This window comes from Desmodus rotundus, chromosome 4 (genome assembly GCF_022682495.2).
Source record: "Desmodus rotundus isolate HL8 chromosome 4, HLdesRot8A.1, whole genome shotgun sequence".
NCBI classification, from domain to species: Eukaryota; Metazoa; Chordata; class Mammalia; order Chiroptera; family Phyllostomidae; genus Desmodus; species Desmodus rotundus.
In genome coordinates this window covers 80,316,199-80,388,287 of record NC_071390.1, presented here as the reverse complement: position 1 = coordinate 80,388,287, position 72,089 = coordinate 80,316,199, and the positions used below count along the sequence as shown (strand labels likewise).

Here is a 72,089-nt window from a genome sequence, read left to right as displayed (position 1 = left end):
CTGAATACAATCTGACAGAATTTTACAACATAAATGATGAAGAAATCCTGTGAGCATCCAGAAAAAGTAGTTATGCACAAAGCAATGAAAATATCAGGCTGGTTTCAGTCTTCTATGTAACATCCAGTGTTAGTAGGAATCTCAGCCTGGTACCTGCCAGATTCAGAGCCTAAGACAAAGGCTTGAGTACAGACCCTTGATATGGAGCACTGTAAGAATGAAACTGAAGAAAAGAGGATACTAAGTTGCATTTTGAGTCCATGCTCCAGATGACTGGACTAGGGCTTGATGCCTTTGGAAGCTTCTGAGGATTTCCATGGAGAAGTCTCAGTAGTATCTGCTTAAGGTTGGAAGAGGGCATATTTATCCCCCAGTAACCACCCCTCATCAGTTAAGGGTTGCCTCAGTCGCTATTGAATGCAGACTGCATTCCCACAGGCCTCAGGGCACAAAGGAGAAGTGCAGACAAGCACTTGGATTGCTGGAAGACACTTTCTTGGCCTTTTAAGACAGTGACTTTTTGAAGTACACAGGCTTGTTGTTCTGTAGAAGTCTCACAGGTTTTGAAATTTTTGATTGGGAAGAACATTACTAGAAGATCAAAAAACTGGGATTCTCATTGATAACCCACCAGAAATCAGCTGTGGGTCATTTGCCTTCTCTGAACCAGTTTACTCATTTTTAAATAGAGCATAACGTTGCCTGGCCAGGTTGTCTCACAGAATTCTTCACAAAGTAAAATGAGACAATGGGTATGGAATTACTTCTGCCAATGAAAATTCACTGCTATCAATCCAGTGCCAACAGGAGTCACCAATCTGGGGTGCAGTGAAGGGAGAAAGGGCTCAGAGTGGGCAAGCAGTGCAGGTATCTTGGCTGCTTAATCTGCAACTTTTCCCAGATATGCAGCGTGTGTGAGAGGCCTCTCTAAGCAATGATGTTATATGCGGAATTTGGACCCAGTTAATCACAAAAAGTCCTTTTTGACAGTTATATTTCTTTTCTGGGTCAGCACTTCCAAATTGCAAGGCATTATACAAAATGAAGGCATTGCTTTAAGTTATGAGTTGATGCCACTGACATGCAAAAAAATGAAACTTGACCACCAACTTACACCATACACAAAAATAAACTCAAAATGGATAGAAGACTTAAATATAAGTCGCAACACCATACACGTCCTAGAGGAGAACATAGGCAGGAAAGTCTCAGACATTCCATGCAGCAATATTTTCACCAATATGCCCCCTAGAGTCAGGGATATAAAGGAAAGAATAAACAAAGGGGACTGCATCAAATTAAAGAGCGTCTGTACAGCTAAAGAAAACATTAGCAAAATGAAAAGGGAAACAACCATATGGGAAAACATATTTGCCAATGATACCTCATACAAGGGTTTGATCTCCAAAATATATACAGAATCCACACAACTCCACTCCAGGAAGACAAACAACCCAATTAAAACTTGGGCAAAGGCCCTGAACAGACACTTCTCCAAGGAGGAGAGACAGAGGGCCCAGAGACATGTGAAAGGATGTTCAGCATCACTAACCATCAGAGAGATGCAAATGAAAATCACAATGAGATACTATCTCACACCAGTCAGAGTGGTCATCATTAACAAATCAACAAACAAGTGCTGGTGAGGTTGTGGAGAACAGGGAACCTTAGTGCACTGTTGGTGGGAATGCAGACTGGTGCAGCCACTGTGGAAAACAGTATGGAATTTCCTCAAAAACACTAAAAGTGGAATTGCCTTTTGACCTGGCAATTCCACTGCTGGGATTATATCCTAAGAACCCTGAAACACCAATTCAAAAGAACCTATGTACCCCTGTGTTCATAGCTGCACAATTTACAATAGCCAAGTGCTGGAAACAGCCTAAGTAAATGAGTGAATCCAAAAACTATGGTACATTTACACAATGGAATACTATGCAGCAGAAAGAAAGAAGGAACTCCTACCCTTTGAGGCAGCATGGATGAAACTGAAGAGTATTATGCTAAATGAAATAAGCCAGGAAGTGAAACACAAATTTAACCTATAAGAGGAATGTAATGCATAAAACAAACAAGCAGGCAAAATAGAACCAGAGACATGAAAATAAAGAACAAACTGACAGTAACCAGAGGGGTGGGGAGAGGGGGATAATGGGGGAACGAAGGGGAGGGGTCAAGGAACATGTATAAAGGACACATGGCCATGGACAACAGGGTGGGGATTGACTGTGGGGGGCGAGGCAGGGGAGAGCAACAGGTGGAAAAATTGGAACAACCGTAATAAAACAACAATAAATAAATAAATAAATATCACCATTTAAATGTGTTCTTTCTGATAGAAAGAATAACAACTCTATCTTCCCTTCCCTCCTTTCTCTCCCCTCCCCTCTTTTTCCCTCCCCCTTCCTTTCTTACCTATCTTCTCACTCTCTATACACACATACACATCTTTAACCTCTAGTTCCCCTAGAATGAGACATAACATGATACCCAAAGTTAAGTAGCAAGAGGAAAAAGTAACATGTGGAAGATTTCAAGTCTGCTGTGGCTGTATCATTAGAAGCATATTGTCTACTTTCTTAATCAGTGGCCTTGTTCTGAGAAATGGTAGATATAACACATAAAATTGTAACACTAGGAGGGACCTGACATAAATTCCAGGTCAGAGCGTTCATCTCCCAGAGGTGGTGTGACTTGCTCAGGCCACATAGCTAACCCACAGAGCCAGAACCAGATAGGCAGGCTCCACTGCTACTTGTCCAGGACTCTTTACACACACCCCCAACACACGCCCACTTCCTGAGTGTTTTCGGGCCCCAGGCAGTTCATTAAAGAATGTAGTCTATTGGGTCTTCTAAGTCTGACATCCGAGACTTTTTTCTTTCTGTTATAACACAAGTTTAATTTATTCTCTTTTTTTCCACTTTTTAAAATTGTTGTTCAATACAGTTGTCTCCATTTTCCTTTCACCACTTCCCCCCACCCCAGCCATCCCCACTTCCCACCCTTGATCCTATCCCCCTTTGGTTTTGTCCATGTGCCCTTTATACATGTTCCTGACAACTCTTCCCCCTTTCCCTTGCATTATCCCCTCCCACCTCCCCACATCTGAGACTTTGAATGAAGTTCAAGAGTGATTGGGCGCAGATGGCAACCCCCAGAGGCCAGCTGCTGCTGCTCAAAGAGAAGGCTCTACTGGAGGAGTGGGCAGAGCCACAAGGTGGCCATAACTGGTCATCGTTATTTCACTTGCATATAAAACTTTATTGGGAAAAAATGTTAATGTTGCAGAAAAATTGCAAAACTATGAAAATAGTACAAAGAACACCCGAATGCCATTTATCCAAATTCACCTTTTGTTAACAATTTATCATATATATAATTTTTGAAAATTGAGATAAAATACACAATACTTAAGACTTTTCACGTTAACCATTTTTAAGTTTACTGTTCAGTGGCATTAAGTACATTCATGTTGTTGTGCTGCCACTGCTATCTAGTCACAGAAATCTCCTTATCTCACAATACTGAAACTATTCACCTATCAAATATCTGAATCATTTGAGAGGGCAAATTACATCATCATCCTTTACCCCTAGATATTTCCTTGTATATGTCCCAACAAGAGGGATATCATTGGACATAATCCCAATATAGAACTCAAGTTCAGTGAGTTTGCAATAATGCAATACTTTTAGTCTACCCTTTGTATTTCAGTTGTGTTACTTGACCCACTACTGTCCTTTGTAACATTTTTTTTTATCAGAATCAAATCTAGAAACAGGCGTTGCCTTGAGTCATCATGTCTCTTTAGGCCCTTTAATCTGAATTGTTTTCACAGCCTTTCTTTGTCTTCTGTGATTTTGACTATTTTAAAGGATGTATATACCCCTACCCTTTTAAGAACAGAACATTTATCATTTTGGGTTTTTTCTGATGCTTCCTTATGGATGCTGTCAGATTATACATTCTTAACTGGAATACTACATATGTGATATGTTCTTCTGAGGGTCTCACATCTGGGGACACCTCATGTCCAGCTGTTCCTCATTGGTGATGTTATGTTTGATCAGCAGATCAATGTGTCTTATTTCTCCACTGCATAATTGCCATTTTTCTCCTTTGCAACTAACAAAAAGTGAGAAGACACTTAAAGATCATGTAAATATCCTATTCCTCATCAGATTTGTCTCTAGTTTTAATACCTGTTGATATTTCTTGCCTGATTCAGTCTCAGTATGATGGTTGCAAAACAATCTTTTTTTTAAAACTCCTATGCTCTCTCCACATTTCTTGGTCTTCTCTCAACATTTTTCTGTCAGCAGACCTCTTTTTTCTTATCTATCTGTGTGTCTATCTATATATCGATCTAACATTAGTATGAACTCAGAAATTCTTAATTTTTCAGTGGTTTAAAATGAATCATTTTAGTGCTCAAATTAACTCAGGTTTGGCCAGGATAAGTCTCTTCAAGTTGGCACCTGTGCCCTTATGAGTTGCTCTTATCTTTTTTTCCCTTTTTTATTTTTTGGCGAGAGGAGGTACTTCTCTACTCTCTGACATGACAATCTGTTTCAGGCTCATTTTCTATCACTCCTGCTCCAGCCCTGAAATTGATTACAATGACTTCTTTAGTAGGTGGCAGCTATAGACTCAGGTGGCTCTGTAAGAAGAGGGAATTACAACTCTGGGGCATGAAGACTTTGGGCATCTCTGTGACATAAGCTAAGTAGAGCAGATAAATAATGCAATAACCCAGCAAATGGGTTTTTTATTAGGAGAAAAAACAGATCTGGCACTTAGGTTATCCCTTGGCTGTGTCAACAGAATACAATAGCAGCTTGGAGCATGGACTCTGGAGTCAGACTACCTGGATTCTGATTTCAGCTGTCACGTGCTAGCTGTATGTCCTTAGATCAAGGACAGCTTCTTTTTTTAAATAATTTTAAAAGATTTTATTTATTTATTTTTAGAGAGAGGGGAGGGGAGGGAGATTGAGAGGTAGGGAAACATCGACGTGTGGAGAACCTTCCATTGGTTGGCTCACACAAACCCCCAACTAGGGACCTGGCCCACAACCCAGGCATGTGCTCTGACTGGGAATGTAACCAGCAACTAGTCAGTTCACAGATGGGCACTCAGTCCACTGAGCCATACCAGGCAGGACTAGTTTCTTTATTTGTAAAATGAGGTTAGTAATAATGTTAACAGCATAAAGTAATATAAGAATTGAATAATTCATGTAAATACTGAATAGAATCTATAGCACACAGCAAATGCTCAAGAAATCACAGTTGTGTTTATCAACAATATTTGCTGGATTCCTTGTTCTTGGTAAGAAAAAAAATAACTATTCTTCTCTAGTTGAAAACCATTCTGTTGATGGAGTTAATTCTTGTGAATGTATCCAGAACTAAAAAGACCCTTTGGTGACATGACTTTTGTTTACATGTAAGATAGAAGGGAAATTTCCAAGAAACTATAACAAATATTAAAATGAATAATGCTAAAGTGCACTCAGAAAACATTAGTAGAAATGTTCACTAGGGGGAGCTATTATAACAAATTATGTAGTGTTCCTTTGAAAAATATTTTTCATATTTTATTGATAATGTATCTTCCTTGTGAAAAGTGATAAGTATCACACTGTAATTTTGTGCAGACTATAAATATGACAACTGACTAATTTAAAAGGTAAACATTAATATAACCTGGAGAGAATAAATATTAGTTGAACTTTGAAAACTGCACTAAGATCTCATTGTATCTTGGCCAAAAGTTAGAAATTGTAAGAGCTAAATAATCAGTAGGGCTATATAGTTATTTAAGTTCCCATTAAATAATGCAACAAAAGAAACCAGTTGAAATAGTTGACAACATTCTCTGAAATGACCGTAGAAAGTAAAATAAAGACAAATGATAGGAAGAGGGGAGAATTTTAACAGAAAAGAAGTGGTTTTGAATCAGAAATAATCTGGTAGCTTGGGACTCAGTATGATGTATGAAGGGAAAGGATTAGTCTGGTAGTTGGAGGACTGGGCTATGGGCACCAGCTTTCCTGCTCTTTGACCCCAGGGAAGTCACTCAGCCTCAGTTGCTTTGCCTCTAAAGGGAAGGACCTGGAGCTCCAAGGTTCCTTTGAGTTCTGATATGCTATGATGCTGACAATAAAAACCAGAAATTAATGTAACTATGTTTAAGGTAGTTATTTCCTTAACATTTAATACTTAAGTGTTATGGTCACATAGACTTTATTTTGTTCTAGCCAAATCTCCCATGGCACCAGAATCAGAGCCATTATTTATGCAAAATATCTAACATGTAATTATGATTTTTTGTTTTGGTTCTTTCTGGAGAGTAAGAGTATAGTTTCCTAGGATGGACTGAGCTGAAGAATGTTTAAGGTGGCTATATTAGTACGGCTGGAAGAATGGATGGGGTTTACAACACAAAGCCAAGTCACCCAATAGGAAAAATACATATTTCTTTAAATAAGATTTTGTGTTTTCAACTGCAACTCCCGTATCAATTGTGAATGCCTTTGTAATTGGCAGCGGCAAATAATATCCTTATGCTTTAAAAAAAATCCTCATGCAAGGATATGTTTATTGATTTTAGAGAGAGAGGAAGGGAGAAAGAAGAAAGAGAGAGAACCGTCCATGTGAAAGAGAAATATCAATGGGTGGCCTTCTGTACATGCCCCTGTGGCAGGAATTGAACCCGCAACCTAGGTAGGTACCCTGACCGGGGATTGAACCTGCAACACTTTGGTGTATTGGACAATATTGCAACTAGCTTAGTCACCCGGCCAGAGCCATATCCATACTCTATATTTTGTTTGGGAAAATGTTTTTCAGTATTTGGGAGATGTCTTAGATCCTATTGAACTACATTTTAAAAATAACACTGTTCTCATTTCAATCAAAATATACCATAATACTAAAGAGCCTCTGGTAATTTGCTTGTAAACTAAAACTATCTTAAATTTCCCCATTTGTTTCTTTCAAAAATGATATGTACATTTGTGGACCTTTTTAGGATCCTGATTCAAACAAACTACATGTAAAAAGACATATATGGGACATATGAAGAATATTTAATGGAATTAAGAAACTACTCTGAATTTTAGGTGTGAAAATGACAATAAAGTTATATGAGTAGTTTTAAGAATCCTTCTCTTCTTTTAGACATGCACAATGAAACAATTATAGATGTAATGATATGATGTCTAGGATTTACTTCAAAATAATCCAGTACATGAACGGGAAAGAGAAGTGGGTGAGGATAAAGATGAAATAAGCTTAGCTGTGAGTTGCTAATTGTTGAAGCTGGGTCTTGGGTATATGAGGGGGGAGGGAGTATCATTATCTATTGTCTCTACTTTTGCATATTACAAAATTTTTCATAGTAAAAAGTTAAAAACAAATCACATGCCAAAAAAAACTCCCAAATCCAACTGTCATTATTTAATAACTTTGAACTTAGTGTGGACCTAAGAAGACATCTTTTACAAGAGAAATTTGCAGTTCCAAGTCTTTTTCTTGATGATTGGGTCTGAATGTGTTAATCAATGCTGCCCTGTCATAGCCCCTGACATAAGGAAAATGCTGAAATGTGATTTTTAAATCATAAAAATGTGCCCATAGTAATAACTCCATCTTTTGCATAATATTTAAATCAATTCATTGATTTCCAGTTGCCTGATACTCTTATTTCAGTAGCAAAATAAACGATACATAGTTCAGTGAAGTTGAATCCATTTGGGTTCATTTGTGCTCAAAAGTCTGAAGCCAATTAAGATCTGCTTTTTAGCTGCATGTCTGAGGACAGGGCATCTGTCTCTTTGTAAGGCTTGGATTTTTTTCTTTCTTTGTTGTATGTGTTCATGAAAAGAGCAATCAAGAGCAAAACCCATGTATGCTCAGCTTGGGTTATTTGTATATTTGCATATAATGAATTATGAATACAGTGAATGTTTACAAATATTTCATAAACATTTCCATTAAAAATCTAGAAAACAAAAATTCTCAACCTCATATTCTCCTTTTCCCCTTTATTTTTGTGTCTCTTTACAACATAACTTCTCAAAAAATCCTGTATACTTGCTGTCTCCAGTTCCTTTCCTTGTATTCTTTTTTGAATTCTCCTCATTTGGGCTTTTGTCACCATCACCCTGTTCTTGTCAAGGTCATTAATGACTTTCCCTTTGCTAAATCTAGCTGTCAATGGTTAGCCCTCATCTGACTTCACCTGTGAGCAGCATTTGACATGTTGACGATTCAGTGCTCCCTGATAAACTTATTCACTTCGCTTTAAGATCATAGTAGTCTACAGGTTTTCCTCATATTTCTGGTCATTCCTTCTCAGTTTTTCTTGCTGGTTTTGTTCTCAGATTCTTGATTTTAAAGGCTCAGGTCTCAGTTTATGAAATCCTCCTGTCTCCATACTCACTGTCTTCATAATATTATTCAGCCTCAGCTTAGCTCTAAATGTCAGATAAATAGAGATGTCCCAAAATTTGTATCCAGCTTAGACATCTCCCCATGAATTTCAACTATCTCCTTGAAATCTTGGCTTTAAAAAGTCATCTCTAAATTAATGTGTCGAAAACAACTGCTAATCTTTCCATCCACCCCCGACCCCGTCCATCTGCAGTCCACCTCATTTAACTGAAAGGCCACTCCATTATTCCAGTAGTTCAGACCAAATCCTAAAGTCATCCTCTTTCCCTGTTATAACCCATATCCCACCCTTCTGCAAATCCTGTTGTTTCTACCATCAAAATATATCTAAACTCTGTCTACCTTTCACCTTTTACCATCTCCATGATTACCACTTTGATCTCTCTCCCTCATATTAGTTCCAAAGCCTCCTAGTTGATCGTTCTTTACTCATCTTTGCTGCTCAAGAGTCTAGCCTCCAATCAGTAGTCAAATTGGGTCTTTTAAATATTTATATTTGGCCATGCAGTCCTCTGCTCAAAGCCCTTCTGAAGTGATATGGGAAGCCACTGGATTTTGCCTATTTCCTCCCCACCACTATTTCTTACACATTTTTTCTGTTACTTTCCCACTCCTTTACTTTCCAGGTACCCTGGATTCCTTGATGTCCTTTAAATATACCTGGCCTCAGGACCTTTGTGCTTGTTGTCTTTGTTACTTTGAACCATCTTCTCTCTCCATATTAACTACATCGGATATTCACTTGAATAGCATCATAGTAGTGAAGCCTTGCCCTGGCTATGTAAAGTTGCATGCTCTACTCCCTCACCAATGGCCTGCACTCTATCTCCTTCCTTCTCTTCTTTTTTTTCTATAGCTCATGTCACCCTTGGCATAGTGTTAATTTTCACCTTTTTATTTTTTATCATCTCAGTCCCCACCCCACTCTCCATTAGAATATAAGCTCTATGTAGGCAAGGATTTTTGTGTTTCTTCTTCACTGCTATATCCTCCTGGCCTAGTTCAGAGCCTGACATTTAGTGAATACTTAAATATGGGTTGAATGAATAATTGATTAAACAAGTCAGTCACTGAGGATTTCAAGTTCTTCTTGTGTAAATATCATATTACTAAATATTAATAAATAAAATATAGAATAGACCCCCTCTAGCACATACCCCATCTGGGACCAAACCTGCAACCCAGGAATATCAAACCAGCGACCTTTTGCTTTGCAGGATGACACCCAACCAACTGAGCCACACTGGTCAGCACTAAATCTGAATTTTTATAACAAAATCTATGATTTTACTTTGGTTGTATTTGGGCTGAATTGAGGGTGGGAATAAGGAAGATGGGAGAGAGAAAAATGAAGTCACCTCATCAAGTTCCTCCTTGGCTCTGTCATGTGTATAAGAGTTTACCAAGAGCCCTTCCATATACATTATTGCTGCTTTTAAGCCTCACAACAACCTTTATGAATAGGTATTCCTGTACCCAAGTGATGGACGAGGAATTGGGGCTATGAGGGTTTAAGGAACTGACTCAAGACTTCATAGATATTTGGTGGGAGAGACAGTAAGAAAGGAGCCCAGCATTTGCCACAGAAGACATGGGATTGAGATGAAAATGCATTATTAAAATACCATAAGGCATTGGTAAAGATGAGGTTTGCACATCTGCAATTAACAAAACCTATTGAAAATGAAAAATCACGCCAAAATGTTGTATGTACTATGGCTAGGTAGTTTTATTCTACTGATCCATTATGTTCTTATGATGGGGAGGCAGCCACAGAATTTTCAATCACGTTTTTACAAGGGCACTCAAGATATCATTTAGTTTATCTCAGATATTTTTCTGACAGGCCTGCAACAACAACAACAATTAAACTCATTAAGCACCCTTTATTATACAGAGCACATTGTGGCCACCACAGAGGAATGGGAAACTAGTATATATCTGACAGCTTCCAGAATGAGAGAAAATTCCACAGATTCTTCCTGAGTGATCTGCTTTCATGTTTAACAATGCTCACTGTGGTTGATCTTCGACTTAATGAGTGAAAAATGTGGAAGAACCTATCACACAACAAGCATTCAACAATAAGTGTTTATCTGAATCATTTGGTTTATGGGCATGAAACATTGCATACATGATCACCTTTTTAAAATGGGGCTTTCATTTAGGGAGATGCCCATTCTGCAGAGGTCCAGTCATGCTGTCATTTCATGGTTCATGCTCTATCTTAATCTCCAAAAGAATCTGGAGGGAGGCAAAGCAGTAGGTGTAGCCCTCTTCTTGCACATACTGTTCTGGGGACACAGGATGTAACCCGGGCTACTCTCTCCACCTTCTTATGCCCTTAGTATACTTTGCGAACAAAATTGCTCTATTTTGCACCTCTGCTGCTTTGATCAAGTGGCAGGGTTTCCTCTTCAGCTGGTAAACTTGCCTCTTGGGAGTGTGACCAACCCAGTGACCCTCACAAGAATGTCACAGTCATAACAAAGACCTGTGTAAGCAGAGGGGTGGGGCAAACTCTTCAATAAACAGTGCAAATTTAAAGATCACATATTAATCTGTTTCACTGGAACACTAGTTACTCCACTTTAGCAGTTCTTAAACATTTTGGTCTCGGGACCTTATTGAGGACCTTAAAAAGCTTTTGTTTATGTGAATTATAGCTATCAAAATATATCATATTAGATATTAAAATGGTACATAAATTTAAAAAATGTATTCGTCCATTTAAAAGATTATAATTATAATTTTACAAGTAACAATAGTAACAATAAAAAGGTAACAGTAATACTTTTAGGGGTAGCCCTGGTCAAGATGGAGGCATAGGTAGGAATTCTTCTCTTCCTTACACAACCAAAAGAAGGATAACAACCAATTTAAAAACAAAAAACACCAAAACAGCCAGAAAATCAAAATTCATGGAAGTCTGACAACCAAGGAGTTAAAGAAGAAACATTCATTCAGACTCATAGGAGGGATGGAGGTGGGAGCTGGGGTGGAGAGGACGTGTGGCAAGGCAGTAGCGGACTGGGGCAGGTGAGGCAGAGGCTGGATTTCCCACATTCGAGTACAGATAAACTGGGAGGAACAACTGAGGAGCAAAACAATCCATGCAACCCAAGGTTTCTATGTGGGGAAATAAAGCCTCAAAACCTCTGGCTGCAAAAACCTGTGATGGTTGCAGTAGCAGGAGAAACTCCCAGTCTTACAGGAGAGTCCATTGGAGAGGCCCCTGGGGTCCTAGAACATACACAAGCCCACACACCTGGGAATCAGTACCTGAAAGGGCACAATCTGCTTGTGGCAAGTGAAGGAAGTGACAGAAAGTGGGGTGAGAGCCGAGCAAGCTGGACAGCAGCATTGTTCTCTCCCTGATCCCTTCCCTACATACAGCACCCCAATGCGGCAAAGCAGGTTGCCCGGCCCTGACAAATACCTAAGGCTCCACCCCTTACAATGTAACAGGTGCTCTGAGACAAAGAAATATGGCACAAATGAAAGAATAGTCAAAACTGTGGAAAAAGAACTAAGCAATGAAAAGATAGACAACCTATCAGATGCAGAGTTCAAAACACTGGTAATCAGGATGCTCACAGAAATGATTGAGTTCAGTTGCAAATACAAAGTGAAATAAAGGAAATTATACAGGGAACAAACAGTGAAGGGAAGAAAACCAGGACTCAAATCAACAGTTTGGAACAAGAGAGAAATAAACATCTAACTAGAGCAGAATGAAGAAACAAGAATTTCCCCCCAAAAGAGGAAAGGCTGAGGAACCTCTGAGACAATTTTAAACATTCCAACATCCAAATCATAGGGGTGCTGAAAAGAGAAGGAAGAGCAAGAAACTGAAAACTTATTTGAACAAATAATGAAGGAAAACTTCCCCAATCTGGTGAAGGAACTAGACATGTATATCCAGGATGCTCAGAGAGTCCCAAAGAAGCTGGATCTGAAAAGAGACACAACATAATTAAGTTACCCAAGATCAAAGATAAGGAGAGAATGCTAAAGGCAGCAAGGAAAAACAGAGAGTTACTTACAAAGGAGTTCCCATAAGACTATCAGCTGATTTCTCAAAAGAAACCTTACAGGCAAGAATGAGCTGGAAAGAAGTATTCAAAGTCATGAAAAGCAAGGACCTACATACAAGATTGCTCTATCCAGCAAAGCTATCATTTAGAATGGAAGGGCAGATAAAGTGTTTCCAAAATAAGGTCAAGTTAAAGGAGTTCATCATCATGAAGTCCTTTTTATATGAAATGTTAAAGGGACTGATATAAGAAAAAGATAAAAATTATGAACAGTAAAATGACAACAAATGCACATCAACAACTGATCCTAAAAAACAAAAACTAAGGAAACTTGAACAGGAAGAGAATCACAGAAATGGAGATCACATGGAGGGTTATCAGTGGGGAGGGGGCGGGGGAGGGGTAGAATGGGGGGAAAAGGTACAGAGAATAAGAAGCATAATTGGTAGGCACAAAATAAACAGGGCTAGATTAAGAACAGTATAGGAAATGGAGAAGCCAAAGAACTTATATGTACAACCCATGGACATGAACTAAGAGGGGTGGAATGCTGGAAGGTGAGGAGGTGTGGGGCAGAGGAGGATAAAGGGGAGAAAAAATGGCACAACTGTAATAGCATAATCAATAAAATATACTTAAAAATAAACATAAGAATAATAAATCCATTGCATGTTAACATGGGTAGTATAGTTTTATGAAAAATAACCATGTTTTCAAAAACATGAGTGAGAAGAATGGCATTAGTCTACATTTTTGTAAACCTCTTTAAAGTCGGGCTAGACAGCTAGATTCTCGTGTCTGCTTCTGCGTTCAATTTTGTTGCAGCTAGGAGTACTGAGTTGTGTTGGAGTACTGAGTTAAGTGTGAGGGTAGGGAGGGTTGGTAAGCCTGGTAAAAGGTGGCCCTAGATAGACAAGCAGAATCTAGAGCAAGAGCACATGATCTTATCTTCCATAGTACAGTGGTACCTCAGTACTCTTTAGCTTCAGAACTCCTCAAACCTGGTACTCGTCAAATTCTTTGTCTTTTGACAAGAAAAATGTTTCAGCACTTGGTGCTTGCTTGCCACTCGTCGCACTTGCTAGAATTTGTATGAGTCACAATGCCACCCCTCAAGAGAAAACGCTTCATCAGTTGTTGCTTGCTCACCACTTGTCGAAACAAATTAATGACAAGTACCAAGGAACCATTGTACTTTGTGCTTCAGGGCAGGGATGCTGTCAGTTTTCTAGGAGGAAGGTCATCCAGTGTTGAGCCTGATTGCCTCCACTTCCTTTCATAGTCCATACCTTGTACTGCCCTATCTGATTCATGGAGGCTGCATTTCCTGGACTCTAATATGCCCTGGCTTTGGGCTGGCTTTGGCCAAATTGAAGTACTGTTGGGAAACTGGATGGTGATGGGAAGGCTGAAATCAGGGTGTTTCTCCTTGACTCTTTCCACCTCAGGCAGCATTGCTGGCTGCAACTCTTCTGCTCTGTGGCCTTGTCTCTCTCTGCCCGTGGCTGGATAGTTCCCACCTCTGCTGGATGACCGCAGACTCTCAGCTCTGATAATAGCTATATTTCCTTTTGTCCCTCTCTGCTTGGGGTGGTAGTGGTTCTTTCCTTTGTTGTTGTTAATCTCTGGGTTGCCTCTCCACCTTTTCTTTGACATCTTCGCTCTTTCATCACCTATGTAACTAATTTTCACTATGAAATTACAACTGCTTTTCAGAGTAGTTTGTTTCCTGGCCGGACTCTGACTAGTACAAAATAATATATAATTGATTAATATTTGAGAAAGATCACTCAAATTTCAGGGGAAAAATGAATTGCATGGAAAAAGAGAGGCAGAGAGACCAACTGTGGGTGATGGATTTAACCCAAGTGAGACATGCTGAGAGGTTGAATGTAGGCAGAGGACAGAGTTCAAAATAAAAAGATGTGAATTTGAGAAGTATTAGGAAGGTGGAATCCACAATGGACTGTGTCTGACTGACTGTGGGGAAGGAGTTACGGTGATATCCCCTCTTCTAGACTGGACAAGTGAATGGATGGTGAGGCCATTCCTTGAGGTGGGAAATACTGGAGAAGGTAGGAAGATTGTGGTTTTGATTTTGGCCCTATGGATTTTGAGGAGTCTGTGAGACCAGCTATTAAATAAGTGACTGTAGAGCTCAAGAAAGAGATTTGGGCTGAAGAAGTCTGCAAGAGCATCATCAAAGTCTTCTTGATATTTACAACCATAGAAATGTCAGAGGTCCTCCAAGGTGGTGTGTAGAATAAAGATAGAGGAGGCGTTAGAGAAGAAAATATAGATAGGAAGAGTGGCTTTTGGGGTGACTACAAAACTCTGTCAGCAGCCTACTTTCAGATTGATAAGAATCCACAGTTTTTATCCTGGCTTTTTTATCTAGAGGTCCTGTAACCTCAAGAGGAGGCTGGTTAGAAGAGACTTTGGGAAAAATTAGTTTGAAGAAAAGAAAAAAAGTTAGAAATTAGTTTCAAAGATACCAATCAGGCATGTTAACCAGGGATTTGACACTTGAAAACTAGTGCTTCATCAAGATCCCTGTGTTAAATGAGAAATTCCATAAATATTGTCAAAACTCAGTTTTCCTAAGTACTAATAAGTTTGGGCCAAGCTTTAATTACTATTCAGCACAGTGTGTTAGGTGTTTTGAAAAGGAAGAGAATGCTGCAAGTTGTCAGGATCAGAAAATGATTTGTAAAGATGAAGACAGTCTGAACAAGGGAATTGGGACAGGCTGGAGTTCAGCCAGCTGCAGAGGAAGGGAAGGCAATTTCATTTTGCAGGAGAAAGAGGTCAGCAAGAACGCAAAGAAAGGAATCTGTATCTGTTCAAGGGACTGAGGGAATACAATATGGGAGAAAACAGAGTTTATAGAAGAGAGTTTGGGCAAATATGGTAGCTGCACAATGTAAATGTCAAGTTGGAAGACTGTCATGATGAGGAGGAATTTGACTTCTCTACATATAGGAGTCTCTATATATGGCAGTGAAACTGTGAGATAAAGTTACACTCATCAGGTTTTAGCTCTACCAGCAATAACCGGAGGTGAAGTGTCCTGCCTTGGGAGGTAGTGAGTTCCCTATTACTGCCTTGCAGGGAACTCACTGTTACTGCCATGTAACCCTGTCACTGCCTTGTTCAAGGTGGAAAGATGATGCTGGAGAGGGCAATGGAACCAGATTAATTTTTCCCAAAATGGTCTTCAAAGCCCATTTATGGGTCATGAAATCAATTTAGTGTATTGTATTAATTTTTCTTAGGCTGCTGTATAACAAAGCACCACAGATTTGGTGGCGTAAGCAAAAGAAATGTGTTGTCTCACAGTTCTGGAGGCCAGGAGTCTGTAATCAAGATGTTGGCAGGGTTGGTTCTTTCTAAGGGCCGTGAGGGAAGAAACTGTTCCAGGCCTCTCCCGTTGGTTTGCAGATGGCTGTGTTCTTCCTGTGTCTTCACATTGTCTTCCCTCTGTGCATGTCCTGCATCCACATTTTCTCTCTCTCTTTCTTAAATGTTCAGTGATCTCTGAACTTTTTCCTACTCCTGAGGGACTGCCTTTACTGCCTCAGAACTTTGGTGTTATTGCTCTCAGACATCACTTTGCTGTCCAGAATCCTGCAGGTGGTGGCCTTTTTATGGATTGTATGGAGTGGCTCTTGTCCAGGGCATCACCAAGGTTTGAAATCCTCCAGAAGGTGGTGACCTCAGCCTCCACCTTGACCTTGATGACTTCAGACTCCTGGGTGTGGTGCCCCACCTCCACCTGGGGTCTGGGCCAGCTCTGACTCCAGGTGCAGCAAGACCTTGTTGAGCTGCTCCATCTGCATGGCATAGTGGGTCTCCACCTCCCTCAGGCTGTTCCCTAAACTGGGCTTCAGGTTTCTAATTTAGTGCAGGTAGATATCCAAGGACAAGACTGTAGTCTCAGCTCTGTGAGTGTTAACTCAGCAGCTCCTATCTCAGCAGTCTGTGAGGTGACCACTGTGGTGCTCTCCTCCATCTGCTGGGACCAGTCTAGCTCCTCTCAGTTATTCTGAACTAGCATAATGGGCCTGGATGTCTGCTATGATCTTGCTGAGGTCCTGAGACCTGGGGGCATTCAACTCCATGGTCAACCCAGAGTGGGCAGTCTGGTTTTGTAGACCATTTACTTCCCCTTTGTGGTTCTTCATCATGAAGAGCAGCTCCTCCTGGAAAGCCTTGGAAAGCCTTGATCTCTGTATCCAACTACAGCTGAGTGATATTGGTGTTATCAATGACCTTTTGGAGCCCATTGATGTCACTCTCCAAATACTGGTGCATGGCCATCTCCATCTCATATTTGACGCTGAAGTCATCAGCAGCAAAACAGGCATTGTCAATCTGCAGAATGATGTGAACATTGTCCACAGAACTTGCAAAGATCTGAGCCCTCAAGTTCTCAATGGTCTTGTGATGTGGACCCTGGCCGGCAGGGTCCATGTGTTGTGGCTGTGATGGACAAATTCACATGGACTACAGAAATCCTGTGGAGAAAAGGGATGGCATGGCCACTCTCTAAGTGAGAGAGAGAGCGAGAGGGACAGAGGGTCTCGAACCCTGCCTGGACAGGCTTTTATTGCTTTTCTGGGCACATTACATCGAGGATGATCCTCATTTACTATGCACAGGTTTACTGTAGGTGATTGCCTTTTACAGATAGCAAAGGAAAGAATGTTGCTAATTACTTCAAAGAGAAGGACATACAGATCAAGGGGAAAAGTTGTTGAACTGGTTACACTCCATACTTGGGAAATTTAGCTCAGACTTTAGGAAATTAAAGATACACGGTAAACATTTGCTTCTTCAATCCAGGGTGAGGGAGTTTTAGCAAAAGCAAGTCTGATAGCAGCCTAGGTAGAATGCAGGCCTGATTCCCCATGGGAGAATCCATGGGCGTGGGTCCTGTGTGCTGGACCTTGCTCCCCACTGGCCTTTCCAAGTGGGGGCTGGGCTACATTCCCCACGCCAGGCGGAATGGTTCCCTATAGTCTTGAAATAATTCCCCTAGTCTCTGACATGGGATCACTTCTTCTCCAGGTGCTCACGAATATTGTTCTCCAGTCTCCAGTTATTAGCTTCCAGGCTTCTCACCCTCTGCAGGTAAAAGGCTAGGTGGTCATGCAGGCATTGTATAGTTTTCTTCTTGCTTTGTATGTTCCTTATGCCCTCTAGGCCCTGGGTCAACCCCACAGCCAGGCCTCAGACCTCAGACACCCCACATGCTGGTGAAATGGGACACAGAATTCCTGGAGCCTGAACCCCCAGAACCAGCATAGACTCTGGCCACACTGTTGGCCGGCTAGGGGCAGTAGTTTGTTGAGAAGCTGGAGCAGATGCTGTAGCTCATGTTGTTCAGAGAGGAAGGCAAGACACTGAAACTCATGTTCAAGCAGCCCACATTTTCTCTTTTTATATGGACATCAGTCATATTGGATTAGGGCCCATTCTAATGACCTCACTTTAACTTGACTTCTGTAAAGACACCATATCCAAATAAGGTCACTTCTGAGGTACTTGGGGTTAGAACTTCAATACATGAATTTTGGGGGAGACACAATTCAACCATAACATGTGTCTTCATTAATTTTAAAAATAAAATAGGATAGAATAAAATAGAAAACAAAGACCATCATTTCTATGAGTATACATATGTGTGTCCTGGGTTGCAATGTAAAATGTCAACAGTTCAAATTTCTAAAGGTGAGAATTTGGACTTTGGACTCGGAAAAAGTTCAAAGGAGAATTTCAGAGCAGTTTGTTTCCCCTTCAACTGAAAAATGAGAAAAATGTTTCCAGCTGGTGTGGCTCGGTTGGTTGGATATCATCCCACAAACTGAAAGGCCACTTGTTTGGTTCCTGGTCAGGGTGCATGCTTGGGTTGCAGATCTGTTCCCCAGACTGGGTGTGTAAGGAAGGAAGCCAGCCAATGTATCTCTTTCACACTGATGTTTCTTTCCCTTTCTGTCTCCCTCCCTTCCCTTTTCTCTAAAAATCAAAAATAAAAAAGTGGGAGAAATGAATCCGAGTGACCTTGTCATGCTCCCTGCTACTCAAGGGCTGGTGTGTGTATATGGGGGCACCAGAGTTATCTTGGTAGTTCATGTCTGCAGGTCTGTCTTGGCTGTGTCTGTGCCTTTCTGATCCATGCTAGTCTGTATAGTGGTCCCCATTTATCCCCAATTTTGTTTCCTGTAGTTTTCAGTTACCTACAGTCAACTAAAGTCCAAAAATATTAAATGGAAAATTCAGCAATAAACAATGTTTTATATAGTGTGTTATTCTGAGTAGTGTGATGAAATCTCACTACACACTCCATCCACCCAGGTTGTGAATCATCTGTTTGTGCAGTGTATTCACACTATGTAGGCTCCCTGTCCAGGCACTTGGTAGCCACTTTCATTTTCAGATCAACTACACAGTTATCCCAGTGCTTGTGTTCAAGTAACCCTTGCTTTACTTAATAATGGCTGCAAAGTGTTAAGAGTAGTGATGCTGACAATTCAGATATGCCAAATAGAATCTGTAAACTGCTCCCTTTAAGTGAAAATGTGGGTACAGTACAACAAGGTATTTGTAGAAATAAAAACCACATTCACGTAACTTTTATTACAGTAATTGCTCTACCTTATTATTATTATTATTGCTGTTAATTTCTTACTATGCCTAATTCATAAATTACACTTTATCATAGGAATGTATATGAAAAAAACCCAGTGTATATGGGGTTCAGTACTATCCATGGTTTCAGGTGCCCATTGGGAGTCTTGAAACAAATCCCCAGTGGCTAAGGGTGGACCACTATATGTGTGTATTGCCTGCTTTTTTTCTCCTGTGCGTTGTGCACACTTGCCTTTATTAAATTTTATTCTATTGGTGCAGGAGTCTCTTGGTGCTTTTCCCCGCTACAATGCTTTTACCCTTACTTAAAATTCCATTTGTAAAACTAATTTATTCTAAGCCTAACATTAAACTGAGTTACATGATATGAACTATATCTTATCTTTGTTAAGGGAAAATATTAGTTATATGCTGTGTGGAAGCATACCATATTTCAAGTAATTGTGGCATTTAGTCAGGGCTAAAACTATAAATCACATCACCCTCTCCTTGGAGACTCTAGCAAGGGCTCCAGGTAAAATTTCCAGTGATAGTTCTCTACTTATTGATGGAGGAAGTAGGACTGGCCTTGGCTCTGTGTATTTTATGCCTGAATAATACTTCACTTTACTCAGAATTTAATCACATTTGTGACTTGGCGTCTGTAGTCATCTGGGTGACTGTATTTTTTATGCATTTGAATCAATTGACAGGAAAATATGTCTTTTCATATAATTTCTGTTTCTCCTAAGCTATAGAAAGGAATAGCCATTGCTGGGTGCTGCTTTCCTAGTCAGGCCTTGGAAGCAAAGTTCAAGAAGAAATGATGTAAATGGACAGCTCAGAGGAGGCTGCTTCAGTCACACAGAATGGATAAATCTGATTCATTTTAGTTTAAAAAAATTCTGTGCATCCTGATTTGTGCAGTAAACATAGCACCCAGGGGTGCTCTTATGCAGGTAAACTATTCAGGGCCTGAAAGAGGTAAATTATGTGACACATCAATTAAGTATAGAGATTAAGGCAATGCAAGTCTGTTATAGAGCTGTTATTTTATGTTTCATCTTCCTTCCTGTCAATTGACTCTTGATTATGAGTCAGAGAGGATATTAGGAATTTCTACCTTGGTTCACCATTATAAAAAGCTCTTTAAGAGAAACCAATAGGTTTCCCTCCCTGAGTAATGTTTAAATGTAACTCCCTTATCAGCAATTCTGAATTTGGAGCACAGCTTTACTTTTAAACTAGGCTGATATAATAAAAGTGAGAAATAAGAACTGTATTTTAACTGGTAGAAAAGGTGGTTATAGCCATAAAGCTGCTAACAAAACATCCCTTATAAGAAGTGCAGATAAAAGTAATCACATTTATTGGGCCATCTCTAGTCTCCATAAAGCCTGAGGTGTGGCCAAGGTGACACAGAAAAGGTTGTTTTTTGATTTTGTTTTCTAATTTTAGCAAGTCCATGTCTCCACCCTGACAAGATAGGAATCAAGTAGTGGACCAATAGGGAAAAGAATTCAAAAGCCAGCCTCTTTGCTTTCAGAGTGTCGCCATTTATGAACCACTCAACAGTCAGCTCCCATGCAGGACGAGTGATTCTGGGGAAGCGCTGGAGTCATAGCCATCCAGTCCTGACAAATTCGTGTAGTCAGCTGGTTAACTCCACCCTGCTACTAAGTAATCCTCTTCTTGATACAATCACAAATGTATTTATCTTGACAACTTTCTGGAATTTTCTTCCTTTTCACTTTACCAACTCTTCCCTGAATCTTTCTATGGAATGGATATTCCATAGGTTATTCCCAGGTTACCTGATAGAAATTTCCTTACCTCCTCTACTCTCCTACCCTAAATCCTGTGTTTCTTTATACCTAATCTTGCCTGCTTGAACCCTAAAGAAAACTTACCTTTCCACCTATTTTCATTGTCTTAGATATTTCTCATTCAGTCATTCTCTCCTTCTTTAGAATCTCCAGTGTCTTCCATTGCATTTTCTTCCTTCTGGCTTAAAAGGCATAAGAATATCTGGTCTAGGGGAAAAGACAAGGACACGTACTCAGAAGAGAAAAGGCCAAGTTTAGATTAGATGCTGGCTTACCCACAGCTTTCTCTCTGACCAGAGGTTCACTTCTTGATGAACTTCCAGCCATAGTTTTAGTCTACCCAGTCACTGGCATGGTACTTATCAGTTAGTCTCTCTGTCTTGCATTGCTCATTATCTTTTTACATGGAAGAACCAAATTATCAGTAGGGTCCTTTAAAAAGGAACTTAGTAGTTTTTGGTTGTACCTCTTGGCACCTAACTGATTTGAGACCAAGGCTATATTCTATGTTTTAAAAGTCAAGAGGGACTTGATGACAAAGAAAAAAAGTAGTTTTATTGAAAATTTTAGGATAATTTAAGCAGAGGTAGATTTGTGATGGAGTGTCTAAACAGTAATGCCAGAGACTCTCATAAGAACCTCTTCCTGAAGAGTTCCAGGGTCCCTTCTTGGACCTGGGCAGTCCTTTGTGCCCCCTTTTCATTACTGCAGGCCCTTGGAATTAAGTTTATTTGCCTTTCTTATTAACCACCACCCATCCAATTGTTTAGAATCAGAGCCTATGACAAGTTGGGAGGGTCCTAAGCTGCTCCCATTTTTTGGAGTTCCTGGAATATTAAAAGATAAATGAATTCCAGAGTACAATTATGAAAATTCTGATCTATTTGCCTTTAATAATTTATCACTTTTAACATATGCATTGTTATTATTCACAAGGTAATTATAGTATTTATTACAACTTTATTATAGATCCTATAAAGGCTATGTGGTTGTGTAATGAGATATGGGATTAAAATTGAAAGATAGTTGTCTTTGGCTTCCTATTGCCCAGTGTATGTGATTGTTTTTGATTGTGTGCATATCCTGTCTTGGAAGTAACTTTCAAAACCTAAACTTGATGCCCTTTGTGTTCAGAAGCTTTCAGCCAAATAGCCTCCAGGACTGCACACCTTTTCCTCCAGTGCACATAGACACACAGACACAATGACACACATGCCAGGTGACATGCCTCGTTGGAGATATCCTCCCAAGACCTGATCAAGAGTGGTAGGAAATTTCCCACATAGCACCCTTTCTTGCTTTCCCTGAATATAAGCACACAGGCCCACTAGGTTTTGAGGGGAGAAACAAAAAACAGTATGCTTAAATTATTAACTTTGGGAAGTTTTACAAAGGTTTTGTATTTTTAAAATATATTTTATTGATTATGCTATTACAGTTGTCCCAATTTTTCCTCTTTTGACCCCCTCACAGCCCATACCCCCATTCCCTCCAGCATCCCCTCTGCTATAGTTCACATCCATGGGTCATCTGTATGAGTTCTTTGGCTTCTCCATTTCCTATACTATTGTTAACCTCCCCCTGTCTATTTTCTACCTACCAGTTTGTAGTTCTAAATCCCTGCACCTTTTCCCCTATTCCCCCCTCCTCATTCCCAGCTGATAACCTTCCAAATGATCCCCATATCTATGATCCTGTTCCTGTTCTGCTTATTTGCTTAGTTTGTTTTTTAGATTCAGTTGTTGATAGTAGTGAATTCATTGCCATTTTAATGTTCATAGTTTTGACCTTCTTTTTCTTATATAATTCCCTTTAACATTTCATATAATAATGACTTGGTGATGATGAACTCCTTTAGTTTTACCTTTTGTGGGAAGTACTTTTTCTGCCCTTCAATTCTAAATTATAGCTTTTCTGGATAAAGCAATCTAGGTTGTAAGTCCTTGCTTTTTCATCACTTCTAGTATTTCTTGCCACTCCCTTTTAGCCTGAAAAACTTCTTTTGAGAAATCAACAGACAGTCTTATGGGAAGTCTCCTGTAGGTAACTATCTGCTTTTCTCTTGCTGCTTTTAAGATTCCCTCTTTATCTTTAACCTTTGGCATTTTGCTTATGATGTGTTTTGGTGTGGTCCTCTTTGGGTCCATTTTGTTTGGGACTTGCTATGCTTCTTGGACTTGCATGTCTATTTCCTTCACCAAATTAGGGAAGTTTTCTTTCATTTTTTTTCCAAATAAGCTTTCAATTTCTTGCCCTTCCTCTTCTCCTTCTGGCTCCTCTATGATTTGGATGTTGGTATGTTTGGAGATGTCCCAGAGGCTTCTTAGACTATCCTTGTTTTTTTAAATTCTTTTTTTCTTCTTGATGTTCTGATTGAATGCTTTTTTCTTCCTTATGCTCCAAATTGTTGATTTGATTCTCAGCTTCATCTCCTCCACTGTTGGCTCCTTATTGATTTTTCTTTATTTCACTTAATGTAACCTTCATTTCTGCCTGAGTCTTTCTTTCTGTTGTTGCAGTACCCAGAGAGTTCTCCGAGCATCCTAATAACCAGTGTTTTGAACTCTACATCTGATAGGTTGCTCATCTCTATTTTGTTTAGTTCTTTTTCTGGAGTTTTGTTCTGTTTTTTCATTCAGGCCATGTTTATTTGTCTCCTCAATTTGGCAGCTTCCCTGTATTGTTTTTGTGTGTTAGGTAGAGCTGCTTTGACTTCCTGTCTTAGTAGTGTGGCCTATTATAGAAATGTGCACCTGTAAATTGTGTGGGGCAGAGCCTTAGGTAATTGCCAGGGTGGGGCAACCTCTTTCACCACTTTGTGGCTCTGTGTTGGGGAGGGCTTGGAGAGGAGAAAATGCTGCTGCCTCGTCTCTGGGGATTTGCTTGGGCGGGCAGAAGCTGTCTCCTGGCACTCGCCCTGTTGCCAGTCACTTCACTTTCTCCCCATATGCCACTTGGTCCCTTCCAGCTGTTGTCCTGGTGCCGAATTCCAGAGGGAGTGGGTCTGCATAAGTCCTGAGACCTTTGCAGGTCCTTTACGAAGAGTCTCCTGAGAATCCTGCAGTTTCTTCTGCTGCCCCAGCACCCATTGGTTTTTATAGCCAGAAGTTATGGGGACTTATCTTCCAGTGCTGGAACCCTGGGCTAGGTGGTCTGGTCTGGGGCTGGGATCCCTCACACCCGAGGTATCCCTCCCAAGTTTTATCCACCACATGAATGTGGGACCAACCGTTTTACTACTTCTCCACTTTCCAGTGCCTCTCCTCTCATCTCTGCCCCTCCTACTTATCTGGATGAATGTGACTTCTTTAAATCTTTGGTTGTTGAACTACCATACAGGTCGATTTTCTGATGAATCTGGGTGATATTTGTTCTGTAGTCTAGTTGTAATTTTTGCTGTAATTGTGTGAGGAGTCAAAGTGGGTTTACCTACAGTTTCATCTATACTGGAAGTCCAGGTTTTGTATTTTTAATTCCTGTGTATACCTTTTAATCCCTGGGCTGATGTGGAACCTGAAGTCTCTGTTATTATATCCTTCACTCTATTATTCTGGAGTCTAAGCTTATGAAAGCCACTCCTTTATTCTTTCTCCATCTTTTGCTATATACTCTTGCTCTAGCACGGTCCTTTTTCCTGGCCCTTCAATGTTCAATGTAGGCACAGAGTCCTATACCCTGCTCCCATAATCAAAGTTTGCTCTTAGGTAAGGATCTGATAAACTCATTGCACCTGGACTTCTATGATTGCTAAGACATACTTCTCAGACTTTCCAAGGACTTATAATTTTAACAAAAGAGAAGATGTACTTTTAAAGGGAAATAATTGATAAAGCAGTGCAGTGCTATATAGAATATAAACTACTCCTTTTGACTGTATAGGGATTTAAGTTTCTGACCTGATATATTCTGCTACGAGGCATTTTTAATTTTGATCTAGAGATCTAGACAGAATTGGTTAGTTGGCAACTAGAGTTTCATTTCTTGTTCCATGCCTTTAATGTATAGTAATAGTGAAATGGAGGAAATCCATTTGCTTGCTTGCAGAGTAGCCTATGGGGTGTATTTATCTATAAAAGAATGAACATGGTATTCAGACATTCTGGCACAATACCTAATCCTTCAGGGAAAAAGGATACAGAGCCTAATATTCCTGCTTAGAATTTTAATGACAAACTTTATTATAGTTTAGTATATCATTGGCTTGCATTTTTGTAATTTTACAAGAAAATTTCCGTTTCCACATATCCATTAAATATCTGATTCATTTTCTTGGCTCAAGATGATGTCTTATAGGTATATCACCAGCAAACAAGTGTCTGCATTGGATATATATAAGACTAAGTGTGATTAAGCTATTAAGAATTTTTAATTACCTTTTACTGTTCTTTAGATATAGTGTTTTGAGGAAGCAGAGCAGGACTGGAGTATCTTGATATTAAAGAGCTTTATAGAGCAAGCATATGGACTTGGATTATTCATCATAATTGGCAGATTCTGCTGTACAGAGTCTTGCAACATCTCAATTTTCTTGCTCTAGTGAATGTCATAATGAACACATTTACAGCGTGAGTTATGGAGAAGGGTGAAAAAATTCTAAATCTTTATAGCATTTTTATGTTCTGTCTTCTTTTTTGGTAATCGAATCTTGATTAAGAGGTAGAATTAACACGCAGTAGGACATCAAAATTTTTTTGGCTTGAATCCTCTGCATATCTATTCTTCCTCTCTTGGACAGACAAGAAATAATTTATGGGCTCTATGATTCTGAAACAATAAAAAGTATCTGAAATGCATATTTTTTGTTTTCTACAAGCCAATTACATTGTGCTTACATATGAAACATAAGGTAAACTTGGAGGGAAAAAATAAGTAAATCAGTGTCATCTTTTTCATATTGCCCTATTATGATTTAATTTAATCATCCTTTTATTACTATGCCTTTGCCTCTGGTATCTTATTCCTTGAATGCCTGGCAGTTCATCATTTCCTTGCCAGCAAATTTCCTTAGGTGAAGATTACAGTGACTCTTCCTACTCAATAGAGCATTTTGCTCTCAATGCTTTTTTGTACTCTCTTTTGTAAAATAGTTTTATTGAGATATGTTTCATATACTATAAAATTCCCCCATTTAAAATGTAAAGTTTAGCCCTGGCTGGTGTGGCTCAGTGGTTTGGGTGCCAGTCAGCAAACCAAAAGGTTGTCTGGTCAGGGAACATGCCTAGGTTGTGGGCCAGGTCCCCAGGTGGGGGCATGTGGGAGGCAACTGATCAATGTTTCTATTTCTCTCTTTCTCCCTCTCACCCTCTCTCTAAATGTAAATAAGTAAAATCTTTTTAAAAATAAATAAGTAAAATGTAAAGTTTAATGTATTTACAGAGTTGTGCATCCATCATCATAAAATAATTTAATAATGTTTTAAATATCCCCCCAAAACCTCTGGTACTAATTATGTCATTCCCTGTTCCTGCTCCCCTCATCCTCACCCCATCCCCAAGTATTCACTAATCTGTTTTCTGTTATATGGATTTACCTAGTCTGCAGATTTCACATACTAAAAATGATACAATATGTGGTCTTTTGTGACTGGCTTCTTTAATTAGCATAATGTTTTCAAGGTTCATCCATAGTGTAGCATGAATCACTACTTCCTTTTTTATTGCCAAATAATATTCTATTATATGGATATACTACATTTTATTGATCCATTCATCAGCTGATGTTCACTTGGGTTGCTTCCATTTTGGGGCTATTTTGAATAATGCTGCTGTGAACACTAATGTAAAAGTTTTAAATAGACATATGTTTTAATCTATTTTTTTAAGAATGAGGAAAATTAGAATACTAGAACTTGGGCTTCTGATTTCTAATAAAGCACTCTTTCTACAGAAATTTTAGAAATACAAGTTATTTTTAAAACTCCAGTATCACATATTGCTTCTGCTTCTGGACTCAGTTTGCATCCAAAATATAGGAATATATTTTTAGTTTTTCCCTCAAAATTGTTTCAATATCTTTGTATCTGCTAGTGTATCTCTTTATAATCCAAATTGCAGATAGGCAATGATTCCATCCTTCTAGTAAGTTTTTGTGATATGTTGCCTGTAATATAATACTTCTAAATAATAAACAATTGTGAAAAAAATCTGTTGAGACTTCTTCTGGAATGAATCACCCCTTGTTATGGGTCTTAAAATGTTGAGGAAATGGATGCTGTGCAAAATGATTTGGTGATAATAAATGAATATAATGCAAACTCTGCCAAATTAAAATTGAGTGCCTAAATGAGCTGTGATCACAAGTGTGCTGCATTGCTCCAAGTACAGAAACTGTATACGGCCAGCAGGTATCAACATCCCAGAAAACCAGTCCTTTGGAAACCAACCCACAACAGCTGGTTAATATTTTCTTTTTTTAAAAAAAATATATTTATTGATTATTCTATTACAGTTGTTCCTTTTCCGCCCCTTCACTCAATTCCATCCTGCCCACCCCCTCCCTCCCACATTCCCCCCCTATAGTTCATGTCCATGGGTCATACTTATAAGTTCTTTGGCTTCTACATTTCCTACACTATTCTTACACTCCCCCTGTCTATTTTCCACCTATCATTTATGCTATTTATTCTCTGTACCTTTCCCCCCTCTCTCCCCCTCCCAATCCCCTATTGATAACCCTCCATGTGATCTCCATTTCTATGGTTCTGTTTCTGTTCTAGTTGTTTGCTTAGTTTTCTTTTGTTTTGGTTTTAGGTGTGGTTGTTTATAACTGTGAGTTTGCTGTCATTTTTACTGTTCATATTTTTTATCTTCTTTTTCTTAGGTAACTCCCTTTAACATTTCATATAATAATGGCTTGGTGATGATGAACTCCTTTAACTTGACCTTATCTGAGAAGCACTTTATCTGCCTTTTCATTCTAAATGATAGCTTTGCTGGATACAGTAAACTTGGATGTAGGCCCTTGCCTTTCATGACTTGGAATACTTCTTTCCAGCCCCTTCTTGCCTGTAAGGTCTCTTTTGAGAAATCAGCTGACAGTCTCATGGGAACCACTTTGTAGGTAACTGTGTCCTTTTCTCTTCCTGCTTCTAAGATTCCTTCCTTATTTTTAATCTTGGGTAATGTAATTATGATGTGGCTTGGTGTGTTCCTCCTTGGGTCCAGCTTCTTTGGGACTCTCTGAGCTTCCTGGACTTCCTGGAAGTCTATTTCCTTTGCCAGATCGGGGAAGTTCTCCTTCATTATTTGTTCAAATAAGTTTTCAATTTTTTGTTCTTCCTCTTCTCCTTCTGGCACCCCTATAATTCGGATGTTGGAACGTTTCAAGATGTCCTGGAGGTTCCTAAGCCCCTCCTCATTTTTCTGAATTCTTGTTTCTTCATTCTTTTCATTCTTTTCTGGTTGGATGTTTCTTTCTTCCTTCTGGTCCACACTGTTGATTTGAGTCCCAGTTTCCTTCGCCTCACTATTGGTTCCCTGTACATTTTCCTTTGTCTTTCTTAGCATAGCCTTCATTTTTTCATCTAGTTTTCGACCAAATTCAACCAATTCTGTGAGCTTCTTGATTACCAGTGTTTTGAACTGTGCATCTGATAGGTTGGCTATCTGTTCGCTGCTTAGTTGAATTATTTCTGGAGCTTTGAAGTGTTCTGCCATTTGGGCCTTTTTTTTTTTTTTTTTGTCTTGGTGCATCCGTTACTTAAAGGGGCGGAGCCTTAGGTGTTCCCCGGGGAGGGGTAACGCTGGTAGCTGTGCTGTGAGGCTGTACGTGGGGGAGGGGCTGAGAGGGAGCAATGGCGCCCACTCCCCTCTCCACCAGGTTTCAGCCACTCCCTCCACTTCCCACAATCAAATTGGGCCCCTCTGGTGCTGGTTCCCGAGTGGGTGGGCTTGTGCACACTCTGGGCCCCTGTGGGTCTCTCCAACGACCTCTCCTGTGAGGCTGGGAGTCTCTCCTGCTGCCGCCCCAACCCCCGCGGGCGCTCTCAATCAGAGGTTTGAGGCTTTATTTTCCCTGCGCTGGAGCCCTGGGTTACATGGACTGCTTCGCTCCCCTCCGTTCATCCCGGTTTATCTGTGCTCAAATGTGGGGCCACAGTGTGCTACCCGCGCTCTGCCTGCCCCATCCTCTGCCACTCTGAGTCCAGCCCTCTCAGTTTATCTGCACGAATGTGGGGCCACAGGTTCCGCTAGTGGTCAGACTGCCTGCCCCATTCATCCCACACTCCTCCAGTCTCGGTCCCACCAGGGCAACTGGAGTCCTCTCCGCCCCGGCTGCCTGTCTCCGCCCCTCCTACCAGTCTAGATGAATGTTTATTTTTTATTTACTTGGTGTCGGACTTCCTTGCCATTCGATTTTCCGTCAGTTCTGGTTGTGCGAGGAGGCGCAGTGTGTCTACCTACGCCGCCATCTTGGTTCTCCAGGTCCTAATATTTTTATTTGTGCCCTTCTTCAGAGTCTGCTAGGGTTCCTCACTGGTTTCCAAATTCTAGCCCCACAGTCTGGTTCATAACTGCCTTTAGGTTGCCCTTTTGCATACCACTGGTGATTGGTCAATTATTAGACCCATAGAATACGAGCATTGAAAAGCGCTATAGAAATGACCTAAATCAACCCTCTCCTTCACCCATGAGTATTTTGAAGATGAGAAAAATTATGCCTACCAAGTTAACCAATTGACCTAACCCCATACTATTTTAGGACTCCTAAATCCTAATCCAGGCTAATTCCAACCAAAAGAAGCCTAATAGTATTTTTAGAAATTACATTTTTAGCTGAATAACTTGAAAAAGGATTCAGTAAGCTTAAACATCCTTTCAATTTTCTTTTTTTTTTACTTAAGAAAATGTGAACTGCATTTTTTATAATGGAATATGCAAAGATTCACTTTGTGTTTACTTATCAATTTATAATATTCAGACTGCTTTCATATTCATTTGATTTTTTCCAATTATTAGAAGGCCAGTTTAATATAGTGGTCAAAAGTAAGACCTCTGGAGCCAGACTACCCTAGGTTTAAATCAGCTTGTCCAGTTAGTAGCCGTATGACCTTGAGCAATTTATTTTAATTTCATTGTCCTTATAAAGGGGACAATTACACTACCTAATTCAGAATTGTTGTTGAATTAATACTGTATAGTACTCAGAACAGTAAACACTCAGTGTTAGCTATTGTTATTGTGCCATAAAATTCTGAGAACTAGTGGTAAAGTATGTGAGGACACGAAGGGGTTAACTGTAAATTGATGAATCAAGGCAGGAACCTTGGCACTGGAGCACAGCACCTCCCTGCAATTTCACCTTTCATTGGAGAAAGTTGAACACAGGTAGTGGAACACATGTGCAGGGCCCCTTTCACATTATAGGAGGCAGAGTCTGGGAGATCTCAATGCCAGGTCTGCACTTGCTTCGATAAGTGAATAAAACAGGGTATAGAAACGGGCTGAAAAATATGCTTAAAGATACATTATTATATACTCAATATGAGCTCAATGGTTAGAACAAATATAAAGATTGGAGAAGGGATAGCAAACAAATTTTCCAAAATACCATAAGCTTTGCCGCTGAGGGTAGGATTTTAGTGACTGTTTTTATATTTCCCTGCACTTTCAAAATGTTCTTTACTGGGTATTGTTTTAATAATCAGCAAACAAAAGTAGAAAGCCAAAATAATTTCAGTAAGAATTGAAATTTGCTTTATCACAATTGAGTCAAATGATAGACTATAAAGAGGGATAGGTGAGGAAGAAAGATTTAAAATGTAAATTTTCATTTTATAGAGCTTTTGTTGTCTGAATTAAAGCAAGAACTGTCAGGCCCACAATCCACTTTCTGAAACTGGCATTTCAGATTAAAATTCAACAAATGTTCATCAAAGAGCAGGGCAGTTACACAAAGGCCGACCACCTCATTAAGAGAATAAATACAGAATTTATCACTTTTAACTCAACAGGGTCGTCTTCCGTAGACCAAGTGAACCGCTGAGAAGCTTTTTCCACAAGGGGGCGGTAACTGCTCAGGCTTTCTTTAAAATGGTCCGCGGAGGAACCGGTGCGGAAGGAAAGCGGCAAATTAACTTTTCTCACCGAAGAAGTAGGAGGCGCACACGTGCGGCGGCCAAAAGAACCGATACTGACACACTCACGCACACTCGAGTCAGATGCAATAACATTTCGCAGGTCATGAAGAGGAGCTGGTTTACAGATTCGTTAAAAATTACCTAAATTATATTCAATGGACCTTATTTATACGTCCAGGTATAAGTTTTTCATGGCCATTCACATCAGATACTGTTTATTCCGGTGAATGAAACTGGATTGGCATTTTATTCTGTAAAGAAGTTGTAGCAAATCACAGACACCCCTTCAAGCACCTGATTCGACGCCAGATCCCCTTTTCCAGAATATGCTTTAAAGCAAGGCGGTTTCCTGGAAGCGAATGGGTCTCTGCAGAAAACGCTTAGGCGGCGGGGGGGGGGGGGGGGGGGGGGGGGGGCGTCCTTTGCTGAAGTTGTATGTTTTGCTGAAGTTCAAGATCAATTTTCTCTCTAGTAGGTTATTTGTGCTTTCTTGTATTTGCTCTCATTCCTGAATCCGGGTTTTGATATGGGAGGCATTTCTGGACTTTAGTATTTTCCATCTTGTTGGACTTTTCAGACCCTTCCGAGGGCAGGCATCCCCCGAGAGAAGCTGAACAGGAACTCTGCGACTGAGCGGCAGGGGCGCCCTGCTGCCGCTCGGAAGACCGCGGAGGGAGGTTCCCGCGTCAGGTTGCAGATATTTTCCGTAGCAGAACCGCAGAGGCCGCCGCTTCCCGCCCAGGTTCTGTGTCGGCCTTTACCGGGAGAGCGCAGACCGCAGGACGCTACAGTCTCTTCGCCAGGAAGCATTTGTTGTCCCCGTTCTACCTCAACCCTTCCCGAATCGTCTAATTTTTGATTAATAGAAGCAGCAGTCAAGGGTCCAGTTCCCACCTCCCAGCGTTTACAGGAGGCGAAGAGACAGACACACTCTCTTCCCTGGCTCTCCTCCGAGACTGGGCCCTTCCAAGCTTCTGGGCATTCCCTTTTCTCCCTTGAGTTTCCACTTAGCCGCCGCTGGACCCTCTTTTATAACATTGATGTAAACCTAGGCGGCCTGTGGATTCTGCCAAATGGGCCCCAGTAATCAGCCGAAGTGGAATTATTTAAACAGGTCATCTAGACAATTCAAGCAAACACATTTTGGAGAAGTTTCTGGCCTGAAATACACACGTAATTCTCGTTACCCCTGACTCTTTTTGAGGGCATGAGCATGGAACTAGCTTCCTGTGGCTACATTTGAGTACCCCGACACTTTACGTTAATATATTTGAGGGGAGACAATATCATTCATCTCAGACCTCTGAATTTTAGTATATGTAGCTGAGATTTCATTTGCATTTCTTCCGTGAGTGACCCCGAATTCAGTGGCTGTCCGTTCGATTTAAAATAAGTATCCAAACGCGGGGGCTGTTCTGAGCCAATGGCGACCCCGAGGGCAGGGTGGTCCTACAGAGGGCGCGGGCGAAAGCGGGAACTCGCAAACAGGTGCGGTTGTTCGTAGGCTCAAAGAAAGTTGAGGGGCGCGTCGCTTTTCCTACCCCTACCTTTTAGTCTCTTACGCAATCTCACAATTTGCCAAATCACTTTATTTTTTAGTTAAAATGCAAATCATTCGCTTTCAAACACAGGCCCTTCCCTCAAATATATGTACTGTGCAGAGGTGGGACCCGGGCGTCGCGACCACGTGTTGTTACACTTTCCACTCCCGGCGGGTGGCTTAGAAATGTCCGACTTTATTAGGTCATGGGCAGAAAAGCCTGAGAGCTAAAGGTTTCTGAAGGAAGAGTAAGTCCTGACTCTCTAGGGTGTTTGTAAGCTGCGTATATGACCGCGACCAGAAACCCGCTTCCCGCTTCAGCACACAGATCTGTACTTCCAGGGCTCGGCTCTGGAGGGTGGGTCAGCCTCTCAGGGCCAGGACCAGCTCACCCGGGGAGTGACAGGGGCAGCCGTCCCCCGCCCCTGGGAGGATGCCCCTCGCTCTGCCGGCCGCCAGCTGCGGACAGACCGAGCAGGTCGAGGACCTGCAGCACCAGGCCGGAGGCACTGGCCTTCCTTCAGCGCCGCGCACCGTGTCAGGAATACACGCTGACCCACGCGGGATTCAGGCACCTGGGGTTCATTTCCTGAGACTGAGGAACACAGAGCCCAACATTTCTTTTTTTTATTGCACAATTGAGAACAATGCTGTTATTTTAAATTCGCAGTGTGAATAAAAGCGAAGGACGGAGACTTCTTACACACAGGTTTGCCAAGTATTTAGCAAACGGTCAGTCCCTGCCTCTTGACCCCGCCCTACGGCATATCAGATACTAAATTTACAGTAAGAAAATGTTCAATTCTTCCCTGGGTCATAATACTTACATGAAATAAAGGGGGGTCGCTTTTTGAAACTGGAATCTTTGGGGATCACTAGCTTCCTTCGCTTCCACTCCTACCTAGAACTCGAGAATGCGGTGCCCGGGGCTTGCGAGGAAGTCGCTTGTGGCCCCGGTGCGGGGTCCGGGCGGGAGACTGTGTACCACCACCGTGCTGAAGTCTCCCGGGGCGAGGCGAGAAAAGGTTTCGTTTGCAACGAAATGAGACGCAGAGGGATCCCAGCACAGAGGCCAGGGCCAGTCTGCCACGCGCCACCCTCCTACGGCAGCCTCCAGCCGAAGTGTCAGGGCGCTGGGTTTTAGACCCCCAGCCCAGCAAAGCATCCTCGCGGGAAAATGCAGACGGTCCCTACATGAACTCTCTTCTTGCCCGACTCAGCAAAATTCCCGCACACGGGGGACTTCACCTTCTCCCGGGTCAGATGGAAGGTCTTATTGAAGTGATGGATTTAGCCCAGTCTGGAAGTTAATGAAGAAAGGTGGAGAGGGAAATGGGAGACTGAATAAGAGAACATTTTTTAAATCTCAGAAGTGAATAATAAAAGTGGCAAAATATACAAAGAAAATTAAAAAAAAAAAAAAAGCCCTCCCAGCTTTCCCTGCTTGGACTCACGTCAGTGCTTTGGCACTTAGAGACAAACTCCATCCGTGGGTGGTGCCGCTCAAGTTTTATTCTGGAGCCATTTGTTTCTGTTTTGTTTTGTTTTTGTGAATTAAGTTTGGACTTAATAATCTCATCCAAATTGTTGTAGTGACTACCCCCCTCCAGTGCGCCGCTTTAACATCCTGAAATGCAAAATGTGTGCAAGGTCTTCCGCCTCACAAAGCTGAAGGCTGCAGAAATTCCAAGGCCCGCCAGGGATGGAAGGGATTGGGAGGGAACAAGGAAACCGCCCGCCAGCTCCCAACGCTGGGCGCCCGTCCCATCGCCGCCGCCCAGAAGGGAGGGCATCTTCATCTCCCAAAGCAGCCCTGCAGTCGAGGGCATGGGCTAGGGGTTCAGAGACGGTTACCCAGATACTTCAGTATCTAAAAACGGCTCCTCAATGTTGGTGATTCTGCCCCCGTGTAAACTCAACAATTAATAGTAGTCAAAGGGGAGAGAAGTTGTTTTATTTTAAAGCTCACTGCTCTCATGTGTAAACATCACACGATAAATATTTCGAGAGATAATTATTTCCATTAAGCGGATTCTGTTCCCAGCGAATTATGTAAAACTATGAATGTTAACGATCGAGAGGGGACTCAGAAATGAAAAGAAAAGTAAAAGGGAAAGAGGAAGGTGGCAAAGATGGAAGAGGACGCTCCTTCGGCCTACAAGGGGATTAAGGACATCTATAGGCTTAAGGAGCAACAAATTAATTTGCACAATTCTGGGAGAGCCCAGATGGCCTTTAATTAATCCCTTCAAAAGCAGGAGCTAGGCCCGGGCTGCCCGGCTGCCTGCTGCATTAGCTCCGTTCCACGCGGGACCAGCCTCTGCTCGAGGTGAGGCCGCCAACTCACGGGGAAGGCGGGAGGGCGACGCGAACGGGCGAAGGGGGAGGCGCGGGAAGAATATGAACTGTTTTTCCATAAAAGGGCTGGGTTTTCATTATTCTTCTCTTTAAAAAGTAATACCCTCTTCATCTCTGCTCCTCCCTCCCCTTTCCCATTTTATTTAACACAATTAATCCAGGAGTCCACGGGCTCCCCCACGGAACCGCACCACTAGTCAGGCCCCGCCCACGGGGGGGCGGGGGGATGGAAGCGGGAGGGGGTGGAGACCAGGCGGGCGCGGCTTCCCGGCTCGCCCGCTTCAGCCAATCAGAAGGCGCGGCGCTCCCGAGTGGGCGCGCCCCAGAAGGGACGCCGGTCCCGAGGCTGAGCGCTATTGGAGACGGTGGTTACGCCTCCGGCCTGCACCCCACTCGTCGGCCCCGCCCCTTCTGGGTGCCTCGAGTGACGTCCCCCAAAGTTCTTATTTTGGACCCCCACTCCCCCCGCCCTTTCTTCCCCCCTCTAAAGAGGGGTAGGGAGTGATGCAAATGTTTTATTACCTTTGAGAGCTTCATCGGAACTGTCAGGCCCGGAGGGAGAGAGGAGAGGAGAGCGAGCGGAGGAGGGCGGCGAGGGCCAGCTCGGCCGCGGGACCGGACTTCCGAGAGCGAAGCCTGTTCTAGAGCCGCGAGGAAAATGCCCGAGAGCAGAGGCGCAGGCGGCGAGTGAGGGGACGCGAGGACGCTGGGGGTGGGGCGCGGGTCGCCAGGCCGCTTTGCTGAAGTGGACTGCCCAGCGGAGCCGTAACCAAAGTCGTCAGACTTCCCGCACTTAGTCTCTTGCTTTTCTGTATTTTTTTTCTCCCCCTTTTTCTTCTCGATATTGCAACTCTAGTGCCCCGTCGCCCGAGGGAAAGGCGGGTCGGCGCGCCGAGTCCCGGGGCCGTTTCGCGCTGGCGGAGGAAGCCCGCCCGGGGCGAGACCGCCGCGCGCGCCGCGAGCGCCCGGTGCGAATCGGCCTCGAGACCCAAGGGGCAGGGCTTCCGAGGGCGATTAGCGGAGCTCCTCGGGCGGAACCCGGCGTCCTTTGAACCTCTCTAAAGAAAGCCAGCCAGCCCCCGACATCAAAGTGCAGATCTGGTGACTCTTAACTTTGTTACAAACTCTCTGGGGCCGGCCTGGGGTTTGTTCTGCGTGTTTCCCGGGGGGGAGAAGATGAGAAGTAGCGCACTCTGAGCGGCGGGGAAAAGCGAGGAAGAGAGAAGAGACCTAGACTGAGTCCAGCAGCGGAGGGACCGCCAGACCCACCCGGACGCCCGCCGGGCTCGGGGAGCCGCCGCCTCCCGAGCGGCGAGTTGGTCCATTTCTTTCGCGCAGCCCGGAGAGCAGCTCTCGGCGGCAGCGTTCCCGGCCCAGGTGGCAGGTCGCCGCCGGGTGCGTGCAGCGGCTCCTGGCTCGAGCCCTCTGCGCCGCTCTCTCCGCTGAGCCCCGCCGGGGGCACCGGCCGGCGCCCTTGCTTTGTGGCTGCGGGCTGCGGCCTGGCCGTGGGATGTTAGCGGTGGGGGCGATGGAGGGCACCCGGCAGAGCGCTTTCCTGCTCAGCAGCCCGCCCCTGGCCGCCCTCCACAGCATGGCCGAAATGAAGACCCCGCTCTACCCCGCCGCGTACCCCCCGCTGCCCGCCGGTCCCCCCTCTTCTTCCTCCTCGTCCTCCTCGTCGTCGCCCTCCCCGCCTCTGGGCGCCCACAACCCGGGCGGCCTGAAGCCCCCGGCCGCGGGGGGGCTCTCGTCCCTGGGCAGCCCCCCGCAGCAGCTCTCGGCCGCCACCCCACACGGCATCAACGACATCCTGAGCCGGCCCTCCATGCCCGTCGGCTCAGGGGCCGCCTTGCCCTCCGCCTCGCCCTCGGGTTCCTCCTCCTCTTCCTCCTCGTCCACCTCTGCTTCTTCAGCTTCGGCCGCCGCGGCCGCGGCTGCAGCCGCTGCGGCCGCCGCCTCTTCCCCAGCGGGGCTGCTGGCGGGCCTCCCCCGCTTCAGCAGCCTGAGCCCGCCGCCGCCTCCTCCCGGGCTCTACTTCAGCCCCAGTGCCGCAGCCGCGGCCGCTGTGGGCCGGTACCCAAAGCCACTAGCCGAGCTGCCCGGCCGGACGCCCATCTTCTGGCCCGGAGTGATGCAGAGTCCGCCCTGGAGGGACGCGCGCCTGGCCTGCACCCCTCGTGAGTACGACCGCCCGCGCCCACTTGTGCGTGTTCTGCCGGCTTTCGGGTCAGGACCCCTGATGTTTGAGAATCGGTCCTCCCTCTTGCCTCCCTAGTAGTTTGGCAACGCCGGGACCGCACAGTTTAGGCTGGGCCAGGGTATCGAGCGAGGGATTCTCTCCTTCTCGAGCTCCCGCGCTTGCGTCCGAGCGCCCGCCTCTCCCGCAGCCCTGGGCACTGCTGGAGCAGAGGGTGTGCACGCGTCCGCGTGGAGCGCTCCGCGGTGCAGGGCGTGTGTATCATTTGAGGCTCCGGTTGCTCCGGGAACAGCCCGGCCGGAATGTCAGGCCCGCCCTGGGTTAAAGAGGTGAGGAGGGCAGGAGAGGCCACTGAGCTCCGCCCGCACCCCTGCTTTCCCGGCTGCTGCCTGTTGTCCAGGGCTCCACTCCACCTTCGCCAGTCTAACTGGCTTCCTCCATGGGAACCGGTGGGGACCGGCAGCGGCGAGCCCTCCACAGCCCTGAGCCGAGGCGCGTGTATTTGCACGTACATCTCGGCCCAGGTGTCCCCTCCTCACTTCGCACCCCCTCCTCCCGCCCCAGTATACTCGGCCGGCATGAACCCATTGAAGACAGGCCCACGGCCTGCGGAGGAGGGTAAGCGTCCGCTCACTTCGGGCCGCTCCCCACCGCTTGTCCCTCGCTTTCCCACCCGCCTTGGCCCCAGAGGGTTGCGACTCCCTGGGCCCAGGCAAAGCGAAGGGCATCGTGTCCGTCATCATGCAAACACAAGAAAGCACCCGAGGGAAAAAGAGGTGACGGGACAAGGACCAGGGAAATGCAGGGACCTTGTTTGAAACCAACTCAGTTGCCCCAGGATCACTGTAATCTGTGTAGTTGGCAGCCGCGCCCTGGAGTTTCCCAGCCTCTCAGGTGGCATCCGGGGACCGAGCCCCGGGTCCTTTTCTCGCTGAGTTCTTTGTTTTTGACCGAGTCCCCTAAGTTTCCTCTAAGTCTTCCCACTGCTTTCCTGCGGCAGAGCGGCGCTAACCGAGGGAAGTTTCGGGAGCCAGCGGAGGCTCTCACGGGGAGCCGGGGGAAGGAGGGCGGCCCGCGCGGGTGAGGGTGCGGGGGACGCTGCTGTGCGCGTTTTGATAGCCGAGTTGGGACCGCCAACAAAGGCGGCGCCTCCTCCCCTCCTCCCCTCCGAAATCGCGGGCGATTTCGCTCCCACGTCTGCAAAAAAAACAAGGCGCCCATTGTTGTGCCGACACAGGTTAGGAAAGCGTTCAAGGAAAGAAACTAGTCATCCTCCTGCAAAGGGTCGGGGGCCAAGCGGCCTTCCCCCGCGCTCCTCTGTTCCCTGGGGCCTGACTGCTGGGCTTCGGCCGACTTCAGCGACGGGGTGCCCGGCTACCTGACACAGGTGCTAAGCAGAAGGTTATTTGCTGTGGCTCCAAACACACCCGGCTTTTAAAGCACAGGTCGGATCAAAAGGCCACCGGGCGCGGTGGGACTGGAAGCGCCACGACACTTTTGGAGCCTGCCGCCGAATGAGCTTTTCTTTTCCACCAAAAGATTTGTTTTGTGTGTCCGTTTCGTTTCGGTGGAGCCGCTTGCAACCGATTGTTTTCCCCCTACCCTTGTTTACTTGTCCTCGCAGATCAAGGATCCATTTTGTTGGACAAAGACGGGAAGAGAAAACACACGAGACCTACGTTCTCCGGCCAGCAGATCTTCGCCCTGGAGAAGACTTTCGAACAAACGAAATACTTGGCGGGGCCCGAGAGGGCTCGCTTGGCCTATTCTTTGGGGATGACGGAGAGTCAGGTCAAGGTGAGTGGACCTTGCAACTCAAGGGATAGTCCTCCTCCCCTCGTCTGACTAACAACCTCTTGAGGTGCGAGTCTGCGGGGTCCGGGGATAAGATGAGGTCAGTGGGAGGGGGGGGCGGCGGTGGGCGGTTAAAGGCTCTGGGATCTCCGGGGCGGGCAAACTGTTGATGAACAAAAGGAATAAAGTCCCCCTCCTTTGAAATTAGGTTAATCTAGATAGCAGCATGTGCTGGAGGAACTCATTATTATTAGCAAGTAAAAAGCATTCCCGAAATATCAGCCCCGACAATAGATAAGACCAGTTAGGTAGCTTCTATTTATTCTATTTGTAAAGATACCCAGGTTTTTGTTTGTTAATTCAGGCTTCACTAATTATATAATTTTCTAATGTACTTTAGCATTGTAGTGCTACTGTATATTAAGTTAAGGTTTAAAAACATAAATCCGCAGGCTGTAACCACTTAGCAAGGATGAATCTGCTTTTAGTTTAGCTGAAGGCAATCACTTTCGCATAGTAACTTTTCAAATGAATTGATAGGATTATTACCTCATTATGAAATTGAATTGTTTTAAATAAGTTTACCAATACATGTAAGATATTTTACTGTTTATCACAACTTATATTTAAAATGTCACTTAGGTTATAATTGAGTTGTACAGCATATTTCCAGGGATTCAAATTTTAGAAACCTTTTCATGAAAAAATAAAGGGATCCAGCTAGGTTAATTAAATCTAGTGGCTTCCTGTATTTCCAATACTTTCTTTTGATCCTCTTTTTCATTCATTATATTTTGGTATTGGGTGTGTGTGTTTGTGTATAAGTCTGCTTTCATTAGTCATATTGTTGCTCTTTAAGTAGGAATAACTGTTAGCTATGTCTGCTGGCTAGAGTGTATTTCCCCTTGGCTAGAGTGTATTTCCCAAGCATCATAAAATACATTTCAGGAGTGATTTTGTGTGTGACCATTAGAATACCATCACAGTTAAAATTATTTTTGCAGTGACTGGTACAGAGCCTGCCACAGTAATCTGGAGGTCTTCATTTGTCACTGTAAATATGTCTACATGGCTTGAAGTGAATTATTATAGCTGTATAAAGAAAATCAAAATCATTTTTATAACAATCTGACTCTCTAGTTAAATACATAATGAATGAGAAAATGGCTGAGAAGCATAAAGAGAGGATAATACAATATGTTTGGGAAATTGGTTCATTGCTGATGCTTTAAATATGTGTATCAAGTATGGTGTCAAACATGGTGAATAAGTTTAAAATATTTTAATATAAAATGAATGCATTGGGAAAGAATAATGTTAAAATAATATTTGAAAGACTAGGCATTTTAATAGTGGGAAGTAATGTAATTGCAACATTTCACTTTAAAAAAATAACTGATGAAATCTCTAACCTCGACTTTCATTTTTATGCAAAACATTAAACCAGACACCCACACTCTATTGTGATGATTTTGACTGAACTATTAAATATTTTCATGCATTTATGTTGGTTATTATTTGTGATTTGAGGTTTCAATTTTAGCAAATTTAAAAAAAACCTCCATGATTGCAAGTGTAAATGGGGAGTGTTTTACAACTACCATGTTTGTGTATTTTCAGGCCTCAGACAAGTGAAACAGACATAGATCCAGAAGTGAGGGGAGAACGGAGGCGGTGGGGGGATAAATGCTCTGCCTTGTCCCACAAATCACACTCAAGTGCCAGTACACTTAGGTTATATGGAATACCTTAATCTAAGAAAGTAAATAACGAATAAAATCACAGTCATTATGGGGCAGCTTTAAAAGGATAAAAGTTTTCCACTTCAAACTAGAAAGTAAGAAAGTGCACTTATTTTTAGGGACATTCATTTTACATTTCCAAGTGTTTTCTCTTCTGAGAAATGGCTCACAGACAACCAATACAGTTGTGTTACTATCGCTATGGCAACGGCAGGCCGTTTGTTGGTGCGCGTTACTCTGAGGAACCTGGGGCTTTTGAGCCTGACTTTGACGGCTCAGACCTGCGAGATCTCTGAGGGAGGGTGGCAAGCTGTCAGGGGCCCGCGGGGGGCCGCGGGGTGTGAGAGAAGTGGCCCGGCTCGGGTCTGCTCGCAGTAAATTCCTGGCGCCTTTGTCTCCCCTCTCCTCCCCTGCATCGGCCCGCAGGTCTGGTTCCAGAACCGCCGGACCAAGTGGAGGAAGAAGCACGCGGCGGAGATGGCCACGGCCAAGAAGAAGCAGGACTCGGAGACTGAGCGGCTCAAGGGGGCTTCGGAGAACGAGGAGGAGGACGACGACTACAACAAGCCCCTGGACCCCAACTCGGACGACGAGAAAATCACGCAGCTGCTGAAGAAGCACAAGTCCGGTGGCGGCGGCCTCCTGATGCACGGGTCCGAGACGGACGGCGCGTCCTGAGAGCCGCTGCCCGGCCGCCGGGGCCGCGGGGCCGCGAGCCCTGCCTTCCCGCCCCGCCTGCGGGGCCCTTTGCTATTTTGAGATGTACATATCTATTTTTTTAACCTAGAAGTTGAGGGAGGCGGGGAGGACAGACTCGGGGTTGGTGAGAAGGCAGAAAAGACAACGAAATGCGATGCGTAAAGAACGCAACTGAAACTAGCATCTGGACCACCGTCCCAGGCCCGCTGGATACCCTAACCCCGCACCCCCCGGTGGGAGCGGCCTCGGTCCCTGCCCACTCACGCGTCCAAGCCGCAGCGCTTGGCGGGGGCGGGGCGGGGCGGGGGTGGGGCTCAGGGAAGACTTTGCGAAGGATGGACACCCACTGTGCTGGGGACCTCGGAACTACACGCGCGGGCAGCCGCCTCAGATGGGAAGAGGGACGTTTCTCTCTCCCCTACAAACTACTGTGCGGACTAAAGTAACCTGTTGAAGGCCCTTTGTAAATAAATCGTGAGTCACACTGACTAGAAATTACTTTATTGTTAATATTTAAAATGTAAAACGCTTTTTTTTTGAATTTGGTATAAAAAGATGGACATCCTTCCTTCTCTCTATCCCTTTTAAGAGCTGTTCAAACCACACGTTCCCCTTTTATTTTGAACTTCATTGGAGAAGCATAGAAAAGAATATCCTCAGCTTCCCTCTCCAGCTACTCTGACGGGTTTGGGTTTGTAGGATCTCATTTTCCCCCTCGTCCCTTCTCGATTTTCCCGACCACCCCTGGTCCCCCACCCACCTCCAGCCTCTTGCCTCCAGGACTTGAAGTAGAAGATGTGGAACTAGGGAAGGCCCCAGACCTGCCTCTTGGTTCCTCTCTGAAATTGCACAGTCGTTTGTTGCTATTTATTAGTGATTTAAAGAAAGTATTGGGAAGGGAGGGGCTACATAACATGTATTTAATTTAACTCCTTTCTGATAAAAATGCGTGTTAAAGTAGATGGTGGGAATCGTTACAACTGCTCCAGGTCAGAAACATAAAAATCCATTTAGTTGCTATAATTGAATTTGAAGTGTTTTGTATGATAAGAATACTACAGACTATGTAAATTGTTTTCTTTTTTAAGCTAATAACGGTGATATATTAGCATCTTTAACTTTTATTAATTTATATAAGGAATTTGGTTTGTAAAGAGAAAAGACCCCCCCCCCGCAAGACCAGTTAAATGTAATGCACTTTGTTTCAAAGGATAAATCAAATTAAAAAAAAAAGTTCAAAGACGTCTGTTGCCTTGAATGAAAGGGTACAGATCATCTGATCTCATCAGAGATCTCAAATAAAAGTCCAGACCACAAAAATCTTATACTGGTTTCTTGGGTAAAAATAGTTGATTATTATTATTAAAGAGTGGCATCATATCTCTCATTCTCCTGGATTGGGAAGATATAGGAAATGCAGACCCACTCATAGGGCTTCTTGGAGAAACTTGTCTCCCAGCCTGATCTGATGTCTGTGTTGTCTAAATTTTTCCTGATGGCTTTTTCTTTTGCAAGGAAGTCCCTAGGGAGTTTTAGGAAGACCTCATTTCCATATGTCCAAGGTACCTACCTCCTCAGGCAAACCTAGATCTCTCAGCTTAGAGGAGGCAGCGAAGCTTGATGACCCAGCAGCAACTGCTGTCTGATGCTAACATTTTGCTCTCACTATAGCTTGTGAGAGTGCAGAAGTTGGAAAGACAGGAACTCTGATTTTGCCAACCATTACAATTAAAAAGGATGAATTTAAAGAAAGCTTCTTGTAACTAATGTGAAATCTGTAGGATTAAGGAAGCAATACAAAGGCTTCTACAGATAAATTTGCATGAGAGAGAGAGGGAGAGAGGGAGAGAGAGAGAGAGAGAGAGAGGGAACTGAGAACTAGGAATCCCAGGGAGAGGGAGGTATCACTGTCTTGGGATCCTTTTGTTTTTAGACCCTCAATTTTAAGCTCAGTGAAATATAGTTACTTCCTTAGTGTTTCAGGTTAATGAGCTTGTATTCAAAGACAGAAAAATCAATAGAATTCAGTAGATTCTTCAGGCTAGTGTTCAGTAAAGTGTGGACCTGTTTTGTTCATCTTGAAAATAATAATTAAAAAAAACATTGTAAAAACTGGGAATAAAATCATGAAAACTGAGAATGAAACTGCCTGAAGGAAATTATTGTAAAATATATTCCTGATGGCATCGTTTAGTGGAAAGAAAGGATGCAAATCTGCCTTATTTCTGTTCTCTAGTTTGCCTGTAAAGTTCCCAATAAATGCCAAATGTCTGAATTTCTGTGTTCTTAGCAAGACTAAGGTCTGTGTCCTATAAAGAAGCTATTTCAAAAGAGCTTTGCTCTGCTGTGCTCTGCTGTGGTGATGTAATTTAAATCCTAGCTGTGAATATTAAGAACTAATTTAATTCTTTCCTTCTTTCTTTCCTCCCTCCCTTCTTTCCTTCCTTCCTTCCTCCCTTCCTCCTTTCCTTCCTTCCTTCCTTTATTCCTCCTTTCTTCTCCTCTCTCCCTGTCCTCCTCTCTTCCTCTCTCTATGAAAGAATCTGGGAAAGAGCAAGTCTACTAGCCTAATACTTTAATTTTATTAATTTGCAAAAAATGGAAGTCTTTCATCTACTTTATTGGCTTTCACCCACCTTCTGCTTTGAAAAGCCAAACAACTTTTTTTTTTAATTTCACAATGTAATTGTGAAAAATTCACAATGTAGTTAGGAAAGCTACTTCTGGAATAATAACTATTATTACTATCATTATTGTTGTTGTTAGCAGTAATACAGTAGTGTCATTCATAGAAAACTTGGAACTGAGATTAAAGCTTTTTCTCAAGTAAATAAAGTTAGAGTATTTATTTCAAGTTAGAAATGTGCAAAAATGCCTCTTCCAATTCCTTTAGGAAACATTCCCTTTGAACTGTTCACCTTTACATTTACATACATATCTGGAAAATGTAATCGCTGGTGACCCGGCCTCCACCCTGCAGTGCAGTATGCAGAGGGCAGACAGGGTCTGCATGATTGCCAGTCTGGCGCTGAAGTGCTCTGAGTTATGTGGGCAGCAGCCTGAGTTGGGCTCTGGGACCATACTGCACTGGCATTCACTCCATTTTTCCAGTTGACTGCAGCAGTGACTTGAGGTTTCCAGTTAATTTACTTCCACCCAGGATTCCAGCTGGCCACCAGTTGCAGCTGGTCCCATAAAACTGGGAGTGAGGGAGAAGTGGGTGGGGGATACCTTTCTTAGGTGTCCCTTTATCCTGGTTGGTTTGGTTTAGTTCTGTATATGTGTAACAAGGATATTTTTCACGAGCATTAGCATGGAGGGGAAGCTGAGGAAACATTCTATGTAGCTCAAGCAAGGGAGAGTAAGAATCATTTTTCATTTTGGCTCAAAATTTTTATGGCATTAACCAGCCATAAGCATCTGATTAAGGGTGTCAGCCAGTCTTTACAGCTAAAGGGGTCATAATTTTGAAACAAAAAAAAATAACAGCAAATGACCTGATGGACCACTGCTTTCATTTTAAATTTTTTTCCAGTTTTAAAATATAACTGATATAACATTGTATGAGTTCAAGATGTACAGCATAATGATTTGATATATTATATGTGTGTATTGTGAAATGATTATCACAATAAGTTTAGTTAACAGCTATAACTTTTTCTTTGTAGTGAGAACTTTAAAGATCTACTCTCTTAGGAACTTTCTGATAGATGCTCAGTATTGTTAACTATAGTGACAATCCTATGCAACACACCCCCAGATATTTTGTACCTTTTGACCACCTTCACCCATTCCACACACGCCCCACTCAATCATTACTTTTAAAAATACTTACAGGCAGCAAAATTTCAACATGGAAAACAAAAGAGGAAAAACAAGATTGGTGTGTGTGTATGGTGAAGGAAGGGTAAAAATGCTTGTTTTTTAATTTTTAATTTTTGTTTTACTCTGTGTGTGTATCTTTCCTAAAAAGGAGGTTGGGTAAGGACTACAGAGTACAAGGAAAGGGCCATGTGTGCGTGTGTCTCTCGGATGGCCCAGCAGCATTCACAATGTGCAGCTTCCTACTCTGTTGTCTTCCCAGACCCCACAGTCGAAGCTCCGTTCTCATTGATGGTTAAGCTTTTCTTTGGTTGACATTCAGAGGATCCTGAAACTCAGAGCTATACACCTTCTTTCCCAGAAGCTGTGGTTTATTGAGTATCTTTTCAAGCTTGTAAACACTATAATCTACTTTCCCTTTACCTTTCTGGGAGACAGTGGGAAGAGGAGGAACTGAAAATTACTCATTCTTCCCTGGAAAGAGAAGAAATGTGCATTTCTTCATTGCTCAGTGTGTAGGCAGTTTGGACTGAAGGCTAACTCTTCTTGGAAATACTGTACTAGGCAACGGAATCTGAAGGTGCATTTGAAACTGTTTAGAGTCTGATATCATGTACATGAGAATGTTATTAGACCAGCACCAACTTGAGTAGATTCACATTGGCCTGTCCTTTAAGGTGGTCATCATCTGAAGGACATGCACACACACAAGAGAGGTGAAATTCTGCTTGGGAGCTCCTAGTACTAATAGCTTAAAGACACAGTGACTTATTTTGTAGTCACTGACAACAGGACCGTGTAATAACAACAGAAATAGTAGATTTCTTCTATAAACTCTATTTTAGGCTAATTTGAATAGCTTTGTCTGCACTAGATTTCATCCTTCTTAATGCACACACAAATACTCCAAAAAGGTACTCCTCCCCTCCACAGTGTGACTCTTTTGAAAGGCCAGTTTCTCAGTACATTTCCTTTTTCGACAAGAAATTGTGCATCTTGTTCTCTAGTATTTACATTGCAGTCTTAACAGAGAAATACATTCTCCCTGTAGCCCTTCTTAAGATCTGCAGAAAACAATAATATGCCCCCCCCCCATATAAATGTAAGGCTTGACCGGAAAGGGTAGTGATGATGTGAGTGAGATGACCAAAGAGATGGCGTATTTTCCTGCATTTTAGCCTTCAGCATTCCATGGATTGACTGCCAGTTTAACTGAGAGCCTCAGTTAAACTCTTGTCTTCCATGTTGATCCAATAGATCAATAACCCCAAGATGAGATGTCTAGCTATGCATCATGTGTTCTCTGCGCCAACCAGACATTTCCATGGAATAGCATACGTAAAGATTTTAAAAGCAGAGCATACTGTCTTTGTAGTGTTATTTATTCTAGAAGTTATTTTAAAATTGAGTTGACATACAATATTATATTAGTTTCAGCTGTATAACATAGTGGTTAGATATTTATATACCTTACAAAGTGATATACCCGATAAACCTAGTACCCATGTGACACCATAACATAGTTATTACAATATTATTGGCTATATTCTCTGTGCTATACTTTACATCTCCATGACTTTTTATTACAGAAATTTGTACGTCTTAATACATTTTACCTTTTCATCCATCTCTTCAACTCCCACCCTCCCCATCAGTCTGGCAACAATCAATTTGTTTTCTGTATCTGTGAGTTTGTTTCTGTTTTGCTTGTTTGTTTATTTTGTTTTTTTATGTTTGACATATAAGTGAAATTGTATTTCTGTGGATTTAATATCTTCTGGAGCCTGACCAGAATTCTGAAGTACAAGCCTCAGTCAGAGCTTCTATTTTAGTATACTTTGCATGATTATGGCTAGTTGGGAGGAAGATACATTCAAAGATGGATCCCTCCCTCATTCTAGGGAAAGAAATAGTTTTTTACCACATGATTTATATAGGTGCACATTATTGTTGTAGAGGAGCCTACCACCTCTCTAATGTTAATGCCTATGCCTACCTTGGCAAAGCCAAAAGAAATGTTGAGTTATAATTATGTCACATATTTAGTTATTACAATGGAAATAAATATATCAAATTGAGGAGGAAAACCAGCACAGTTCTATAATATAGTTTTATTTTGGGAGGTACATAAGTTTATGAAAAACTATCAGTCACCAATAAGTTGTTTGGGACCAATCTGTTTGTACAGACCACAGAAAGGCAAGGTTGCTGAAAATTCATTAACTTAGTTATTATCAGATAGCCTAATCACCTTCAAACAAAGGGCATCCAATAAGTTTTCATGCCTCCAATTTCAGTCCTATATGTGGGTCCATGGTTTTTAGTAATTCTACTAGTCATCATCAACCACTTTGACCCTTGTACACGAAGCAGTGACTCAGCTCTTGAAAAGAATTTTGTAAACTTTTCTCCTCCCTGGATCTGTCCCTCTCTGAGCTGTTTACTTGGTCTGTAATGATTGGTCTAATTTTCTTCCAAAACTGAAAAGTTCCAAGTGAATGAGTAGATTTGAGAATCTTTTGTCTTTGTCACTATCAGGAGATCTTCCAGCATTAGAGAGCAGGACTGTGGAGACAGATTATTTGATCTATCACTGACTGGTTATGTAATTTTGGACAAATGACTCTACCTCTCTGTGCCTCATATTCTCATCTGTAAAATAAAGATGATAATTATACCTATTTCATAGGGTTGTTGGGATAATTAAATTCCTTGAGAGTGCTCTCTCTTTTATGAAACTTAATGCTTAACTACTTGCGGTAGTTTTCAAATGTTTCCAAAATGCCTTTGATATTCCTTTAAAAGACGGAGCCTAATACCCCTCTTCTTGAATGTGGCTATATTTAGTGACTTCATTACATGTATTCATTAGAGGTGATTGTGTGAGATTGGGTCATAAAAGAAATTGTGGCTTTCTCCTTGCTAGCTCTTTTGGATCGCTCAGTGTGGGGGGAAGTCAGCTGCCATGTTGTGAACTCAAGCAAGCCTAATAGGGATGTAGGTCCATTTGGTGAGAAATCCAGGCCTCTGCCAACAATCAGTCCTAATTTGCAAGGAGCGTAAGTCAACTCTGCCAGCCTTCACATGGCTGCAGCCCTGGCCAACATCTTGCCTGAAACCTTATGAGAGGCCCTGAGGCAGAATCACTCAGGTTTCCAACTCTCCAGGCTTCCTGATTCACAGCAACTGTGTGAGATAATCAGTGTTTGTTTTAAGCCATTACATTTGGGGTAATTTGTTACATAGCATGGACAACTGATACAGCATCTAACAGCCTTACTTCTGTTCTGTGGATAAAGAGCGGTGCATTGAGGGTAAAGACTCTTGAGGAAGGCAATTTTCATGATTACTTAGTCACTTGAAAATGGTAACAGGATGATCCCATGTAGTATGAAAGGAGCACTGGTTAACTTCATTAGGGTCAGAAAACTTGCTGGTTCTAGAGCTGGTTTCTTGCTGGTAACTTGGGCAAGTAACTTAACTTGGATAATCTTTCATTTCCTTATCTATAAAATTACGTTAATAATAATTCCTGCCTCACAAAGTTGTGAAACTGAAAAGCAAAAGGGCTTTATAAAATAGAAAGTGGCACACCAATGTGCGAGGTGATGATTGTATCCTGTACTAGGGATATATAGTTTGGCTAAACACATCATACTGTTTTTCTCCCATGAGAAATTTCAGAGAAAGAAAGAATCTGGATCTGGCTTCCCAGGACAGTATTATTTATGTCCCCACAGAACATGGCCACAGACACACTTCCAACTTTACTCTAGTTGGTTGGATGCTGGGAAAGTTGGGGGGAAAAAGCCCAGAGAAAGAAAAAAGGTACAAAGGAGTGAAGAAATCCTGGATTTAGAATTAGGACTGGGGGTTTGGAATTTCCCCCTTTACCTTTCCTTTGATAAATAGGAACATGACTCTGTTTCCAAGAGAGTCAAGGGGCAAGTAGGCAGGAGAGAGAAGCCGTGAGTGGTATGTGATGGAGCTGCTATTGACTATTTGGGATGAAGGAAGAAAGGGAGGCAGTTTTAGGGAACTCCTAAAAAAAAAAAGTCAGGAGAGCTCGTTCTTGATTAAGAGGAAAGCTCCTGTTGACCTTGCTCCTTCCAGTGTGAGCTTGGGCATTACATACTTGCCAACTGAAGTTGTTGGGCAGAAGGCTTCTCTATCCAGCTTGTCTACTTTTGCACACTCCTCACAATACAGCAAAAGGAAAGAGAAGCCAGTGCACCATGGAATCAGTAAAAACAGCAAATACAGTTGAAGATTTGGGCTTCATTACCTCTGGTGTAAGAAGCAATCTCACTGCCTGCATAGGTATTCTGATAAAGGTGATTAAGAAGAGAAAAGGGACTTCAAATGAAAACATGAAATCAGCACATTGTTATTAATCTCCATGAGACAGAGAGGAAGGCAGAGGTTGATGACTTCAAAGGACCTCACTTTCAGCGTACTTAAGGTGACTCTGTCAGCCAGGCATCCATGCTCTACTTGGAAGGATAATAATGGTTTCCAGGTGGACAGTCTGCTCGCCTGCCTGCCTCCTTCCCTCACTCCCGTCTCCTCTCTCCCCACTCCCTTCTCTTCCCACTCTTCTCCTTTTGGTACAGTCCTCAGAGAGAGTTGAAAGGCCAGGGTGGGTGACAGTTTGGGCAGAGCTGCATCTGAAACCCCAAACAGTCAAACTGCAAGGGCATAGGACTACATGCTCCTTGTTTTCTGTTGCAACCCCAGGACATTGCACAGTGTCTGGCACATAGAGGTTATTCAATGAATATTTCTTTAAAGTGTATACACCTGTGTGCGCACACACACACGCACACACACCATACAATGAATTGCATTCTTGTGAAGGTTTTAAAGAAAATGACAAACCTTTAGTGCAACCAGCTCCCTTTTCCAAGCTTGGAGGCAGAGAAATGATCTCGAATCTATAAGGTGTCTCTTCTAATTCTGAGTATATATGTAAACATCTGATAAATTCCTGTAAAAATAACTATGTACAGCTTAAGTAGCAAAAGGGTGAATTCAATGTAAAGATTTTCTCTGGGTAAAATGGAAGATCAAGTAAAGGTTTATAATATATTCATATATCACCTCACAACATAGTTACTTTGAAATAAAATCTTCAGCATAATCATCACTTGTAGTAATGTGTGTCACTCTCCAAGGCACATGAGTTATAATTATGCATAAAGCAATAAATAAGTAAGAGAAGGACTTATTGGCTATTTAAAATACTCATTGCAGCTGAGATTCATGTCTCTTTCTGATCCCATTAGACAGTCTGCAATATGGAACTTAGATTTCCAGCAATATTTTCTTTGGGACAAAAATTTGGGATGATATAAATTACTACAACTAACTGCTACATGTTTTAACTGTGGTTTTCCTGCTGTTATAGGATTCTATCCCTAAGAATTGGAAGCATTTCCCTTGCCCACCCTCCATGTCTGTCTCATGCTACTCTCAGTACCTAAAAAATCTGGATGCATTGTGGAGCGACCTGTGCATCTTCAGAGACCCTTTGTGGTGAACAGATGGTTGGAGGCTGTGTGAGGTCTGAGAAGCCTGCTGCAGACATTGTAGCAGGTAGGTGGTGGTGGGGCTGGAGTCAGCTTCCCCTTTACCTGCTGGCCACGTTTACAATTAGATTCTTTAGGCCACTCCCTTTCCTTGCCCCTAGAACAATAGGGAAAAGTTCCTGGTCTTGTTTTCTCTTCCTAATTAGTCTCTGTAAAAGGCAGTTACTGACCTCTTCTATTTCCAACACAGTTTCAAAAACATGTCACCCCACCCCTACCCCCAGAGAGAGGGGCATGAACAAATCTAGGGTCCAAGAAGGCAGGAGGAATGAATAAGGGACCTCAGTCCCCTTAAATAAGGTGATAAAACCAGCAATACCTCCCCTTTCCCCGAAGGGTACACGGCCTTCCACTTGTCAAGGCTTCATCTTTCAACTCCTTTTCTTCGGTACAGCAACAGCTACCCCACTGTGCCTTAGTGGCCAGGGCAGCCGTGTGTTGTGCCTTCGCTCCCTCAAAATCGGGGTGTGCTTTACCCAGGAGTGTTGTGGTGGTCCACGCGGGTCTCAGTTCCACAGCCAAAGTCCGAGCTTTCTTATTTTACCTGGTCCTATTCAGCCAGGCAGAAAACTGGCTTCCCTTTCAAAGGGCTGTGTCCCGGAAGCGGTGTCTCCTGTAGTGCTGGCACAAAGGCGGCTGTCTTTAAAGAGCGGAGTCTGCAAAAGAGCAGAGAATGAGGGAACTCGGCCTGCTCCGGGCGCGAAGGCTCGCATCTGGTGCGGAAAGATTTCCTGAACCGGGACAACTGTTCCTAGGGGCCAAGTGCGGCATGTACACCGCGGCTCCACGTACAGGCAGTGTTGAAACAACCTCGCTGATGTCCGGAGAGGCTGCGCCTGGCTTTGGCCTTCCCGAAATTTCGGCCCAGGTGAGGGGAGAGGGCATTCCCTGCAGGGCCTGAAGATGGGCTAAGTCTCAGAGGTCCTTCCGTTTCAAAAAGGGCCTGGAATGAAAAGATGTGGATTTGGGGCGACTGAAGCTCTTTTTGAATCACAAAGATCAATGAGACAAACTGGAACTTATCTTGATTAAATGGGGAGAAGAGTTAAGAAACTCTGTTTGCCGGAGTCATAATCTTTTGCTCCGAAAGGGGCTCGTCACAGAAGAACCCTACGTACAGGCTCAGGCTGGGTCCTCTCTCCTCTCTCCAGCTGGCAAAGTCCGAGTCCTGGGCTCTAGGGCCTGCGAATGGGGACAGGAGGCCAAGACCGTCGTCTGTAGGGTTTCAGGGTGATAATTCCTGCGTGGACGAGGCCGAGACTGAAGCCATTAGAACCCACAGAATGGGTCTGTTTTCTAGCTTATTGACAGTTTAGCTTTAAGCCCACAGGGCGGCGCCTCTGCGGACACCTGCCTCGCACGTGGCACCTGCCCAGGGGGCGCGCCCACCCACAGAGGAACAGAAGGTCCCTCTAGAGCAGGGAAAGGGCTGTTCAGCTGTCCCCTGCTTTATACACCCCTCCTTTCCCGTTCTCTCCTGTGCGACCCTCCCACGGTTTGGACTGAGCTAAAATCCTGTCCCTGGACAGCGAGGCTCAAGAAACTCATCTCTGCACACGATCATACTTTCCCTACCACGTTCTCCATTTTCTTTGAGGGATGACAAGGAAATTCGAGAGTTCCGAAGTGAGGAGCACCCTATTTCCTCCTGTGGTCCCGGTTCTGCGTTTCGGCAAATTTCCTTATTGAGTCCAGCCGACGAAGTCTGTTTGGGATTCAGGACGCTGGTCACCACGTCTGGCCCCACTTCTCTCACTCTTGAGACTGGTTGCGTCCCCAGACTCCAGGCCCACGGCGGGCGCCGTGGCCTCTGCCGGGTTCGCTGGGCACAAGCCCAGTGGGGGCCTGTAGGCTCCATTGGCTGTTGCCACTGGGGCGGGGTCAGGCGGGCTCCTCACCCTAGGACTGCATCCCTCCTAGAAAGCTGAAGGCTCAAGAAGCCCCTGCCATCGCCCCTCGAAGGAAGGTCTTCAAAGCTGTCCGCCAACCCTGATGGGAAGTGACGGCGCGTTTTCGCTGAGAAATTAAACACGAGTGTCCAGGGCAGAGTGGAGCATAGCCCGCCCCGCGTTCCCTCCTCATCTCCTCGAATTTTAGCCTGAGCTTCGAGGTCACAGACTGAGCTTCGGAGGCCCGCGGTTGACCGTGAGGCCCACTGCAGCCCGGGCGCGACCCCCTGAAGCCGGGCCAGGTGCTCCGGCGCCCGGGCTCCAGGCCCGGGCTGTGCCCACCGAGGTCCAGCGCGCCCCCTGGAGGCCGGGCGGAACCTCCGACGCCCACGCGCGCCCCGGTTGGAGAGCACAGGGCCTCACGATTTCTTCCCCTGGCTGGGGGATAATTTGCGACTCTGACGTGGCCAGCGTGCTGCTCCTTCGCCTCTGCCCGCCGCTGGGAAGGGAGTATTCTGTTGGGTCTCCCCGGTGGCAGAGCTGCATTGCAGTGACCGCGGAGGCCGGCTCGCCGTCTCCTAATTCCTAGACAAGGATGGGTCCTCTTCTCTGAGCTCCTTGGCACCAGTCCGCTGAGCCACTGCGCTGGCTTCCGCGGAGTAGTTTTCCCTCTACTCTCTCCCTTGCTAGGTTATTATGATGAAACCGTAAAGGCAAACACAGCTATGCCGAACATCACCATTGAAAAAAAGGCGGGGGGGTGTTAAATGATACACTTAGAGAAGTGCGTGCTCACATGTGTACTTGTATCCGCACACAGCCCACACACCAGATTCTAGCTCCTGGTCCCACCTCGCCCCCTTCCCCCGAAGCTCCCTTCAGGTATGTTCTAGAACAGATACAGGCTGCCGGAGCCGTCCACCAGCTGTCCTGAACATCAGTTACAGATCTCCGCTAGGGACAAAAACATCTGTTTGGGCAGAGGCTGAGAAGCCGAGGCGGCGTGTGTCGCGCTGCGGGTGTCTCTCTGCGGGGACGCCCCGCACCCTGGCAAGGCGCCAGGGGACAGGACCCCCGGCCGGGCGCAAATGGTGTTCGGGAGAGCAAGTACCCCTAGCTGAAGGGCGAGGTGAGGCTGCCCGAAAACGAGGGCGGCGAGGGCGTGCCGCGGTCCCTGGCGTCCTACTCCCGCCCATCCAACCTTTGTTCTGCCCCCACCCCACTAGACTCGGAGTGCGGACCTTTCCGCCTCCACTGTCTTTGCCCGCCTGAGGAAAAGGTTGGCACCTAGGCCCCCGACCCCGGAGGAGGCTGCCGGGTGCGGATGGAAGGGCGGGCGCTGTGGCTGCGCACTGACCGCAAAGCTCGGGTGCTGCGGGCCGCACGCTGTCCGCGTCCCACGCTCGGAAACCCGGGAAACAAGCGCGTTTGGCTGCCTTTCTAAGGAGGGGGGTGGTGGAGGGTGGGGGAAGGTAACGCCACCTTCAGTTACAAATAAACTTTATGTGGTTTATTTATATTTTACTAGGTATTAATGACTGCATCTGGTGTAAAGAAAGTCAAACAGGACAAAAGGATGCACATGCAAACAGGTATCTGAATGTGTCCTCTTGGATGCCGAAAGAGCGAGCTCTGGCATCTCTGGGCACGTGTGAGCACGGGGGCGTGCGCTCCCAGACCCCGCAGGGCTGTTTCCTGAGTCATCCACGTCCGCTGACAGTTTCTCACTGGGCGGTTTCTCGGGGTCCCTGCTTACCAGCAGTTCGCCCTGCGTTCCCGGGAGAACGGCCTCGTTTCCTGCCTGGTTCTCGTGGAACGTAGCCAGCCTGTGACTTCCGAAGTGAGGGCTCCTTGTATCGGACGCTCATTATTGACTACCTTGATGGCTAATGGGGGTAGGAGTGTTTGGGGGGAGGGGGAGGTTTCATATTTCTTTTTTATTTCCGCATTCCATTCTCAGTGAACGTTACTAATGGTTAATAAAATGTAGTTTGCGACCTTAGTATGGGGACGAAGCAGTCCCAATAAATGACACAAGATAGGAGACAAAAAAGTACCTGCAACTGTATGCAGGACTGTATTGCTCCCAGTTTTGGCTACAGATGCACTAAAATAACCTGTTAACACACACCGAAGTGCATCCCTATAATAACCTCCTCAATCATTTATTAAAAGTCGCGTCAAGCAGGCTTGTATAATTCATCTCTATGCAAATACATCAATGTCAGGCCATTAGCGTATTGCTCAGGTTTTTATTAAAGTGCATTCTTTTTAATTCAGCTCTGTAAAATACGAGCCCCATTGCTCAAGAATTATAGCAACTATTAGAGTAACATATGGGCAACATGCACTCAGAAAATAAAAACCAACAGATAAAGTGGCAGGGTCACATCGCAGGAGCAAACACTTAACAAAATGGCAGTAGGGTAATAGATTTTTCTCCCAGGGCCTTTGGCTAGAGGGTGTCACGGGCATCAACAGTTCCGAAAAGGCTAGAGGCTCGAAGTTACTCCGCTCTGTCCTAACCCCAGAACCAGCTTCGGAGCTGGCAGAGGGAAAGCTTCCTTCCAGAGCTCCTCTGTATCTGGCCTCCATCTTTCAGTTCCAATATTTCAGCTTTCACAGTGTTATGTCAACGAAAGCTTTATGGTTGAAACCATTCTCTCCCCCCCTCTTCCTCTCTCCCTCCCTCTTCCCCCACTCTACTCCAATGGAGGCCACTTCTCAGTCCTTACTAGGCGGAACGGGAGCCCTGCCCCACCTGCAGTATTTTGCGAGATGTTCTCTCTGTCGAAAGATTGAGAAGGATGAAGGAGGCCCACGAAGGCCTGGGACTTGCTGGCAAATTTACCTCTCAAATGTTGAAGCCTGGGGGGTGAGGATGGAGGTGGTGCGAGGCAGATTTTCTGTTGAAATCAGACCACGGCTAAATAGTGAAGACGTCTCCTTTCGCCCTCCAGTCAGAAGAAGGGTGCCCTTTCTCCTTCCCTCCCCCGGGCAGCCTGGTTATCTGGTTATAATGCTTTACTATAACTTTGGCTCAACTAGGGGAAAAAAGCTCTAGTTTAATCTCAGAGGGACTGCCCTATTTTGCGTTACCAGCCTTAAGTGCGGGGGGTGGTGGTGTCGATATCCCTTCAGTCATTCCTTCAGCCCACGCCTTCGTTTGAGGCGATGGGTGGGGAGAGTGCCGTCTGCAACCGCAGCTGACAAATCCACTGGTTAAGTCAGCAGCATCAAATTTAGTTTTTATTTTTAATTGCCATGAAAAGAATCAATTTCCAGAGGCCCGAAAATAAACCTCAAATCCAAAACAAAACACAGCCCTTTCAGAAAAATAGAGAGAAAAGGGGGAAAAAACTAAGAACAATCTCTCGGATTTAATGAGAGAGTCGCCCACATCCTCATCACCCCAGCATGGTAATTGAGCAGATCTATTAACTTGTTACACTAGATTTGTTTAAAGAGACTATTACACAGTCATTTAATCAATTTGTTACACTGGAGGTCCTGACTTATGAGACACTTGCCTTATGATTCCTTAATGACTGAATTAATTTGTTTTAATAAAACCAACATTGTGTACAAGTATATTTCTAGAAATGTAATTTTAGAGATAGAACAGTCCAATGCTTCATCTGATTAGGTCCTTTCTATGGTTTATCAAAGTCTGTAGTTTCTGACATAGCTGCTTGTATGGAGTATTTTTCTTTTTTATAGCGCCATTAATTTAATATGGATCATTAGTTCTTTATACACATGCATGTTCTGACAAATGTACCCAATGAATAATGCAGCTAATGTGCTCAGGCCCAAATGCATCACATCATAAACAGAGACCTCTGAAAAAATAACAACAATGGAATAAAATGGTACCTCTGGTCACCATGGTCATCATCTGGGTAGCATTCTGAGTTATCTTAGGTCTTGTTTTGCAGAGCAAGATGTGTTTAGCCCCAGGATTATATCAACATAACCGACTGGGTCTAACTAGGAAGTGAACACAAATAGATTTATGGTGAATTCAGGTTGTCTTGAGAGCAGATGCAGGACAAGGAAATTGGTTTTGCTCTTGATGGAAACTGACATGTGTAGAATAAAATGTAAATAAACAGAAAGTGCCCAAGAAAAGGGACTTGATGTTATTGATTATGTAAAAATAATTAGGACATTACAAATGATAATATATTACAAATAGTTGGCTTTTATGGCTTGAGTTTTTGCAGAAAGAAACGATTTAGGCTCTGACACGCACTTGAAAAATGGGGCATGATCTGAGGTGTAATAAAAAAATTAATAACTGAGGGATTGGAATGATCAGTTTGTAACTGATAACTGATATAAATAATAACTGAATGAGACTGCTGCAGAGGTAAACACTTGTGCTCAGAGGAATATAAGCTGGAGTGATGGCCCTACATGATCGCTCCAGGCATGAAGTGTGCCTGCATAATGTGGGCAACTGTGCACAGAAGCCAAACATTGACTAAATAGCTTAACAATTAGTACAAGGAAGGGGGAGAAGCTGGATATATTTTCAGAAAGGAGATGCTTTACAAGTCTTTCTTAACAATGTTGGACAGGTAGCTGTTTGAACTTGATTTCATTTCAAAAAAGACTCTGGACTGCACACATGTATTTGAATGGTTTCATGCCCTCTCTTTGGTGCCCTTTTGAAATGGAAATGGATATTAAATTAATGAATGTAAATAAAAATATACAGTTACTTCTGCTGTAACAAGAGTAATAATGATTGCTACATACCCATGAAATTCAGCTTGGAGTCACATGAATGGAAAGAAACCTGCTATAAGGATAGTCTTATAAAAAGACCCACTGATATTTTGTTAAGATACAGATGTAGTTGCATTATTTGCTGATTTTGGTTAAATAATATAATATTATTCATGGTTGGGATTCTCTTTGGAAACTAATCTTCCCAATGTAGTTCTGTTGGTAGAATAGGCTATTTTTGAGTTATTAATCTTAAAGTATGTGGATAAAGTGGGAGATATCATTAGAGTTTTGGTTTTTGAAGCATAAACATTTATAACACAAGAAAGAGTTTTAGAAATCATACAGTCGTACAGTTCTGACATTTCACAAGCTACATTTATCTTTTCCCTTTCACTCTAGCTCAGTGATTTCTCTGCCTGAGACAGGAATGTTTATGATGATAAATCAGTGTTGTTTAATTAGATTCATCTTTACTTCATTTTAATGTTAGTTGGCAATGCATTTCTTTAGTTTATAAAAATGAATAATTTAATCACTTCTTGGTATAAAATAAGTGGCATGAGATCAAAAATCAATGTTGGATCTTTTTTGGAATTTTCTGATTTATTCTAAATTCTTTATGTAATACCTTACCTTCTTGCTCTGACAAGTGAATTTATGCATTTCTTCTTATTTGTAAGCTGCTAATGCAAAATATATTTGCTATTTATTACAAAGTAAATGAATTTGACCTTTTGCCCATTTCACCAGATGCTATTTCTGACCATCCCGAAAAGCCTGTTTAAAGTCAACAACATGAAGCGTTTGAGGACACAAGACCAATTCAAGGTCATTTTAATATTGGCAAAGGTTAATTAAATTACTGCATTAAAACAGAAATAAACTTACACTCACTTTCATCTAAATAAGCATAGAAAGCTTACCTTACCGTTTATAGTTTCCTTAGAGATTGTAGTTCATTTCTTGGAATGCTGAAAGTAACTTTTGGAATTATAATTTTTAAGTTTTTCTCCCAAATTTTAATATTTGTTATTTATTGGGTGCTTACTATGTACCAGGCATTGTGTAACATATTTTACACAGCTTCACATACTTTACATCATCTACTATAATTCTCTCAATGACCCTGTGAAGTCAGTATTATTATTGTGATCCCCACTTTACACATAAGACACTGAGGCTCAGAGAGTTTACTTACTTCACTAAGATTAACAGAGGTGTTAGTCTGGATCCAAACTCAGCCTCTAAAGTTAACTGTTGCACTATGCTGTCTTCATGAAACACATTACACATTTCGAAAGTATAGACACTTTCTTACCTTAATTTGCAGCTATTGTCATTCACACAGCTTGACATGATAGAAGGAGAGGGCCTAAAAACAGTGAACTTTTGTGCTTACCTCACATAACACTTTAACAAGTGTCTCAACACTTATTTATAATGATAAATTAGTGGTGTTTAATTAAACTAGGCCCATAGTGTGAATAAGAGTAAACACTACCAGATGTAAATGGCCTGCCTGGTCTCCCCAATCAGGAACTACTTTCTGGCAACTTAAGTGAGATGTAAGAGCAGGTTACAGCGTGCCTATTCATGCCCCGGAAAAGCACTTTACTGAAGAATTCCTTATGGCTCCTGAAGGAAAAGATTTGTGAGAAAATTTCTTATGAGACACTGTAGTTCCTAGATAGAAGCCTCTTTCCTAGTAAATTGACTGGCAGACTGTCAATCACATCACATTAGCTCGTGAGAGATTCCCCAGAGCAAAACCCTGACAAGAGGTAACTTTCAATGTGACTTACAAATAGTTAGAGATTTTCAAATAAATATCCTATTTAGGAGTACTTTTCCTTTTCCTTTTTCTAGTAACTGGGACAATTTGTTATTCAGATTCTATACTTCAGCACTGTATTGTTTTCTAGTTGTTTCATTTTGTTATTAACCTGCTTTCCCCATGTAGGCTAGACTAAATGTTTTAAAGGGAAAGTACATGTTCTCTTCTAGTCTTTCTTTACCCAGGTTATTTTTCTGCCTGGCCTCTGAAATGCAAATTGCTGGGATACTTCTGGGCCACAGATCGTAGGGACATCTTCTTATAAGCTTATATTTAGAATTATATTTAGAAACAAAAATAGATATATTTCTATTTTCAAGATGCTCAATATTTATTATACACAGTGGAAGATTTTTCAGTGGAATGAATCTGGGCTCAGAGAGTAATGGAATTTCCCTGTTCTGCCTTCCAAATAGCTTTGCCCTTCTTTGAATGCCTGAAAAGTTGGACACCCTCTGAGACAGCATTAAAAAAGAATATTTAAGAGAAGACAAGCAAGGTCAGTCAGACAAATAACAATTTCAGGGCCCAGGGAATTTTCTTTTTTTCTTTATTAATGACAAAATTAAGATAATGTAATGAGTATACCTATCTCTCAGAATCTGGAATTATCATGGTTTCTAACATGGAATCCAGTTCTCATAAATTGAATACGATAATATGGAAAATTCAATATAAAGGCTGCCATATAAAATTTATGATCTCCCACTCACTGCTGACAGCTAAAGATTTCAGCTCCAACCTGATGGACCACAGAAGCAGCAAATCTTACCTCCAAATTCTATGTATTCAGACACTACTTAAGTGGTTCTTGGCCCCTACTTTTCAACTCTTGGTCACACTTGGCAGGCTGAATGCCTCTAAGACAACATGCTTCAACTGTGAGATCTGATCATAAAATTGCAAGGTAGAACTCTCCCCTAAGAGTGGGTCTGGATTTCCTTCTTAGATTTTTCTGTTGGTCTAATTTAGGATATAAGGCTGAAGGAATTTTGCCTTTCCTATGGGGCTTTGTACTGTAGCCATGTACCATGTCCCATTTTACAATATTTAAATTGTACCCAGGGTCCAGATTGCACATGGAAATGTAGCATCTGCTGGCTCTATAACATGGCATAAATAAATTGAGATAATATGTAATGTGGTCGCAATACTGCTTGACAGGAAGTTAGGACACAATAATTGGAACCTATTGTCATTGATGTTATTATTGCTATGACTATCACTGTTTTATCTTTTCCAACTTTGTTGAGATATAATTGACACATAACATTGTGTAAATTTTAGGTATACATTGTGATGATTTTAAACATGTATGTATTCTGAAATGATTACCACAATAGGATTAGTTAACCTATCCTTCACCTCACATAATTTCCATTTTTTGTTGTTCTTATGGTGAGAACCTTTAAAATTTACTCTCTCAGCTACTTTCAAGTAAACAATGCAGTGTTGTTAGTTGTAGTCACCATCCTGTACATTAGATCCCAGAATTTACTCATCTTATAACTGAAAGTTTGTACCCTTTAACCAATATCTCTCTATTTCCCCCACTTCCCCCACTTTCCCCCCTAAACCACCAATCTACTCTTTGCTTCAGTTTGGCTCTTTTAGATTCTACATATAAATAAGATCATACACTATTTGTCTTTGTCTATCTAACTTATCTCACTTAGCATAATGACCTTAAGTTCTATCCATGTTGTTCAAAATGGCAGGATTTCTTTCTTTTTTATGGATGAATAATATTACATTGTATGAGTTTGCTGTTATTGCTTTTTTATGCCATAAGTTTTTTCACAAACACATTTCATTTGTTGAGTTCAACAGTTTGATCCACTTTTTAAAGAGACTGCACCTCTTAAAATGCTCCTCTTCATATCTGTTTTACGGATTAACTAAAATATCTCTATGTTTTAAGCATTTGGTGTCTTACTATAAAGAAAGGTGTGGCAAATCCAAATCCAAGTACAAAGTCTTCATAGTTAGTAACAACTACTTCCTTTCCACTGTAAACGGCAAATTCTTCCCTGGGCCCTCCTCATAGTGGCTTTTTCAGACCACAGAGGTTGTGAACCTCTGAATGCTCTGTCTCAGCATTTTGCTGTTGAAAGGCAGAGAAACCAAAAGCAGATGAAATGGCGGTATCGCACGAAGTTCTTTTTTCACAACCTTGTTCCCTTCAACGAGTTTGCTGTTATTGTTAATAAGGCCATGTTGTTATAAGTACAATGGACATAACGATCCTCATCCACTGTGATTCTTGGGAATGACTTCTGAATTCTGAAGCACCTTGCTCTGAGTAGTGTGATGGCTGACTTTTGATTTTTGGTACTCCACAGAAGCAAGAGTCGTTTGAAGACAGGTTCCCCACATCCCACTCCTTTTATGGAGTAGCCATAAACATGACTGTATCTCATTAAATTTAATGAGTCTTCATAAAATAACCATTACATTCTGAAGATAATGAAAGAATAGCTTTGATGTTTAGTAAATAAACTACCAGCCACAGTTTGATCACGTTCTAGGGCTGCATGGGGTACAGGCAACATTAGGAAGGAACTGTGTCATTTTTATGGTAATACCAAGTTAGGTTGTGCCTGGCTTCACCCTGTGAAAGCCCATTGGGCAGTAGTTTACATTGCAGCCAGGGTGTTCCTAACTATGCCTTGGTTATGAGATGTGATTAAATTGATTGGCTTAAAAATCTGCTAAAAGATCTTATCTATATCATGTCACTGATATTGATTTTGTAGTAGGTTAGACTAAATAATTTATCTTACAGACATAGAGGTAGAACAGATTAAATAGAGAATGCAAATGTATGTAAATAACCCTACAAATTCAGACTCTTCTGATCCAAGAGCCATGCATGGTACTTTATAAACAGTACTAACATTATAAATCAGGAGTTATTAACCCGTGGTCCATGGCCTAGTAGGGTCCTGAATTTATATACAAAATTGTATGCCTGTGTATTTTTCTAGAGAGAAGCTCCATAGTTTTCATTATATTCTCAAAGGGGTTCACACCAAAAGCGTCTAACCACTATAACATAGTATAAATATTCTAGGTGGGCATATTGTATCGAATTACATTTACAGTCTCTGTTTTTCAGAAAGAGTTACTAATTAGAATAAAAGTCTGCTACTTATTTATGATCCAGTGAGAACTAAAAGTTCTTCACTTTTTAATGAATCCTTTAGTTTGCTTTGTAGGTATATCAATTTAAAAAATCCTACTCTTTTATATGGCTGAACTTTTCTACTTTGTTTTCCATTCCGACTACTCTTTTACCTTCAGTAGTTTTTGAAGTTTAAATTTTCTATCTTTATTTCTTCAAATGATTTTTTATCCTCACCTGAGGATGTTTATTAATTTTAGAGAGAAAGGAAGGGGAGGCAGGGAGAGAGAGAGAGAGAGAAAGAGAGAGAGAGAGTGAGACAGAGAAACATTGGTGTGAGAGAGAAACAATAATTGGCTGCCTCCTGTATGTGCACCAACTGGGGATTGAACCCGCAACCTTTTGGTGTACAGGATGATGCTTGAAGTCACTTTTGATATCAAGCCATAGAAAGCTTTGGTCCGATAAAATGATTCTGGAAAGGACTAAAAAGGAACAAGGAAAAATAAATCTATATAGAAGTGATCCTTTCTGGTACTATGTTTTTAATTTTTTTCCTAATGTCTTTTTATCTAGTTTATAGGCTTCCTGAGTTAATCTAATATTTACCCAAATATTTCAGATAGACAAATGTAACAGGAATACTTATGTTCCTAGATTATCCCTATGTGATAGACACATATAAGATAGTTTTACAGTTATGCAAAATAAATCCAAGGAGATGTGTAATGGCCAGGGGGGCCAGATTTTCAAAGCAAAGGCAGAGAGTCAGAATTTTAGAGCTGGAAGGGATTTTTGACATTACTGAGTTATTCTTTATCACATTAAAAAAAAGACAGCAAGAACTCAAGTCCCAACCTAGAGCTTATTTATTACACCATGTCACCAAAGGCCATCAGATGTGTGTTTGGGACCCAAGAAACACAGAATTCACAATGCATACTAACTCAATGATAATTTTCAATTTGGCTGTTTCCTTTGTCTGCTATGATTGTGTGTGTCTCTGTGTGCACATATATACATACACACACAAATATAAGTACACAGAAGCCCAAATGTGTAAAGTGCTATTTATGTAGAGTTAGAGTGAATTATTTTCTCTTCTTGGATCTCAATGAACTTTATAAGAAAAATAATTTACTTTATTTAACAGTATCTAATTGCCCTTAAAGTGAAGGCATTCTAGGTCAGGGATACTCTGAAAGTTTAAGTAGAGTTGGCCACAATTTTTTAAAAATTATAAAATGAATGGACACACCAGAAGGATGGTGGATCTACATTAATAGCCTTATGATTTCATCATTTTGGGATAATTATCTTATATATAATTTGTGGATGCTTAACCTTTTACTGAGGGACAGATGACATTATTTGAGATAATGTGTATGAAAGTATTCAGCCTTTACATATCTCTTAACAAAGAAGGTCACTACTCACTAATCTGGAAAAAATTTTTCTTTTTTCTTGATTAGACAAATGTAAGAAAAATCCCAATTTTCTTTCTTATAATGAGCCCGTGAACATGATGAGAAAAATCAGCAGCTTTGTCTGAGTTTATGGGCCCAGCAGCATCCTTGTCCCTTAGGGATCAGAGAGGATTCCAAATCCTGGAGCCTATGGATTTTAATTTCCCATATCTTCTTTTACTTCTTGTAGGTCCTAATGAGAACATCCACTGGAAAATTGGGGGCCAAGTATATTTTTGATATTTCAGAGGAGTCAGCTCGGCTGAACTATCAAGTTCACTCTGGATGCCATTTGGAAAAAATGCTCAGACACTTCTTTGTGGCTTAGGCTACTTAATGACGTTGTTGAAGACTTTTCAGTTAATTTCCAATCTTTTGGCCTTTATATGATTTCCTACCTGTTGAATAGGTCATTACCTTAAAACAATGCATTTATGAACTCTTAAATAGGCTTGAATGCACAGGACAATCCTAGGACATAACTTGACTATTATATTAGTAACTGGCATATAAAGGTAAAAATAGATTTTTCTGTGTCCTTTTCTGTTTTTAGAACCCTAATTAATGACCAAAAAAAGTGCTAAAGGATTCTAAAGGAGATTCTTACTTTACAAAATTTTTTTTCTCCCAATATTGCCATTTTTATCTCTATTCTATCTTTGAAAGTAAGCATGTGCCTACTTTACTTACATTAACACCAGAAAACAGAAACATCAAAAGCAGTGAATAGCCTTAGTAGTGAATTACTGTGTGTGTGCAGCAAACTATTACTTACATGTAAAATAATTATCATTATTTGACTGTAGCATGGTTGTAATTTTTGTTACATTATAAACATCGCAGATTTAATTTTTTTCTACTACCACAGCAGTTTCTGAAGTCATGTAAACTCATAGTGTTATTATTCTCTAATCTAGTTGAGGTGATGAAATAGTGCCAAAACTCTCATTGCAATTTTATTAGCATATTCATGAGTCGTACTTTTGCAGTGTTGCAGAAACAACACAAATTGGTTTGCGGATTGTGAACTACCCCTTCTTCTCCTCTCCAGAAGCACAGACTGTGGATTTGCAAATTAAGTTGGCTCACAAACTTCTGAGCACTAAATTGCATAAGTTTTCTGGCTCTGCCTTTTATTTCCATATTTTATGATACCTCTTTTTTTTAAAGATTTTATTTAATTTTAGAGAGAAGGGAAGGGAGGGAGAAAGAGAGGGAGAGAAAAATGATGTGTGGTTGCTTCTCACATGCCCCCAACTGGGGACCTGGCCCAGAACCTAGGCATGTGCCCTCATCAGTGGTAATTGAACTAGTGACCCTTTGCTTCACAGGCTGGCACTCAATCCACTGAGCCACCCCAGCCAGGGCTATTTTATGACACCTCTTTTATTGATTGCTATATGAATGGACATATGACTTACGATAGAAGAATAAGAATTGGGGTTTGAGTGGCTTGGAAAATTGGAACTTTTGGAAAAGCCAGACTAAATTGCCCTGCCAAAAGAGAATATTACTTTTTTATGTTTCTTTTTTTCTTTGGATGGGAGTTAAGAGTGCATTTGTAGTTTGAAACTGGCTTGCAGTCCACCAAGCTAGTTTTCTTCCAGCTTTGGCACATAGTTAGACCATGCTTTCTAGCTTTCCTTGCATTTAGGTGTGACTATAGTACTGAGTTAGGGCAGGTGGAATGTGATCTTTGAATCCCCTCTGGCTCCATCTACTGGCAGGATGTATACCCTTAGGGCAACTTTGGGAGCTAGTAGTTGATGACAAAGCCTGGATCCAGACCAAGCCTGGGTCCCTGAATGACTGTATGGAGTTCTTGCTCTCCATTTCTCCCTGAACTTTAACTGAGATATAAATGTCTTTTGTGATAACCCACTAATATTTCAGATTTTTAGGGTCAAAGCAGCTAGATAATAATTAGCTATTATCTTAACTAATTCAATGGCATTTATTATCCAGATTTTGTGCTGCTTAAGAAACTCAGCTGCTATTATTTAAATTTTTATTTAACATGAGAAATGGTACTTTAATAATTGAAACATATGGTTCATTCTGCTCTTTGCTTTATTTTCTTTCTATGGTTATATCTTTTGCTTTCTTTGTGACCCACTTTTACTATATAATTACATTGCCTGAAGGGACATTATGCAATTACCCAAACCAGTTCTCTAATCCCTCATAATAAATTAAGCATTGAGGGAAATATTTGTGAGCATATTCATACTAGACAGAAGACTGCACCCACCCTATTAATTAACTAGACAACAATAAAAGTCAACTTTGCTCAGCACCCAACCTATTTCAGAAGTAAACACTAGGAATATTGATAATTTTAAAAGCTTATATAGCACTTTTGGCTTCTCAAAACACTTCCGCATGATAATGTACAGTATAATATATGTTTTCTTGGTTCTTTGAAAATTTTAGATAAGAGATTTTTCTGAAGGTGAAAATGCATTTTTATTAATTTTAAAATTTTTATAGAAATCACTTTTTATTTTATTTTTAAAAATATACATTATTGATTATGCTATCATAGTAAATATGATAGTAGTCCCAATTTTCTCCCCTTTGCCCCTCTCCAACCAGTACCCCCATTCCTTCCAGCAATCTCCCCTTTAGTTCATGTCCATGGATCAGGCATATAGGTTCTTTGGCTACTCCATTACCTATACTGTTAACACATACCTGTCTATTTTGTACCTACCAATTTGTGCTTCTTAATCCCTGTACCTTTCCCCTCATTTTCCCCATTCCCCCAACCCTCCAAATGATCTCCATATCTATGATTCTGGTCTTTTGCTTGTTTGCTTAGTTTGTTATTTGGATTCAATTATTGATAGTTGTGAATTTATTGTGATTTTAATGTTCATTGTTTTGGTCTTCCTCTTTCTCTCATATAATTTCTTTAGCATTTCATGTAATAATGGCTTGGTGAAGATGAACTCCTTTAGTTTTACCTTGTCTGGGAAGCACTTCATCTGCCCTTCAATTCTATATGATAGCTTTGCCAGATAGAGTAATCTAGGTTGTAGGTCCTTGCTTTTCATCACTTTGAATATTTCTTGCCAGTCCCTTCTTGCCTGCAAAGTTTCTTTTGAGAAATCAGCTTACAGTCATATGGGAACTCCTTCGTAGGTGACTCTCTGCTTTTCTCTTGCTGCTTTTAAGATTCTCTCTTTATCTTTAACTTTTGAGATTTTAATTATGATGTGTCTTGGAGTGGGTCTTTTTGCTCCCATCTTGTTTGGGATTCTCTGTACTTACTGGACTTCACCAAAGTAGGGAAGTTTTCTTTCACTGTTTTCAAATAGATTTCCAATTTCTCGCTCTTTCTCTTCTTCTGGCACCCATATGGTATGAAATTGTCCCAGAGGCTGTTTATACTGTCCTTGTTTTTTAAGACGGTATATTCTTTTTTCTTCTAGTTGTTCTGATTGATTTTTTTGGTTCTTTATGTTTCAAATCATTGATCTGATTCTCAGCTTCATCCACACTACAGTTGTTATTTATTTTAATTAGTGTATCCTTCATTTCTGACTGAATGGTTTTTTTTGTGCTGTTGAGGTCCTCAATGAGTTCCCTGAGCATCCTTATAACCAGTGGTTTGAACTCTGCATGTGATAGATTGCTTATCTACATTTCATTTACCTCTTTTTCTAGAGTTTTGAGCTGTTCTTTCATTTGGGTAATGCTTCTTTGTCTCCTCATTTTGGCAGCCTCCTGTGTTTGTTTCTATGTATTAGGTAGAGCTGCTTTGACTCTGTGTCTTGGTAGTATGGCCTAATGTAGTAGGTGTCCTGTAGGGTCCAGGGGCACAGCCTCCCCTATAACTCAAGCTGGGTACTCTAGGTGCACACTTTGTGTGGGCTGAGTACATCCTCCTCTTGTAGTTGAGCCATGGTTGCTGTTGGCAGATCAATGGGAGGGATTTACCTAGGCCAGTCAGCTGCAAAGACTGGCTGGGACTACTGACCACTAATCTCCACCCTCCATGGAGGATCAGTTGTGAAGGGGCAGGTTGGTGGTGCTCCTACATAGTCTATAGCTGTCCACTGGGTGTGCTGGCCCTGGGGTTTTCCAGGTGGTGCAGGCCAAGGTCAGCCTCCACTTATGTTTTACCCAGGGCATCCTGAGCTATAAAGCAACCTGAGATGGCTGCTACTTGTGCTGGGCTGGGAGATTCCCAGGTGAAGCCAAGCTGTGAATCTAGGCTGGTTGCTGCTTGTGCCATGTCTGGGGCTCACTGAAGCCAGCTGTTGCCTGTTTGAGAGGATTTAGGAAGTCTTGCAGCATGAGACAAGACCAGCCATTCATATGGAAAAGCAGCTTCGGTAGGCCCATAAGTTGGGTGGGGCAAGTGTCTCTGGGGATCTCAAAGTTGCATCAAACAGTGTTAGTTAGCATGAGACTCCATCTTGATGGAGTCTCATATATGGCATCAGCTTACTGACTCTGTTGGGGGAGTGTTTAGAAAAGGGACAGTTGTCTCTGCTTGCCCTGAATCCAGACACTTTAGTTTCTCCCTGTGTACCACTGGTGCCTTTCAAGCTGCTACTCTGGTGCTGGAGCTCAGAGGAGTGAGTCTGAGTAGGTGAGTCCATGTGTGGATTCTTTAAGAGGAATTGCTTGGGGCTCCAGAAGTTTCTTCCACCAACTCAATCCCCACTTGTCTTTGCAGACAGATTTTGTTGGGACCTATCTTCCTGGCACTGGAACCCTGGTCTGGGGGGTCTGGTGTGGGGCTGGGACTCCTTGCTCCCAACATATCCCTCCTGAATTTTTATCCAGCACATGTGGGTGAGGGACCAGCCTGTTCTGCATCTGAACCCCTTTTACCTGTCTGGATGGATGTGGTTTCTTTAATTCCATGGTTGTCAGATTTCTATTCAACTGGATTTCTGATGGTTCTGAGTGATGGTTGTTCTATATTTTAGTTGTAATTTTGATGTTGTTTTGTGAAGGGGCAAACCTATGCCACCTTATGTCTGCCTATGTCACCATCTTCACCAGAAGTAGCTCCCTCCCATTTTTTTTATCCACCTTTGTGAATGTGGGACCTCTCTTTCTCGTCTCCACACTTCTCCCCTTCTCTCTGCGACTCCACCCCTCCTACCCATTTGGATGAATGTGGCTTTAAATCCTTGGTTTTGGACTTCCAGACAGCTCAATTTTCTGATAATTCTGATATATTTGTTTTGTAGTCTATTTTTTTTTTTTTTGCTATAGTTGTATGGAGAGGGGAGGCATGTTTACCTAATGCTCTATATTGACCGAAAGTTGAAACATTCATTTTTAGATAAAAAAAAAAACACATCTGCATCATAGTAATAAGAGCAACAAAAATTGCATACTGCTAACACATTGAAAAATGTTTCTTATTCCTAACCTTAGTAAGGCGCTAGGGAAGTTAGTCAAGGTGGCCAGCTCTTCTTTGCTAATGCTGCTTTTAATTTATATGTTATGTTGTTGTGGTGTTTTCAAGAAATGTGTAACTATCAGGCTTTCTGTGGGCAGTTAAAGATGGGGGATACCAGGGCACAATAAGAGAATTATTATTGAACTATAAGAATAGATAACCAGGGTAAGAGTTGATACTGATGCACAAAACACCAGTAATTCTGGAATTTTACTAGCTTATTTGAGAGGCTGTTAGAAATCAGGATAAAGTTTAAATATGTTATGAAATCTCTTTGAAATCTCTCACTCCAGCTAAGAATCCATTATATTTAGAGTTCAGAAATTTCTTGAACAAATGCAGACAATGTATGAGGTAGCCTATGTTTATATACATTTGAACTATAAATATATTTCATTTAATTTTTTTCACAGAAAGATTTCTGTGGATGCACATTGTTCACATGATATAATGCAACATAATTGATTTAATTACAGCCTGTTTTCTTGGCTTACAATCTCTATATTCAAGGGATTGCTTTTTCCATAAGAAAAAATGAACTATCAGTAGGTAACACGATTTAAGAGACAACAGCAAAATACATTCTAATCCTTTGCTTTTTCTCAGGCTTCAATCTATTGCTCAATTTAAGTATGGAAATACTGCTTGTCAAAGACTTCTTGACACATTCATTTTACAACCAAATATCAGTGCATCTACTGCTTGGATTTTTAATTCATTACTGTACAATATACAGCTAATCCAATTTACTGCTGCAAACATGGTTAGTGCAATTATGCCTGGCTACAGCACAATGTTTTTCTTTAAACTGGGAAGTTTTCTGAGGTTTTATTTTCCTTCCTTGGGCAGAAAAAAGTAAGAGACCTATCTTGCTTAATCAAAATGATGGTGTTGAGTCCACAATGTAGAATAGTGTGGTTTGCAGAGAGCTGAGAAGCTCCTGTTGCCTTTGGGACCAACAGGACAGAGCCTTGTGAACCTCAAGGAAAGAATCTAAAGAAGTATGGTGTAAGAGGTTGGGGATGATTAGTAAGGAAATGACTGTAAAACTCTTGAAGAAAGGTACCTAAACAGGGAAGAAATGATTTTACTTGACTCTTGCATTATTGGTGAGCTGAATTAAAGTGGAGGAGAAACAAGAGTTTAAATTTGCATTTAAAAAGATGAAAAACATAAAGTAGAAAGGTCAGTTTCTTGTTCTTTTTTTTTCTATTATTTTTAATTTTAAGGACAGTGTATGCTTATTGTGGTATTCTCACTCTCCACGGATAACCACTATGAATTGCTTTAGTGTATAGGCTGTTAGATGCTCTTCTGCATATTTGAACACACTAATTAAAAAATAATCACCCTAGACATATGCTGTATCATCAGCTTTTAAAAAATTCACCGTATTGTTGATTATGTTCCAGTTAAAGGTGAGATCATATGGTATTTGTCCTTCACTGCCTGGGTTATAATCAACAAAAGAAAAAAGCAAACAAAATATAACCAGAGACATTGCAATTAAGAACAATGTAACAATAGCCAGAGGGGAGTGGGGAGGGGATAGTGGGGAGAGGGGTCTATAGGAGCTACTATAAAGGACACAAGGACGAAATCAAGGGGGAGGGTAGAGGTGGGGGAGGGAGGTGGGACTGGCTGGGGTAGGGTGGAAGGATGGGGAGAAAATGCAAACAATTGTAACTGAATAAAAATAAAATAAATAAAAAAAATAAAAAAAAATAAAAATAAAAAATTCACCATTATATTATGCCACTCTATGCCTATTTGTACAACATAGTGTGTGTGGTGAGCAAAATTTCAAGAATCACCCTCAATGATACTTACCCTTGTGTAGATCTCTCCCCTTTAAGTGTTGGTGGAATCTCTGAATAAGCTATCACATCTTTGATCGTGTTACATTATATAGCACAAGAGAGATTATGCAGATTTTCCTTTCTAGTAGAGAGTTTTTCTTTAGTGGATGAGCCTGAGAAGTCAGATTTGAAGCATGAGAAGGGTTCACTGTGCAAGAGAATTGCTACTGGCCTTGAAGGATTTGGCGACTGCCATGTTGTGAATTGTTTATGGAGGGGGCACGGCCACATGAAAAAGTTGTGTAGGCAGCCTCTAGGTGTTGAGAGCAGTCAGCTGACAGCAAGCAAAGTCATGGGAACCTTAGCTCTGCAATCATAAAGAACTGAAATCTGCCAACAACCTGAATGAAGTTAGAAGTAGGTTCTTCCCCACCCCAGCCTCCAGAGAAGAATGCAGACTGCCTGATGCCTTGGTTTCAGCTCTGTGAGATGCAGAGCAGATGACCCAGCCATGTCACAGAAGACTTCTGCCCTGAAGAACCACGAGCTCATAAATGGGTGTTATTTTAAGCTACTAAGTTTGTGGTAATTTGTTATACAGCAATAGAAAACTAATATATTGTAGGTGACTACTGTTATGCCTTCAGATTCCTCATTTATACTGATTTTGGGGAGATAAAAGGTCAAACCAAATGAATTTCAGAATTATAGAAATGTGACATTTATTTATTCATTCAACAATATTCATTGACCACTATGTGCCAGTCATAGTTCTAAGTGCTGGAGATATATCCATGAGCAAAGCAGACAAAAATATGGACAGTCAATCTCTTAAGGGAGCAAAAAGAAATTGTTGCAATAATCCACATGTGTTTATATTTTACAAAGCCATTTTCATACATGTTCTTACTCTGTTTCCCACTCAAGTTTTCACTATGAGGCAGATATTGTTACTCTCTCTTTGTAGGTATGCAAACTGATGCTCCTATCCTAAAGATGAAGGGACCCCACAAGCTCAGAAAAATAAGGGTGCTTTTATTTT

At 42.2% G+C, this 72,089-nt stretch overlaps 1 protein-coding gene and 2 pseudogenes across 1 annotated transcript; 1 reads left to right on the top strand and 2 right to left on the bottom strand.

The window, feature by feature from the left end:
* Positions 1 to 16,068: 16,068 nt before the first annotated feature.
* On the bottom strand, positions 16,069 to 34,402 carry LOC112317722 (keratin, type I cytoskeletal 18-like; annotated as a pseudogene).
* Positions 34,403 to 36,441: 2,039 nt separating this feature from the next.
* On the top strand, positions 36,442 to 41,680 carry NKX6-1 (NK6 homeobox 1). Its single transcript, XM_053923183.1, has 3 exons — positions 36,442 to 37,108; positions 38,753 to 38,925; positions 41,091 to 41,680. Exons 1-3 carry the CDS (start codon positions 36,442 to 36,444, stop codon positions 41,340 to 41,342), a joined length of 1,092 nt encoding a protein of 363 aa, XP_053779158.1. The 3' UTR covers positions 41,343 to 41,680.
* Positions 41,681 to 61,142: 19,462 nt separating this feature from the next.
* LOC112317659 (cytochrome c oxidase subunit 7C, mitochondrial pseudogene) lies at positions 61,143 to 61,333 on the bottom strand (annotated as a pseudogene).
* Between the last annotated feature and the right edge of the window lie 10,756 nt (positions 61,334 to 72,089).

Excerpts from the sequence above, each read along its gene's own strand:
- NKX6-1 (XM_053923183.1), top strand. The coding sequence starts at position 36,442 with ATGTTAGCGGTGGGGGCGATGGAGGGCACCCGGCAGAGCGCTTTCCTG. Across the intron at positions 37,109-38,752 it reads GCGCCTGGCCTGCACCCCTC|ATCAAGGATCCATTTTGTTG; the intron begins GTGAGTACGACC and ends TTGTCCTCGCAG. Across the intron at positions 38,926-41,090 it reads TGACGGAGAGTCAGGTCAAG|GTCTGGTTCCAGAACCGCCG; the intron begins GTGAGTGGACCT and ends ATCGGCCCGCAG.